Source organism: Microcaecilia unicolor, chromosome 1, assembly GCF_901765095.1.
Source record: "Microcaecilia unicolor chromosome 1, aMicUni1.1, whole genome shotgun sequence".
Lineage (NCBI taxonomy): Eukaryota > Metazoa > Chordata > Amphibia > Gymnophiona > Siphonopidae > Microcaecilia > Microcaecilia unicolor.
The window spans coordinates 376,864,343-376,936,245 of record NC_044031.1 but is presented as its reverse complement, the minus strand read 5'-3'; the positions used below and the strand labels follow the sequence as shown (position 1 = coordinate 376,936,245).

Genomic DNA, 71,903 nt, shown 5'->3' with positions numbered 1-71,903 from the left:
TATCACCAGGTTTTTTTTCCATTATCGGTGAAAGCTGGCCATGTGGTAGCCACGCCCACACCCGCCCATGTCCCGCCTTCACTTAGCCGGCGACACGCCCCTTTGAACTTTCGCCGGCAAGGCAACGGGAAAGCGGCGATGCTGTCAAAAACGCAGCTTTCGATTATATCGATTTTGCCGCTTTTCCAAGATCGCCAATTTGTGTCAGGAAACGGCCGGCGATCACTTTCAATTATAAGCTGAATAGTAAATGATGGCCTGTATGGTCCATCCAGACTGTCCAACAAGATAAACTCATTTTACATGGTATGTGATACTTTATACCTGAGTTTGATTTGTCCTTGCCATTCTCAGGGCACAGACTATAGAAGTCTGCCCAGCACTCTTCCTGCACTAAGTTCTGAAGCTAAATGTGACTCTGGGCAAGTCACTTAACCCTCCATTGCCCTATGTAAGCCGCGCGGGGTACAAATGTAACAAAATAAAACAAATAAACGTCAAAACCCCTTAAAATTTACACTCCAGCCCATCCATATCTATTCAGTCACGATCAGGGCGTAGACAGTAGAAGTCTGCCCAGCACCGGTTTCGCTTCCCAATTACCGGCGTCACCACCTAATCTCCACTAAGATTTCATGGATCTATTCCTTCTAAACAGGATTCCTTTGTGTTTATCCCACGTACGTTTGAATTCCATTACCGTTTTCATCTCCCCACCTCCCACAGGAGGTCCACATATCCACCACCCTCTCTCTGAAAAAACACTTCCTGACATTACTCCTGAGTCTTCCCCCTTTCAACCTCAATTCATGTCCTCCAGTTCTACCGCCTTCCCATCTCCGAAAAAGGTTTGTTTGTGGATTAACACCTTTTAAATATTTGACCGTCTTTATCATTTCACCGCAAAGTATACAAGTTCAAGTCTCTCCTCACATGGTTTGCGCAAATCCTATACCATTTTCGTAGCTTTTCTTTGCACCACTTACAGTCTTTTTACATCTTTAGCAAGATACGGCCTCCAAAACTGAATGCAATACTCCAAGTGGGGCCTCACCAAAGACTTGTAGAGGGGCATCAACATCTTCTTTCTTCTGCTGGTTATACCTCTCTCTATGCAGTCTAGCATCATTCTGGTCACGGCCGTCGCCTTGTCGCATTGTTTCTTCACCTGTAGATCCTCAGACACCAACACCCCAAGGTCTCTCTCTGAGTCATAAGTACATAAGTAATGCCACACTGGGAAAAGACCAAGGGTCCATCGAGCCCAGCATCCTGTCCACCACAGCGTCCAATCCAGGCCAAAGGCACCTGGCAAGCTTCCCAAATATACAAACATTCTATACATGTTATTCCTGGAATTGTGGATTTTTCCCAAGTCCATTTAGTAGCGGTTTATGGACTTCTCCTTTAGGAAACCGTCTAACCCTTTTTTAAACTCTGCCAAGCTAACTGCCTTCATCACGTTCTCCGGTAACAAATTCCAGAGTTTAATTACGCGTTGAGTGAAGAAACATTTTCTCTGATTTGTTTTAAATTTACTACACTGTAGTTTCATCGCATGCCCCCTAGTCCTAGTATTTTTGGAAAGCGTGAACAGACACTTCACATCCACCTGTTCCACTCCACTCATTATTTTATATACCTCTATCATGTCTTCCCTCAGCCGTCTCTTCTCCAAGCTGAAAAGCCCTAGCCTCCTTAGTCTTTCTTCATAGAGAAGTTGTCCCATCCCCGCTATCATTTTAGTCGCCTTCGCTGCACCTTTTCCAATTCCACTATAGCTTTCTTGAGATGCGGCAACCAGAATTGAACACAATACTCAAGGTGCGGTCACACCATGGAGCGATATAACGGCATTATAACATCCTCACACCTGTTTTCCATACCTTTCCTAATAATACCCAACATTCTATTCGCTTTCCGAGTCGCAGCAGCACACTGAGCAAAAGATTTCAGTGTATTATCGACAACGGCACCCAGATCCCTTTCTTGGTCCGTAACTCCTAACGTGGAACCTTGCATGACGTAGCTATAATTTGGGTTCTTTTTTCCCACATGCATCACCTTGCACTTGCTCACATTAAACGTCATCTGCCATCTAGCCGCCCAGTCTCCCAGTCTCGTAAGGTCCTTCTGTAATTTTTCACAATCCTGTCGCGAGTTAACGACTTTGAATAACTTTGTGTCATCAGCAAATTTAATTACCTTGCTAGTTACTCCCATCTCTAAATCATTTATAAATATATTAAAAAGCAGCGGTCCTAGCACAGACCCCTGAGGAACCCCACTAACTACCCTTCTCCATTGTGAATACTGCCCATTTAACCCCACTCTCTGTTTCCTATCCTTCAACCAGTTTTTAATCCACAATAGGACTTTTCCTCCTATCCCATGACCCTCCAATTTCCTCTGTAGCCTTTCTAATCTCTCCCCTCCTATCCGGTATCTCTCTTTTGGGTTTCTGCACCCCAAGTGCATCACTCTACACTTCTTGGCATTAAATTTTAACTATATCAATCTAGGGTTTAAAGTCTGTCACCAGAGTACAGGCTCAACAATTATATACACACATAAAGTACTCCTTACAACATAATGTTTTACATCATTTATTAAATCACATGCGCCCAAAACCTACTACTTTCCTTGGAACACTCATTAACTCGCTCTATTCACTCATACCTTCCCTTTCTGTTCGCTATCAAGGTGTAATTATCACAAAGTTAAATTAATACAAAAAGCTTACATTTGTTTACAGCGATAAGATCATACTTGAAAAACATAGATTCATTTATTTACCACACCCGGTAAAACTGTAATGGTGATATTGCTATTTAGTCCAAAATTCATTGTCTCAAATGCTGTATGTCAATGCAAGTTCATATATTATAAGAGTGTCTCTCTCTGTTTGATCACAGAAGGCTTGTCTTATGAGGAACAGCGTGGCCAGGGAATGGCTACCAAGGAACCTCGTGCATAATAAATCACATCAGCTGATAGTCCTTATATATCATCCAGGTCCTGAGGGAAGAGGGGGATGAGAAGGGGTATGGAATGGCATTGTAACATAGTAGATGACAACAGATAAAACCAATATGGCCCAGCCAGACTATTTCCTAAGGTGTTTCAGGTTGTTGTAGCTTCAGGTAGCTTTATTAGCATAACAGTTCTAATATGTTACCATAGTAATACATTTGACAATCAAAATGAGAAAAAAAAATCCTTCCACTCCCTGTAGGTTACCCTGTGGTTGCCGCATTAGTCCACTTTAAAAAAGTAATAGAAATAAAACAAAAGAAGGGAAAATGAGGTGACTTTTATTTGGGACAAACCATACTTTTTTTGTTGCTGTTTGCAATAAATTTTAATTGCATTTTTGTGATTTGGAGGCATATTTTTTTTTTTTTTTTTTTTATTTATTTATAAGATTTTACATTTATAATCAAGTACATACTTGTTTGAAAAGCATTATGTTACAGAATCAATAAAGAAGAAAATTAAATTGCAAGAAAGAAAAAACTTAAACTTCTGCTCAAGTCCACAATTTGAAAACAAGATGTTTTAGAAATGGAATATGTTTTAAGCATTTTTTTTTTTTTTTTTAGGATAAAACTAACAAAAATAACAGGCTAGTGTCAACAGCGTTTAAACTAAATCAACGGGTAGGTGGTAAGGTACCCCTATTTTGCCTTGAGATAAGAAATGTTGTTAGTTGAGCAGGATCAAAAAAAGTAAATTTATTGGACTGGTACCTTACCACACACTTGCATGGATACCGCAAGAAAAATGTAGCACCCAGCTGAGTTACTGCTGGTTTCATTAATAGAAATAATTTCCTACGTTTTTGTGTCTCTCTAGAGACATCAGGGAACATCTGAATTTTCTGGCCAAGAAATGTTTTATGCTTATTTTTAAAAAACATAGACATCAACCATTGCTTGTCTGGTGCAAGCGCCACAGTCACTACTTGGAGGCATATTTTTAAAGCATTTAGAGTAACAAAGATTAGGCCTCTTTTATCAAGCTGGGCAGCAATGCCGACAAAGCCCAAAGTGAATGGGTTTTATCGGCACTACCGCACTGGGGACCGCTAGCATGGTGTGATAAGGCCCTTATATAGGGCCCCTTTTACCAAGCTACGGCAAAAGGGTGCCTGCGCTGGCGTCAGCAGCCCCTGTTTACTGCAGGTAAAAGGGAAGTCTCTCTTTCCTGTAGGAAATGGCCTTGCAGCAAGTAAAGCACTTGCTGTGTGGCCAATTCGGGGGGGGGGGGGGGGAACCCTTAAAGCCACCCACTGAGGTGGCGGTAAGTTCTCCCGCGCTAACCCGGCAGTAACCGGGGAGTGCATTGGGCTTACCGCCACTTAGTAAAAAGGGCCCATAGTAACCTATGGAACTTTGTAAGTCTAATGCCCCCCCTCCCGGAATGTCAAAAGGCTGAAGCCATCTCCCCCCGTGGAGCCACCATATTGGTGCTACCAAAACAAACTATCAGCTCCTGTATCCACACTGTTGTTGTTTATTCTTATATTATCTCAGTTGCATTTAGAAATATGCCAGCTTGTGCAGCATACGAATGTACATAGAGGAACTATCACAACAAAATAACCTTTCATCGGTTAGAGTAATTTGTCCTAAATCGTAATCATCGTGTCATTTGGAGAGGCTGGTTATAGGGACACCCTAGCAAGCGTTGTATTGGTGCTGAGATTTTTTTTCACTTAGAAAAGGGCCACCAAAGCAAATATCATGTTATCAGAATCAAGTGCTCAACATTCAGAGTTTTTATTTTTAAGTACAAAGGGTTTTTTTTTTTAACTTTAATTAGGTTGAAACCTGGGATCATTTAAAATCTTTTTTCCTGTGCCTAGATCAAAAGAGAAAGATGGTATGTGGGAACTTGCACCTTTTTGTTTTGTGGAATGCAGTGGTATATTATAAAAATGCACTTGATATTTTTTATTACTACTATTCAAAAGAGTTATTGAATAATGAGAGAAGAGCTAACCGTGCAGATGTTCTGTTTGGATGTAAATAGCATTTATAAAAAAAATCTTTGTCTCCCTGCTGTATGTTAGTATATAGATGAACCCTGGGAATAATGATGGCTAAGGAACCCTTTTAACTAAGCTGTGGTAAAAGGGGCCCTGTGCTAGCGGCGGTGACTGTTTTTGCCATGCGCTGAGGCCCTTTTTACCACAGCAGGTAAAAAGGCTGAAAAAAGAAATGGCCATGAGGTAAGATTGCATTTACCACATTCCTATGCGGGGGAGGGGGGGAGTATTTACCACCACCCACTGAGGTGGTGGTAAGGGCTCCAACACTAACTTGGCAGTAACCAGGCAGCATACCGTGCTGCCCAGTTACCGCCAGGTAACCTCCTGCAGAAATATTTTTCAAATATTTCCACTAGCGCCGAAAATACCGTGTGCTAGGGGTGGAACTACCTCCAGCGCCCACGTTGGGCCAGCAGTAGTTCTGGATTGCAGTGTGATAAGCCCGCAGTGGGCTTACTGCTGCTATGTAAAAGGTCCCCAAAGGGAAAGCAGCAGTAGAAGAGTTGGAGCTGAATTACATTTATATTTTGCAAATGGTGATGCATAGCTTGATGGGATGTCCTTGTTGTCAGAACAGAGTAAATAATTTCTTAGCTATTTTGGTGGGTGTAAACAGTCAGGTGGGCTTATAGGGAAAGAGGGGAGAGCGGAAGGGGAAGGTTCTTAGGGTACGCTTCTCTGTAAAAGTGTATAGTGTAAAGAAAATCAATGGCTAAATAATCAAATTATTTTAGCAGATATATTCACAATCACCAATGTGATTTGCTTATCTTAATAAGGAGAACTCTGTGTCAGCATGATCATGTTTCACCTTAACTGTTTCAAGGCTCATTCCCTTTTATCCTGTGTGAGTCATGGTATAAGGGGATGAGCCTTGAAACAGTTAAGGTGAAACATGATCATGCTGACACCGAGTTCTCCTTATTAAGATAAGCAAATCACATTGGTGATTGATAAAATGATAGAACACTGACTGAGTGAAAATTTGAAATATATCAGTGAAAGTCTACTACGGGAGTGAAGGGTATATTTATTTATTTATTTGTAACATTTGTATCCCGCATTTTCCCACATATTAGCAGGCTCAATGTGGCTTACAAAATACCGTAATGGGGGATACCAAGTATGGTAGGTTTTAAACAAGTACAATAATAAAAAGGGTCAGGTAAGGTGGGGTAAATGGATACAATAAGGACAAGGAGGTTAGAAATAAAATAGTTATTGCAGTGTATATATAGATGCATTGTAGGGTTGAGGTAATTAAGTAGAATCAATAGGGTAGGCCTTGTGAAACAGGTATATAATTAAAATAAGCTGAGTAAACGCAATGGATCTATGAATAACTGAAGTGAATGATGGAGCTCATATAGTCAGAGAGAAATTACATTTCTGATTATCCTTACCTTTATTAAGTATTTGTATGAGATATAATAGTGGATATTTATATATAACAGTTAAAACTTTATACAATGCCATGTTGGATGGTTCACTGGTTTTTCTTGTTTTGTATGAAGTTTATCTACCAACATGTTGTGCTTTGAATGAAGATGATTAAAAACATAAAAATAAAGTTTTGAATGTACTCTGTACAGGTTGTTGTTTACTTTTGTAATGTGTGGATGTGATGTTTAACTAACTGTCTCGGAGTCATCTTTGACTCCTCTCTCTCCTTCTCTGCGCATATCCAGCAGATAGCCAAGACCTGTCGCTTCTTCCTCTTTAACATCAGCAAAATTCGCCCTTTCCTCTCTGAACACACCACCCGAACTCTCGTCCACGCTCTCATTACCTCTCGCCTGGACTACTGCAACTTACTCCTCACCGGCCTCCCACTTAGCCATCTATCCCCCCTTCAGTCTGTTCAGAACTCTGCTGCACGTCTCATATTCCGCCAGAACCGATATACTCATATCACCCCTCTCCTCAGGTCACTTCACTGGCTTCCGATCAGATACCGCATTCAATTCAAGCTTCTCCTTCTTACCTACAAATGCACTCAGTCTGCTGCCCCTCACTACCTCTCTACCCTCATCTCCCCTTACGTTCCCGCCCGTAACCTCCGTTCACAGGATAAATCCCTCCTCTCAGTACCCTTCTCCACTATCGCCAACTCCAGGCTCCGCTCATTCTGCCTCGCCTCACCCTATGCTTGGAACAACCTTCCTGAACCCTTACGCCAAGCCCCCTCCCTGCCCGTCTTCAAGTCTTTGCTTAAAGCCCACCTCTTCAATGCTGCGTTCGGCACCTAACCCTTACCGTTCAGTGAATCCAGAATGCCCCAATTTGACTGCCCCTATCGGACCGACCGTTCACTTGTCTATTAGATTGTAAGCTCTTTGAGCAGGGACTGTCTCTCTTTGTTAAATTGTACAGCGCTGCGTAACCCTAGTAGCGCTCTAGAAATGTTAAGTAGTAGTAGTAGTAGTAGTCTATACTTATGGCAATGATTTCTGAACATACGGCATCTTTAAAGGACAGATTTTTAAATGCCCAGTTGGGTATATATGCTAATCTCAACTTTGTTAAATGTTTCAGACATATCCATCTATTTGTTCCCATGATGTTACTGAATTCTATTATTCTGCCTCACTGTATTTTCAAATGTAAGCCACATTGAACCCGAGTTTGCTTGGGAAAATGCAGGATATAAATGTCAAATTATTTAAAAACAAATCCTTTATCCGCCACCTTTTAAGCCACTGCCTATCCAACTGGATGGTGATGGCACAAGGAAAGCAAGTTTGGTCTAGTGAAGACTAACTCAAAAAAACCTGTTCCTTAGCTGGGCTCTAGTATTACCATATTGAAAAAGCAACCATACCATGAATTTGTGGTTACGTTTCACTAATAAGTTAAATGATTAGCTGGCTTTTTTGAAAGGATTATATAACATTTGGATGCATGACTTGGAATAAAAAAAACACACTTATTTATGGAATATCACAATTCCTCATGTACAGCCACAAAACAACCTTTTAGGGTTGATAGTGTTCACAATTAGCTCATTTTATTATCCAGAGATAAGTGTTTTCAATTTGGCACAATAAAAGTCATCACAAGTAAAAAATATAAGAAAATCAATGGACTGCATTAGGGGCTTATAACCCATTTAGTTATGTTTCAACAAATGAGAGATCTGCATGAAACATTTACTTCTATTATTTTGACTTATAAAACCTTTGTCCCTGAAACATGCTCAAAACAGAAAATCCATTTGTGTATCTAAAATGCAAACTTCTACAAAAGAGATGAAGTGATTCCATGTGCCCTAATGAAGGGAGAGTTTAATTTTACTTCCATTTAATTTCAATATATTCCATCTTTGTAATACCGGGCTTCCCATGGCAGATCACAACAGTTAAGATTGATCCCATCAGTAAACAGGATATCCTCACTGAGATTTGGCCATGTATTACTGTATTCTATAGAACAGTGTAGAAAAATAAGCAAAAAAAATTCATAGTTTTTTACTGCTGTTTCTACCAGCTACAATAATTTTTATGTTGTTTTAGTGATTTTCAATTTTATCTCATGATATATATCTACATAGGAAGCTTTCAAATAAATAAAAAAAGCTGTCAAATAAATAAAAATAAATAAATAAAGTCCTTTACCTTCCACCGTTTAAGGCACTGCCTATCCAGCTGGAACAGCTTTAGACTCTTTATAGATGGACCATGCATAGGCAGTCAGTTATTTCTAATAAGAATTTGCTATTGTTTTGGGTATCTCAATGTGGTGGCAAGCTCTCTCTACTGGCTTCAGCCCTCATAACGGGTCAGATAGGCTCATGCTGTCTCCTGTTCTTTCTCCCAAGGAGGTTTAAAGACAGGAGACGGCATGAACCTACCTGGCCAATTATCTGGGCTGAAGGTAGTGGGCGGAGCTTGCTGCCACACTGGTCAGAACAAAACAATTGCAATAGCTATTGAAAACAATAGCAAACTTGTGAGGTTTATTGTTTTATTAAACCTCCTAGGTTTTACATGCTCTCTGTTAGGAGGGGATTGGGGTGGAATGTAAGGGGAGCTGGGGGGGTGGAGAGTTTTCGAGGGGTCTGTGAGGGAGGAGAGGGTTATATTCAAAATGTATTTGTCAGTGCTCCAGAGCTTGCTTTGTTATTTGCAGTGCTATATTGTGGATTTCAGTGATATGCTATCCGCCAGATTCTATATATCATGCCTTGCATTCTGTGTTGAAATACAAGCATATTCTATAACAACAAGCGTGACTTTATTGGCTTAACAACCCAATCAGCATTTTAATAGCATTTAATATGCAATAATGAGCACTAATTGGAAATAATTAGGATTTACAAGCCCAACTCGCTAAGCGTATTTTGTAACACATAGCACTTAATTCTAATGCGCGGAGCCAAACCAAGGCGTGGTTATAGGTGGGGAAATGGGCGTTTCATGGGCATTCTAAAATTTACGCACACTGTTATAGAATGTGCCTAAATCTATGCACCAGTATTTACGCCACGTTTTTGGTGTAAATGGATGCGCATAGTTCTATGTGCTGGGATATCAACTAAGCGTATTCTATATTTTACGCCTAGATCTAGGCGCTACTTATAGAATACGCTTAGGCAGAAATTTATTCTAGCTGATTTTTCAGGTGCCATATATAAAATCTATCCCTATATGCCTTTATTTTTGCTTATGATGACAATAAAGATATTTCTATATAAAAACAATAGCAAATGCTTATGAATGCTTAAGTGTGTTTTTTTTAATGACAGCTTTTTTATTTATTTGAAAGCTTCCCATATATATAGATATATATCATGAAATAAAATTGAAAATCACTAAAACAGCATTAAAAATTATTGTAGCTGGTAGAAACAACAGTAAATAAACTCTCTGTATTTTGTGCTCATTTCTCTACACTGTTCTATACAAAACAGATAGCCAAATTTCATTGAGGATAACCTGTTTCCTGATAGGTTCATCTTAACTGCTGTTGTAATCTGCCTTAGGAAGCCTAGGGCCCTGTTTACTAAAGTGTGCTAGCATTTTAGCGCATGCTTAAAATTAGCCCGCTCTAACTGTGTAGACACCCATGGGAATATTATAGACATCTACACCGTTAGAGCGCTAATGATTAACTCACAATAAAAACACTAATGCACCTCTAGCACGGCTTAGTAAACTGGGACCCTGGTGTTATAAAGATGGAATATATAGAAATTAAATGGACGTAAAATTAAACTCTCCTTTCATTGGGACACATGGAATCACATCTTCACTTCATCTGTTTTGTAGAAGTTTACATTTTAGATACACAAATGGATTTTTCTGTTTTGAGCATGTTTCGGGGATAAGTGGTTTTATAAGTCAAAATAATAAAAATAAATATTTTGTTTCATGCAGATCTCTCACTTATTGAAACATAACTAAATGGGCTACAATGCAGTTCATTGGTTTTCTGATATTTTGTTCTTGTGATGACTTATACTGTGCCAAAACTGAAGACTCTTACCTCTTCTTTCTGGATGACAATAACATCATGGAAGCAAGTCAATGGATATGTCTGAAACATTTAACAATGTTGAGATTAGCATATATACTCAAGTGGGCAATTAAAAGTTTGTCCTTTAATGATGCCGCATGTTCAGAAATCATAGCCATAAGTATAGACAGTTATTCAAAATTATCAAATGCACACACCAGAACAAGCATCCATACACATATAGCAAATGTAAACAACTTCAACAGATTACATCCAAAATTTATTATTTCCTCTTTTCCATCTTCCAAAACAGCAGATATACAGACCAGTAGGACCCAAAAACAGTCCAAAACAAGTAAAATCAGAAACAACACCGTTTATGCCTAATTGTTCAACCACCCTTAGGTTTCACCTTTGGGTTTGAAAAGCAACACCATGCATGTAAGCTCTGGATAAACAAATTAAAACCATCAAAGCTTTAAGCAAATGTCCCAAATTTATAATACTTGGTAGCAATAATGAAGCTGTGATTCACATAGAAGACAGCCAACAGATTTATTTTTTACTGAAAATAATTAACATTGTATGAATTTGGTGACTAATAGTGTGCTGGCCGTCGGAGTCCAAGGCAACTAGCACTGATACTCCAAAGACGTTGGAGGCCATCGACTGAGTAAGGCTTGCTGCAGAGGTCTCATGTGAGCTCTTGTCCACGGAACCACGTCCAAAGTGGCTGCCATGAGCCCAGCACCTGTACGTAATCCCATGCTCGAGGACGAGGAAGTCCCAACAACCGCCGAATCTGTGACTGTAACTTGAGACGCCTGCCGTCGGGAAGAAAAACGCACCCCAGGTCCATGTTGAAAGAAACCCCCAAATAATCAAGAGACTGAGAGGGAGTTAGATGGCTCTTCGGGAAATTGGCGACCCAACCTAGGGACTGGAGCACTTCTATCACCCGAGATGTGACCAACCGACTCTCCACCTCCAAGTCTGCTCGGATGAGCCAATCGTCCAGATAAGGATGGACTCTGACTCCTTCTTTCCGCAAGAAAGCCACCACCACCACTATCACCTTGGAAAAGGTGCGAGGTGCCGTGGCCAGCCCAAATGGCAAGGCGCGGAACTGGAAATGTTGTCCCAAGATCGCAAACCGCAAAAATCTCTGATGAGGTGGCCAAATTGGGATATGAAGATACGCCTCCTTGAGATCTAATGAAGTGAGAAACTCCCCGGGCTGCACTGCCGCTACCACCGACCGCAGCATCTCGATACGGAAGTGCTGAACCCTCAGAGACTCGTTCACCTTCCGTAAGTCGAGAACCGGCCGAAAAGACCCCTCTTTCCGGGGCACCACGAAATAAATGGAATAGCGACCATTCCGAAGCTCGAACTGTGGCACGGGAACCACCGCTCCTAACTCCAACAGAGAGCACAATGTTTCTGCCACCGCTTCCCGCTTTCTGACCGTGGCGCAGTGGGACTCCAAAAAGGCGTCCTTGACGGATGCCATCAACTCCAACTTGTATCCGTGCTCTATCAGATCGAGTACCCAAAGGTCCGTCGTGATCTTGGCCCACTCCTCCAGGAACCGGGTCAAATGGCCCCCAATGCAAGGAATGGAAGAGTGGACCGGAACCCCGTCATTGGGAAGCTTGGTTAGCGCCTCCCTGTCGCTGAGCAGAACCAGCTGCCTTTTTGTCCGAACGAAAGGAACGCTGCTGCAATCTGGAACGTTGAAAAGGAGCAGAGACCCGATCAGGTCGATAATGCCACGCCTCCCGAAACCTCGGTCTCGCCAAAGAAGTTTGAGGCCCGGATTTGGGTCTGTCCTCCTGCAGACGCTGAGACTTGGAATCTCCCAAATCCTTAACAATCTTTTCCAAATCCTCCCCGAACAGCAGCTTACCCCTAAAGGGCAACTTCATGAGCCGCTGCTTAAGTGGCACAATCATAGCAGCCGCCGAGCAGAAACCGCCAGAGAAATCTGCTTAGCTGAGGCCCGAACCAAATCATATAGAGCATCAGCCAAATACGCAAGCCCCGACTCCATAAGAGGGGCAACCTCCGCCAATGGAGCCAAGACCTCCAATTCATGCTGCACGGCCTGCTGAAGCCAAGACAGACAGGCTCGAGCTGCATACGAACTACAAATTGAGACCTGCAGAGTCAAGGCCGACACCTCAAAGGTGCACTTTAAGGAGGCCTCCAAAAGGCGATCCTGCATGTCCTTAAGGGCAACGCCTCCCTCAACTGGAAGAGTGGTCTTCTTGGTGACCGCCGCCACCAGGAAATCTACCTTTGGAAAGGCAAAAAGACTCAAATGAGACTCCTCCACCGGATAAAGGCGAGCCACAGTGCAAGCTACCTTTAGGTTCCCCTCAAGCTCCGACCACTGATCCGAAATGAGCTCCTGAATAGCTTCATGGACAGGAAAAGCTTGTGACGGCTTCCTAGTGCTAGCCATCTTAACATTTACGGCTGCTGCAGCCACAGCTTCAGAATCTTGAATATTCAGTGCCTGCAAGGACTCTGAAATGAGGGAAGGCAATTCATCCCTGTGAAAGATTTGCACCGCCTTAGTGTCATCCTGTTCCTCATGAACAAGTTCACCTTCTTCCAGATCTCCGAGTCCCGAGTTCTATGACCCTCGGGTAGATCCTCCGGCTCCCTCAATCAGAGATGGCTGCGGCCCAAGCGAAGCCACCAAGCCCGTCTCAGACTCTGACCCCAGCCTCCTGCACTTCAGCGACAGCGGGGCCACCGGAATTGAGAGCGATGCTCCGACTTCCAAATCCGTCCCCACCTGGCCTGATGGGAGCAAAGACTGCAGGGGGGACACCAAAGCACCCAGAGAGGCCTTTTTTAATAAAAATGCCTGGTGCATAAGTAAAATTAACTCGGGAGAAAATGGGTCCCCCTGCCCCTGAGCTGCCAGTCTCCGATGCTACCAGTCACCGAGACTCCCGTGACAACTGACTGCCCTCTGCTAACCTCTTCACCAGTACCGTGCGCTCCTCTGCTGGAGGGGAGGGCAGGGGGGAGAGGAGGGCTGCTGGACATGGGTGAATGGAGGAGAGGGAAGGGAGAGAGAAGAAATGCTGTTCATGGATGGAGGGGAGGGAAGAGTGAGGAAGGAGATGAGATGAGGGAAAAGGAAGACAGGAGAAAAACCACATGGATGAAGAAAATAGGCAGAACCTTGATCCACTGGACAGTCAAGTCTGCGGAGGACCCAGCTTTTACTTACGGATGTAGGGCAAGAAATGAAGAAGAAAGGCGGAAAGTAAAGAAATAAATGGAAAGGAAGCCCTGGAAATGGAGTTAAGAGGACAGATAGCAGCAGAATCAGATACTGGGCCAGCATGATCAGAAAAACAAAGTCACCAGACAACAAAGGTAGAAAAAATCATTTCATTTTCATTTTAGTGTCTGGAATATGTCCAATTTGAGAATTTACATCTGCTGTCTTATTTTGCACTGGGTATACTAGAGCTGTAACAGCTTACAGAAATTATTTATAATGAAAAAAAAATGAAAAAAATCACGTTATTTTTTTCTCCTATATTAGTATAATATTTTCAATAATGTCTGTTTATATGCGCCATGGCTGGCATAAGGGGTGTGGCTAATGTGGGTGTGGCTACAATAAGGGTGGAGCCATATGTGGTGACCCTGCCCACAATGAGTACGGGCACCTTTTTTCTACAAAAAAAGCACTGGGTATATTATAAAAATGCACTTGATATTTTTTATTACTACTATTTAAAAGAGAGTTATTGAATAATGAGAGAAGAGCTAACCTGCAGAAGTTCTGTTTGGATGTAAATATCATTTAAAAAAAAAAATCTTTTCTTAGCTTCAGCATTAGATGAATCCAGGGACTGGTGGGTTCTATCCATCTACCAGCAGATGGAGATAGAAAATACTAAAAAACAGGCAGTGACCCTCTGTGTACGTACTGCAGTCAGTGTTGCCAGGTGGGCAATTTTACCGCCCAATTGGGCGGTTTTCCGCGACCCGCCGCGGGAAATTTTTGCCCGCGGCGGGTTGCGGTTTTTTGGGCTTCTTTTTTGGTTCTTGGGCGTTTTTTTTGGCGGTTTTTTCGGCCGCGGGGGGGCGGGGTTAGTGACGTTTTGGGCGGGGCCGATGACGTGGGAGACGGGGCCGATGACGTTCTGGGCGGGGCCGATGACGGGGGAGGCGGGGCCGATGACGTGGGAGGCGGGCCGATGATGGCAGAGGCGGGGTTGATGACGGCGGGGGCGTGGGTGATGACGCGGGGGTGGGGGTGTCGGGGGCGGGGTTTGCGTTTGGGTGGGTTTTGGGCTGGATTTAGGCTGTTTTGGGTAGGAAAAAAATTTTCCACCTGGCAACCTTGACTGCAGTGCCTTTAGTATAACTCTATCTCCAGCAGGTGGCACTGGTGGGCAGAGCTTGCCAGCTCCTGGATTGTCTGTTGTTAGGGGGCTCCTAAGGTGCCAGTTGAGCGGCGGGGGGGGGGGCTGGTGGTGCCCACTTTAAAGGTATATGTGTGCAGGTCCTTGCCTTACCCTTCAATCAACCGCTCCCAGTCGTTTTCTGGTGCTGTGGCTTCTGTGTCTGTCTGATTTTGGGCTCACAGTGAAAAAAAAAATCGGCACACAGCAAGGCAGCACGTTCCCAGACCCGAAGCTCTGTTGGACCGGGTTCTGGAGGACTGGGACGCCGTTTTGCAGCTCCTCCGGGGCGGGCTCCGGGGACGGGCTTTGCCGCCCTCGTTTGTAGGCAGTGTGGATACAGGAGCTGATGATAGTTTGTTTTGGTACCACCAATATGGTGGCTGCACGGGGGGGGGGGGGTAGAGATGGCTTCAGCCTTTTGACGTCACGCCGGCCAAAAATTGAATGTCTTTTGCTTTCTCCAACTTCTTTGGGTTGGCGACGTATTCTTCTTCTCCACCTCATTCTTTTGCGGAGTTTGGTGCGTAGCATTATGGGTATTCTTTTTCGACAGTGCTGCCGTCAAGTGTTCTCGCCCTCTCTCTTCCTCTTGGTTGCCGAGCTGCGGCAGAGGGCCGGCGTGAGCCGTTAATTGACGGACATCGTGTGGCTGGAGCGGTTGTGGGTGAGACGGGGTACTAGCAAGGGCCTGGGGCTGAACCCTGATCTAGGAGGAGGGATGAGAAATTCCTGGGTAGTAGCGGAACCTGGGATTTTGGCGGTCCCAACTCCCCTGCCCGCTGTAGGGGCCTTCTTCCTCCTCGGATTTGTTGTTCCCTTTACTCAACGTTTCTGCAGTCTCCAATAATGGCTATGCATCTGGAAGGCTTCGGTGTTTAACTTTAGTCTGCTTACTGTACCATCTTTGTACGCAGCAAATCGGATTAAAATAGAATAAAATGACACGTGCCCGTGTGCTGTTTTTAACATATTAGAGAACACGTTAAAACATCCAGAGCTTTTTAATTGCATGCTTGATACATTTTTCTTGTCAGAGTCTTGTGGTTGTCTGGGGTTAAAATGCTACCATCCCCTCTTCAGTTCCAGTTAGGCCTGACATACCTTGACGTATGTGGGTGCGTAAGGGAAAAGGTGATACTCTGCACTGACTAAAGTGTGAAAATTAGTAAAGAACAAGATGGCTGTTAGGCTATTCAACGTAACCAAATTTGGTAACAGGAAAACTTGAAAGATCTCATGAACAGTCAGCTGTCAATGTAATAGCTAGCACACAGGTTTTTTGCTATATTATGAACTACCTCCTCACAAAGGTGTACAAGAGACCTGCACAAAGGATTGCATGGACTACACACTTCTCATTTAAATCGAATGGTAATGAAGGTTTTGTCTCTCAAATCTGGATACAGAGAAGCGTGTACATGACCTGAAGGTTGCCTGATTTTCTAACATTAGGAATGTGTGTGTGTGTGTGGGGGGGGGGGGGGGTAATCCTATGCAGTAGGCACTAACATTTACACGTGTAAATTGTTAGAATATTGGCACACTTGCTTTCATACCGTTCATATCTATGATCTGCATGATTTATAGGTTAGCATACATATGAGTGTCATCTGGGTGGATCGTGGTCAGGTTGCACACTTAACGTGTGTAACATAGAATACTAGGAGACATGCACTTGTACATTTACCTCAGCTCTATGGCTGGCATAAGTGCTTGCACCTAAGTTCATTGTATACCTGATCGTGGGGTGATGCAGAAAGCTTTCCGTGTAATTAGCTCTGTTTTACAGAAACGCAAGCAAAGCAGACCACAGGTGGAAGAAACCAAGTTCAAATGACCAGCCCAAACAAAGGAGTAAGAGTTTCAGAATTAGTTATTTGGACCCAACACAGTCTGCGTTTTAGCAACAAGCCTTCCTCGGGGGTCTAAAAACATAAAATTTAATGTACAAAATTAAGAATACAAGATTAAAACATGAAATCATAAAACAATAAAAACATACAAATGTAAAATATAAAGTATAACATATAATAGTAATGATGATGACACACACAACTATGAAAGCACAAAATGAAATCTCTCAATATATCATTGAAAGTATAAGTATATACATGCAGGCACCATAGGACAGTCATGACCACATCTAAATATGATAATAGCATGATCAAATAAAACTAGTATAGCAACATGATCGATAAAGGGAAACAAAACACCTCTATGTACATAGTGAATTCTATTCCATGATATTGTTAAATGGGTGCAATGTCATAGCTTGAAAGGTACATCCAGAAAAATGTGCCTTTGAAGCAGTGACCCCAGCCAAATTATAATAATGATTTAAATTTGTAATGATAATGTAAAGTGGGTGCAATGCCATAGCTTTAAAAATTACTTCCAGAAAAATGTGTAAGCGGTTTCAAGCACCGGCATAGCTTAGAAGGTACATCCAGAAAAATGTTAACTAATTTCAAGCACTGGCACCAGCCATATTATAATGATAATTTAAATGTAAAGTGGGTGCAGTGCCATAGCGTGAAAAGTACATCTAGAAAAATGTGTAAGCGATTTCAAGCACCAACACCGACGTGTAGGTGCTAGTATAAAGTAAAAGCAAAAACTAAGAAATAGCATACTTCTGCCTCTGACGCCACCATCTTGGAAAGTGGCAGTGCCCTGTCCTGTGTGGTGCAACCTGGGGATGCAGCTTGTGGTTGGGAGGCGGGGCTAGTGTGGACAGACATATACGGTCTGTGCTGGGGCTGGTGGTTGGGAGGTGGGACTAGTGCTGGGCAGACTTATACGGTCTGTGCCGGGGCTGGTGGTTGGGCGGCGGGGATAGTGCTGGGCAGACTTATACGGTCTGTGCCAGAGCCGGTGGTGGGTGGCAGGGATAGTGCTGGGCAGACTTATACGGTCTGTGCCAGAGCCAGTGGTGGGTGGCAGGGATAGTGCTGGGCAGACTTATACGGTCTGTGCCAGAGCTGGTGGTTGGGAGGCGGGGTTGGTGGTTGGGAGGCGGGGATAGGGCTGGCCAGACTTATACGGTCTGTGCACTGAAGAGGACAGTACAAATAAAAAAAAGTAGCACATATGAATTTATCTTCTTGGGCAGACTGGATGGACCGTGCAGGTCTTTTTCTGCCGTCATCTACTATGTTACTATATAAAGGAATTTTACCTTATATGGCAGTAGGCACAGGGCAGGGCGCTGACACTTTGTAAGATGGCGGGGCTGGAGGCAGGAGCTAGTGCGCTTCGTTCCTGCCTCTCCAAAGGTACAGTGGGAGGGTGCCACTAGACAGGGATTTATTTTAATTTGGGGGGGGGGGGGTGGATGACCAGACAAATTTCTTAGGCTAGACTGAGAGGGACTTTTTTTTTGTCTGTTTTTGTTTAGAGTGAGGGTCTTTTACAAAGGTGCGCTAACGTTTTTAGCGTGTGCTATTGATAAGTGCACACTAAATGCTAGACATGCCCATAGGAATATATGGGCGTCTCTAGCATTTAACAACGCTTATTTTTAGCATGTGCTAAAAATGCTAGTACGCCTTTGTAATTTGACCCCATACTTTTATTGAATTTGCAGATACAAGAACAATATAACAAATCATACTGAAATACATTGACAATGGAGACCAATTGGGATATATCATTCAATCATTCAATATTTAGAAAAAAACATTGTGGAGGGGGGGGGGGGTGCATGAGACTACCAGAGATGTTTGGGTGGATGAGAGGGGCATTAGACAAATTTTTTTTTTATGTCACCCTTGCTGTCAGTGTCTGAACCACTTACAGCTCGTTCACTAGCAGGAAAGGGGACATCTGTCAATGAACTGCAGATTAATGTTGTGATTTTAACGCAGCAGTAATTTCCATGCTCATTGATTACCGCATCTTGCAGAAATGTTTTGTATGAACCCTGCAAGCAGTCAGCAGCTCAAACGTGCTGTTTTCTGCACCAGCCTCTGTTAACGTTCTATAAAGTAAAATAGATGCTGATCAGGTGCCCATTTACAGAATTACTGTCTTAAATGGAGCAAAAGCTTAGTTTGCTTTTCTGTGGCTAACATTAGTAAGGGTTTGGGGTGTTTTTTGCCAATGTTTTTTGTTCTGCCACTATGAAATGCTTACAGCTTTTATTTTTTTCCAAATATTCTAATGAAAGGTCTGGGTGGACAAAAAAAAAGGCAGGGTAATGAGGAGCTGTGATAGCAGCAAATTCAGGGTTAAGATGGAGATGATGTGGCTGTAAAATGATGGACAAAGCTCTTGACTACAGAAATTTAGATGATATGATACCAATGTTGTTTATGCATGGAATATGCATTTGGTATTCCAGGCACATGACATGCTCTTCCAGGTGTGGATACATGTGCACATGTTTCTGTGGTGGCCAACGTGCTGTCCAGCGTTTGCACATTTTTGGTTTGTTGCATTGGGCATATATGCTTTCATGTATGTGTATATATAGATAGCGTGTACATTAGGAAACTTTGCAAATATGGTGTTCCTTTCACATTGCTAAGTTCAGAGCTTGTTTGGTGTGATAAAAAGGCTTTCAAAAAGCACAGAATCCTTCTAGTGTTTGATTTCAGTTAAGTGTTAAAGCAGATTGTTATTTAGGGGCCCTTTACAAAGCCGCGCTAGCGTTTTTAGCTCGCGGTAAAAATCTAATGGCGGTAAAAGCTGCTACACCATAGGAATGTAATGGGCATCTCAGCTTTAACCACCAGCTGATTTTTACCACGAGCTAAAAATGCTATCATGGCTTTGTAAAAGCCCCCTTTTAAAGAGCAAGCAGTAAGATCAAAGTTGCTTTATTGCCTTAGCAAGAGTTATGTTTAATTTAAACACCATTGAGCTAACATTAGACATTTCTGAAAACTGTTCAGATGCTCAGATATGGCTCCCAAATCTCATAGAAAAGGATATTAATTTTTATTACGGGCATATCTTTAATCTTTGTTCTAAATAGCCTCAACTTCACAGATGCAGAGATCTCCTAGTAGTGCGGTATTGCAAAGATGGCCTTTCTCACACACACGTAGCTGCTAGGTGCAATCCAAATATGAAAGCATGTAGTCATCCCATCCAGTTCAGTCTTTAATTCATTTCAGCATTTTCTGCTTCAGTGTGAGATTGCTCAGCCATTCCCAACCCAGTCCTCAGATCATACCCAGTCCGATTGGGTTTTCAGGTGCAAATCTAACTCATGAATATTCATTGTTGATATCCTGAAAACTCGATGTCACTGGGTGTACCCTGAGGACTGGATTGGGAATGGCTGAGTTAGCTCCTAATACTGGAGCAATGATTTCCGTATGCCTTTGGAAAATGTTTTCAACGTAGTTTAACATAAGAAAGTACATAGAAAAATGTGTCCTATTAGGTTTCAGTTTGCTGTTTTCAGGTTTTCTTGTTGGGCAGACTGGATGGACCGTTCAGGTCTTCATCTGCCATCATCTACTATGTTACTACGGGGCTCATTTTCAAAGCACTTAGCCTCCCAAAGTTCCATAGAAACCTATGGAACTTAGCCTCCCAAAGTGCTTTGAAAATATGCCTCTATGTCTCATTTCCCTTAGTTATGCTGTGAGATAGAGTGGAGGAGTGGCCTAGTGGTTAGGGTGGTGGACTTTGGTCCTGGGGAACTGAGGAACTGAGTTTGATTCCCACTTCAGGCACAGGCAACTCCTTATGACTCTGGGCAAGTCACTTAACCCTCCATTGCCCCATGTAAGCCGCATTGAGCCTGCCATGAGTGGGAAAGCGTGGGGTACAAATGTAACAAAAAAAAAAAAAAAAGATCACTCCTATTGAACAGCAAACAGAGCATTTTTCTCTCTCAGGGGTGAGGAGATGTCCGGGTAAAGAAGCCCTCTTCAAAAAAAGCTCGCTAGCACCCCCAGAGGTTTGGACTTAGCTCACACCTTTTTGAGGAGAAGCTCAAGGCGAGTTACTGCTGCTTTCTGCACCTCTGACCATTTATTCTGAATTACGGTGTGGAAACTTTTCAGGGGAAAATCTACCTACTGAGTAAACCTAGATGAGCAACTTTTGTAGAACCTCCCTTCACAGTATGTGAGACCCTAGATGGAATGATGCTGAAGGAATTCTGGTCTGTGATGACTAGCCCACTGCGCAATCTGATCTCCACTAACGCGAGGTGATGCAGGCAGTGCTGTTAATGGACTGAGACCAGATCGCAAGACCAACAGCATCAGAAAGAAGGTTTTTTTTTTTTTCAGCACACACAAATAACATTTTTCTGTTGACAGTGCTTATTTTCTAATCTAAATCTTTTATAACAAGGCCTATTTCCTTTTTATTGACTCGGATGTTAGCCTGTGGCAGGATTGGGAATACATTTAGGAAATTTGGGCACCAGTCGCACATTCTTAGGAACCAGGGGAAATTGTTTCCCTGTATTTTAATTCTCATTTCACCTTTTACTGCTGTTACTTGTTCTGTTTCTTATTTCTCATTTTTTAGTGATCTTGTTTTAATCTTTATTTGCATCTGTTTTGTGATGTCTTGAGAAATGTTGGTGTGTCCCATAGCATTTGTGCTGCTGATTATATGGTCTTGGCAGAAATGATCTAAATATAACTTTTGTCAACTTTTGCCACCTGTTGCCAAAGATGTTTATTCTGTTTCTACCTAGCTTAGAGCTAGTAGTCTGTTTTTTTTTTGTTCAGAATTTAAACTGAGATTCTTGTAATTAATAAAAATACGTCTTCAGAGATTCCAGACTCAACTGACGTTGCTACTTAGTCGGCCCCTATCTAACAAGGATTAAAGTGGTTCTTTTTGAAAACCTTTTTTGTTTGTTTTATATTTATAAGTGGGTATTATGTTTAAGGTAAATATTACAAATTGTGCTTCACCTTGGTCTGCCTTCATTTAAGTGGGTTATAAAAGAGAAACAATAAATATATATTTTTTTAAAATCTCTTCTAGGATTTTGAATCATGGCGAAGTTTCTAGCACCAGTCATTCAGGACAATCCCTCGGGCTGGGGTCCATGTGCTGTGCCCGATCAATTCAAGGACATGCCGTACCAGCCCTTCAGCAAAGGAGACCGGCTGGGAAAGGTACACTTCCATTGTGTGGTCCTATCTTCTTCAGGAGCCAGGTGCAGGCACAGAGAGAGCTCTAAAACCTCTCCCAGTCAGCACTTGGGCAAACTGCCAGGACATATTTCACACTTCCTGCAGCACTGCTGACCCTTTCGCTTTTTGTTGTGAAGGGACGCACAGTCCCCCTAATTCTGTATATAGCACTCAAAATTGCGCAAGCCCAGATTGTGTGAGCAATTTAATTGCTTAACGAACCAAATAGTGCTGATAATTGGACACTAGCAGTTAGCGCTAATTGTCAATAATTGGAATTTACGCACGCATCTTATAGACACTGTTCTATAAGGATGTGTGCGCAGTTTTATAGAATTCAGGGGATTTGAGCACCATTTATAGAATAGCACTTAGTGTGCATTTTTTGATGCTCAAATTTGAGTGCCATTTATAAAATTGAGTCCAGTGTGTTTTCCCTTTCTGCTAGTCTATAAATCAAATAAATATATATTAGTCTATAAATCAAATAAATAAATATATATATATATATATATATATTTTTTTTTTTTTAAGTATGTTGGGTTGCATACCATTTATGTTTGTTTTACTGTTTGTCACAGTGGTGTAGCTAGGATTGAATGGGCCCCCTAAAACACCATGAGGCATATTTTCAAAGCACTTAGCCTTCCAAAGTTCCATAGGTTTCTATGGAACTTTGGAAGGCTAAGTGCTTTGAAAATATGCCTCCATGTCTCCCAAGGTAGTAGGACTGGGGGGAGGGGTGAAGAAGATGAAACCCTTTCATACCTCTAGTAAACAAAACCTGCAAAAACAAGTACATTCCTGGCCTACCAAGTCTACAGCGCTGCATACTTCTAGTAGCGCTATAGAAATGATAAGTAGTAGTAGTATATAGAAAACCTATCATCATAGTAATAGAAATAGAAGTTTCTATCAGAGATGCACATTTCCCAAAGCTGACATATTCCAATTAATAAATGAAGAAAAAAATATTTTTCTGCCTTTTTTGTGAGTTTTGCTTTGGTCCCAGTGTCTCTCTTCTGCTTTTCTGTTCTTTTTTAGTTCTCTCTTTTCAGGGTCTTCTGTCTTTTTTGCTATTTCACCTGTCTCTGTGTGTAACATGCATCTTCCCTCTGCATCCCTTATTCTTCCTGCACAGCATCTTCCCTCTTGTGTCCCTGTTCATATTCATCTCCTGTGTCCAGCATTGCCCTTTAGTATACCTATCTCTCTGTTCCCCTCCCTGCCCAGCATGTCTTCTATGTGTACTTGTTGCTCCCATGTTTAGCTTCTCCCCTCTCTCTCCCTTCCTTTCCTCCTACACCTCCCACCCCAGAGCCAGTATCTCTCTCGTCTCCTGTCACTCCAGGCCCCCTCTTCCAACCCAGGGCCATAATATCTCCCTCTCACACTGACATACTAAACCACAGAGATAGGGAAGTATCTGTCCCACCCCCACTCCTTCTCTCCCTTTCTCCCTCTTCTTTTTGGTCTGGGTCTCTCCGTCTTCCCTCCAGTTACCCACAGGTCATAAGAACATAAGAGTAGCCATACTGGGTCAGACCAATGGTCCTTCTAGCCCAGTATCCTGTTTTCCAAACAGTGGCCAGACCAGGTCACAAGTACCTCTGGCAGAAACCCGAATTGTGACAACACTCCATTCAACAAATCCCAGGGCAAACAGTTGCTTCCCATGTCTGTCTCAATAGCAGACTATGGACTTTTCCTCCAGGAATTTGTCTAAACCTTTTTTAAACCCAGATATGCTAAATGCTAGGTCCAGCATCTCCTCCTCTCTCCATACTCCCTAACCCTGTCAAGGTCTATCTCTCTGCCACTCTGGTGCAAGTCCAGCATCTCTCCGCACGACCAACAGAAAAAGCAAGGTCCACAGACCATTTGCAGTTGACGTTCTCTGTGCTGCGTCCGCCCACAGGAAGTTACTTCACAGGAAACAGGATGCTGCACAGGCCTGTTTCCCTTCCTCTGCCGTTCACCCACTGGGACGTTGAAGGACTGGTTACGGGGGGAGGCGTGGGGCGAAAGAGGCGCCAAACCCACAGGGAAGGAGGTGAGGGAGATAGGAATGGGTAGAGTGATACCGAACACTGGGGGTAGAGTCAAGGAAGGGAAGGCAGAGAGAATCACTATAGCAGGGATAGAGCAGCAGGCAGCCCCTACCATTGGGCAGCCCTGGGTATTTTGCTGGGCTCATTCGGTAGCTATTCCCATGGTTTTCCATATTGATTACATTTGTATCTAATCTTGTAATTTTTTGATCCATCATGTCTGAAGTAATACATCATAGTTGGTAGGTGAAATACACTTTCTTCTACTTGCTTAAGAACTATCCCATCATTTTTGGCTTGGAAGATAGTGTGGTATTGTTCTATGTGATGGATTTGATGTTTTTTAATTTGTAAACTGCTTTGTACTGCATAAGTAAAAAAAAAAAAAAAAGCATGGTGATTCAGCCTGTGTCCCCGGATAATTTATTCTGGCTTTAGTTCATCTTTTCAGTAGAAGCTCAAAATGAGTTACACATTCAGGTACAATAAGTATTTTCCTGTCCCTAGAGGACTTACAATCTAAAGTTTTATTTCTAAGGCAGCAGGGGGTAGAGCATCTTGCCTAGGGTCACAAGGAGCAACAGTGGAATTTGAACCCTGTATTCCCTGGTTCTTAGTCCACTGCTTTAATCAGTAACTGCTACTCCACTCCAGCACTTCTTCCTAGTCTGCCTACCTATTCACTTTTGTTTTCTGTCTTCTAGGTTGCTGATTGGACTGGGGCCACCTATCAGGATAAACGATACACTAGTAAGTGCTGCTGTACATTTGCTAATTTTAGCTGCCGTGGGGTAGAGAGTTGCACGTGGACAGAAATTTCACCCGTCCCCACTGGATTCTAACTCATTCTGTCCCCTGTGCTAAACTAACCCGACTCGTGATAAAATAACTCAACAATTGCCCATGTTGATAACTTCCCCTATCGGTGCTTACAGGGGTTTCATTTCTATCAAACATATCGTTTAATTTTTTTAGTGGTATTATAATTGCCATGGCCCAAGGAAAAGATAGGTAGGCTGGCCTGGCACTACACTTTCACGGGATCCTCACAGGACCTGCATCCATCCCTACTAACCCTGTTCCCATGCAGCTACCTACCGTGGGGCTACCTGTGACTGTTTCTGTGAGCCGTGCTGCATAGGTCCCATACCAGTTGCTGTAGGGTTTCCCCTCTGACATACCCACGGCGTTTTGTCGGCATGGGAGTTTTTAAACTGTATGTTCCACCTCCATTTTCATAGGTAAAGGTGCAAACACTGTGATTAGAGCATGATTGAACTGAACTAAGTTGTGGGGACTTGCTGAAGTGTGCACAGTGGGTCATTTTGTGCTTATAGGGTATTGGGATATGGAGGAATGGGAATGGAAGGATAGAGGGTGGGTTATAGAGCAGGTATAAGGGCCACATGTTGAGGTTTATATGTAGAAATATAGAGCTGCCTTATGTATTGAATGTTAACTTAGATGAATACTGTACTCTGTAATCGGGACATGCCTGTTCGTGGAGGGTTTATTTTGTTATGTTTGTATAAGACCATTTTGAGTTGGTGAAGTGTAGACTGTGGTGTAATAGAGTTAGTTTTTTAAAAACATTCTCTTCAGAATCATGCCTCTGAGATTCACTTTTGGGGGAGGGTGTATTGGTCTCACAGAGGTTGTCATGGTTTCCCACAAGGAAATGGGGAACGGGTTTCACAGCTGATCAGTAATAGGTGTCCTTTCTTCTCAGATAAGTACTCCTCACAATTTGGTGGGGGAAGCCAGTATGCTTACTTCCATGAGGAGGATGAAACTAGCTTCCAGCTGGTGGACACAACCAAAATGCAGAAGACAGCCTACCAGAGGAATCGCATGAGGTTTGCACAGGTAATTAGCCACACATTCAGGCACCGTACATCACTGGAAGTGGGGTAGAATTGGATTCCTGTTCTCTTCCCACCCAAAATCCACAACTCGCACGCCTAGTTTTAGAATAAATTGACAGCAAATGTTTTCTGACTCTGTTTTCAGCCTTGTTTCCTAAAGGAAAACTGTCCTTACAAGATTAGTATTCCTGTTTCCTTCCTCCCGTCCCCCCCCAACAATAATTTTATACTGCAGGAAGCCCCTGGCTAGTGCAAGGACTCTGATTCTGCAACCTACCACTGATGTCATTTTGGGTTACCATCAAGAGTAGCTTGCAGTGGAAGGGAAAAAATTCAGCTGCTGGGAAACAGGCACTGTGGGAGGGGAGGTTTTATAACCTGCTTCTTCCTACTGATAGATGGTCCCTGCTGTAACTCTGTGTCTCTTTTCTGTCCCCCACTTCACCTGCTGATGTCATATGTTGCTATCGAGACGCAGTCTGGAGCAGGTCTGAACACTTCTGAAGGTGTGAACCAAAGCCAGTTGCCCCTTTGGCCCAATTTTGAGGCTTTTTACTTTTAGGGGCCATAACAAGACTGGGAAAACCATTATTAAGCTGAGGGATTTTTGTATGGGGTGCTTCTGAGGTAGGTTTAGAGCAGTGATGGTGTATGTTAATAATTAACATTTAACATAGTATTCTCATGTTTCCTCAGCGACCCTCCAGACCGGTCAAGACGCTTGGGTTATGCACTCCTACCAGCAGAGGGAGACTGAGAAAAACTGAGCTTTGAATACTGTATATATAACCTGTGCAGACCCCCGACTAGCCAGTCTCCAGCAGAGGGTAGATGTGCAGTCTGGTAGGCCTTGGGGTTTTCTCAGGGCGTTTGATTGTTTAAAAGAAAAAAAAGTTTTGAAAGCACGTGTTTACCTTGTGCTTCGGGGATTTGGGTCCGGTGGGACCTGGAATTTCCCCGTGGGGTGTCACACCCGGGTAGCCAGGTCCCTCCCCCTGTGCTGCCCTTTGGTCTGGTCAGCCTTGTGCCTCGGCTCCCGTGTCAGGGCAGGAGCCTTGAGTGCCTCCTCAGCCACTAGCAACCGGGCTCTAGTAAGCTTGATTGGAAGGGGGGAAAAAAAAAAGCTAGTTAAAGATCCGGTGTGGTGCCGGTTTCTTTCCTGGGCTGGCCGGAGGAGCAGACCTGTTTGGCTGGGGGACTCTGCTAGTGCATAATCATCTTGGTTCCCTTCCCCCACGGAGATCCAAAGCAGCTGACTCCAGCGCCTCCAGAGTTTGGTGGTCCCCGCGGCGGTTTTTGGCTGGCATGGAGATGGGTCTGCAGGCGGGAGCGGCGGCTCCGTCTTTGGCGGTAAATGCAGCCATTTTGAGTCCCGCACTCCTGATCAGTCGCTGTTTGTGCCGGGTCCTTCATTTCTCAGTCAGCCTTCTGGTAATGAGGGCTCAGGGGGGGATGGGGTTTCCCCCGAAATTTATTTGGACCCTCATCAGGCATGTAAGTTGGGGTCTTCTCAGCTGGACACTCCTGGTTGGGGGATCGGTCCAGTGGTAGCTAAGAGACCCTGAATGGATTGGGCTGAAGATTTGGAGTCTTTCTCCCCAGCTTGCTCTGAGGAGGCTTTCAGTGAGCTTGGGGAGGAGGACTCTTTAGAGCCATCTCAGGAGGAGAGTACGCTCCCTGGGGAGGATCCCTCAGTTGTTAGAATTTTTCATAAGGATGAACTGGCGGAGCTGATTGAACAGGTGTCCTCCTCTACACTCAAGTTTGAGCCGTCAGAAGCCCCCCGTGGGAGAGGTGAAGCAGGTTGACCCCCTGGTTCGGCGTACAGCGCGGTCCTTTCCCATGAATAAAGATCTTAGTGAGATGGTTTCTCAGGAGTGGGCTTCCCCTGATTCTCCTTGTAAGGTGGCTCGGGCAGTGTCTCGGCTTTATCCTCTAACCCAGGAGGATAGAGACTTTTAAGCTTCCCACGGTAGATGCAGTCATGACGGCTGTGACTAAGGCTACAGCTATCCCCGTGGATGGTAGCGTGTCTGTCTCTCTGTGATCCCCAAGGTAGAAAATTGGAGTCCTTTCTGAAGCGTAGTTTTGATTTGTAGGCACTGGCTCTGCAAGCGTCGGTTTGTGGGCCGAGAAACTGCTGGATGAGTCGGTAGTGGACAGGGCCTCTTGTGTTCAGGAGTTGGTGAAGTTAGAGATGGGCTCTTCCTTCTTATCGGATGCTCTTTATGATTTGTTGCGAGCATCAGCGAAGAATATGACTCTAGTGGTAGCAGCCCGTCGGGCACTGTGGTTACGAGGTTGGGCTGCAGATGCAGCCTCCAAGTCTAAGTTGTGTTCGCTTCCTTTTAAGGGTTCCATGCTCTTTGGAGAGGATTTGGATAAATTGATTTGCAGACTTGGGGAATCGAAGGTTCCTCGGCTTCTGGAGTTTCGTCCCAAAGTGGGTGGCCGGGGAACTTCGACACATGGTTGTTTTCGGGACATTCGCCAGTAGAGGTCAGGTAGGTCTAGTGGAGCTTCCAGAGGTCGTTTTTCAGCGCACCCAGTCCTTTCAATGGGGCCGCCGGGGAGGGCGTGACTCCTCATCGGAGGGCACTTGTTCAGGGCGTGCCTCACAATGATGGGGTGGGGGCCCAGCCTCTGGTGCGAATGGGCCCTCGGCTGAGGCAGTTTTTCCAGAGGTGGGCCCAGGTTATGTCAGATCAGTGGGTGCTTGAAGTGGTAAGCGACAGGTACGAGTTGGAGTTCGACGGTCCGCTTTCTCAGTTTTTTCTGGAGTCCCCGTGTCATTCCTGTCTCAAGGCAGTAGTGATTCGAGACACCTTACTGCATCTGATCGACCTGGGAGAGGTTGTGCCCGTGCCTCGAAGTCAGCAGGGAACAGGTTATTATTCGATTTACTTTGTGGTGCCCAAGAAGGAGGGTTCCTTTCATCCCGTTTTAGACCTCAAGAGGGTCAATGGGGCCCTGAGGGTTCCCTCGTTCCGCATTGAAACGTTGCGTTCAGTCATTGTGGCGGTCCGGAGTAGAGAGTTCCTCACGTTGTTGGACCTGACGGAAGCTTATCTGCACGTAGTAACATAGTAGATGACGGCAGAAAAAGACCTGCACAGTCCATCCAGTCTGCCCAACAAGATAAACTCATATGTGCCACTTTGTGTATACCTTACTTTGATTTGTACTTGTCTTTTTCAGGTCACAGACTGTATAAGTCTGCCCAGCACTATCCCTGCCTCCCAACCACCAGCACCCCCCTCCCACCACCAGTTCTAGCACAGACTGTATAAGTCTGCCCAGCACTATCCCCGCCTCCCAACCACCGGCTCGGCTAAGCTCCTGAGGATCCATTCCTTCTGAACAGGATTCCTTTATGTTTATCCCACGCATGTTTGAATTCCGTTACCGTTTTCATCTCCACCACCTCCCACGGGAGGGCATTCCAAGCATCCACCACTCTCCGTGAAAAAATACTTCCTGACATTTTTCTTGAGTCTGCCCCCTCCTTCAATCCATTAAAAAAAAAAAATGCACATTCCCATCCAAGCAGCTCATCAGTGTTTTCTTCAGTTTTCAGTCTTATGGAGGCATTTTCAGTCTATGCGCTGCCTTTCGGCCTTGCGACAGCTCCTCGTACCTTTTCCAAGATCATGGTGGTGGTAGCTGCGGCTTTGCAGAAGCAGGGCATTTTGGTGCATCCCTGTCTCGATGATTGGTTGATCCGGGCCAAATCGTGAGTGGAGAGCGAGTCTGCGACAGCTCAGGTAGTCAGTTTCTTGGAGTCGCTCGGTTGGGTAGTGAATTCGGTCAAGAATCACTTGGTTCCATCGCAGTCTCTGGAGTATCTGAAAGTGCTTTTCAACATGGCCAGGGGCCAGGTCTTTCTACCGTCTGCCCGGCTCGCCAAGCTGCAGGGGCAGATACGATGGCTTATTGCAGAGGGAGCACCGACAGCCCATGCTTACCTTTGAGTGCTGGGAATGATGGCGGTGGCCATAGAGGTAGTTCGTGGGCCAGGGCGCACATGCGGCAACTGCAGTGTGCTCTGCTGAGTCGCTGGTCTCCACAGACTCAGGAAGTGAAGGTACAGTTGCCTCTGACGGGAGCCCTTGTTGCAGCCTACAGTGGTGTCTCTACATACTCACCACGGATGGAAGCCTGGCAGGCTGGGGAGCTCATTGTCTCAGTCAGGTAGCCCAGGGGCAATGTTCCATCAATCGATTGTTTGGAGATGCGGGCGATCCGTTTGGCCCTTCAGTTCTTTCAGGGCCTCCTGGTCGGCATGGCCATCAGGGTTCTCTCCGACAACGCAGTGGCCGTAGCCTATGTCAACAGACATGGGGGCATGAAAAACAGGGTGGTCGCCGAGGAGACGGTGGAGTTGTTTTGCTGGGCGGAGATTCATCTTCAGGAGCTTTCAGAGGGTCACGTGGACAGTGTGGACGCCAATTATCTGAGCAGACATACTCTGGATCCAGGAGAGTGGTCCCTTCATCGGTCAGTCTTCGCTCGCTTCGTCTTGAGATGGGGTCAGCCAGTGTTGGATCTCATGACAACAGCCGACAATGCTCAGGTACCCCATTTCTTCAGCCGAAGGAGGGATCCTCAGGCGGAAGGGATCGACGTGTTGGTTCTGCCGTGGCATCAGTTACTGTGTTTCCTCTGTGGCCATTATTCGGGTGGTACAACGCATTGAGCGTCACACTGGTCCGGTGATTCTGGTGGTCCCGAATTGGCTGCGTCCATTGTACGGAGATCTGGTGCGCCTGGCAGAGCAGGAACTGCTCCGGTTAACAGAGACAATGTTATTTTTCAGGGTCCGATCGTGATGCCGGACCCCTCTCCGTTCTCACTTACTGCTTGGCTCTTGAAAGGCATAGGTTGAAGAAGAAAGGTTTTTCTCCCAGAGTAGTTGCTACAATGTTGCGGTCCTGAAAGCAATCCACTTCTATAGCTTATGTGCATGTCTGGCGGCTTTTTGAGCATTGGTGCAAGGATTGGTCTTATCTCCCTTTTCAAACTTCTATTGTGGAGGTTTTGGAATTTTTGCAGGATGGTTTGGATAGCGGTCTAGCTCTTTCCATCTTAAAGGTACAGGTAGCAGCTTTATCCTGTTACAGGGGAGCGGTTTGGGGGGGGTCCTTAGCTTCTGCGCCAGATGTGATCCATTTTCTGTGGGGAGTAAAATTGATTCGGCCTCCATAGCATCCATTAGTCTCTCTGGGATTTGAATATCGTTCTGGAGGCTCTGGTGGGAGCTCATTTTGAACCCTTAGAGTTGTGTACTAGTAAGGACCTCACCTTGAAGACAGTATTTTTGGTGGCCATCTCTTCGGCTTGGCGGATATCGGACCGTCATGCTTTGTCTTGTAGGACTCCTTTTTTGTCTTTTTACAAGGAGAAATTTTCATTGAGGTCAGTGCTTTCTTTTTTTTTGCCCATGGTGGTTTCCAATTTTCATGTAAATCAGGTAATTTCTTTGCCTGTTCTGGAAGATAAGTCAGCAAACAAGGAGCAACGTCATCTGATTAAACTGGATATTCGGAGGGCCTTGCGTTGCTACCTGAGGAGAACACAGGAGTTTCGCACCTCGGACCAGCTATTTGTCCTCTACTGTGGTCCTAAGAAAGGAGGGGCCGCTTCTAAGGCAACGATAGCCAGGTGGTTGAAGGAGACGATTGCTTCAGCTTATCTGCTGAAGGGCCATGCTGTCAACACATTGCATATACCTGCAAAGAAGGAATGACAGCTGTCAACACATTGCATGTGCCTGCAAAGTAGGGATGGCATCTGTCAACACATTGCATGTGCCTGCAAAGTAGGGATGGCATCTGTCAACACATTGCATATGCCTGCAAAGAGGGGATGGCATCTGTCAACACATTGCATATGCCTGCAAAGAGGGGATGGCATCTGTCAACACATTGCATATGCCTGCAAAGAGGGGATGGCATCTGTCAACACATTGCATATGCCTGCAAAGAAGAGAAGACAGCTGTCAACACATTGCATGTGCCTGCAAAGTAGGGATGGCATCTGTCAACACATTGCATGTGCCTGCAAAGTAGGGATGGCATCTGTCAACACATTGCATATGCCTGCAAAGAAGAGAAGACAGCTGTCAACACATTGCATGTGCCTGCAAAGTAGGGATGGCATCTGTCAACACATTGCATATGCCTGCAAAGAAGGGATGGTATCTGTCAACACATTGCATATGCCTGCAAAGAAGGGAAGACAGCTGTCAACACATTGCATATGCCTGCAAAGAAGATCAAAAATGGATTATATCTGTCAACACATGGCATCTGCCTACAAAGAAGGGATGAAAGCAGGACACAAATCACACCTTTGAATCATTGTGGGTTGAAATTCCATGTATAAAAGGGAAAAGGACGGTGGTAGGAGTGTACTACTGTCCGCCTCGCCAGGATGATAAGGTAGATACAGAAATGATAAAAGAAATCAGAGACGCAAACAAAATGGGCAATGTGATAATAATGGGTGACTTCAATTATCCAAATATAGACTGGGTAAATGTAACATTGGGACATGCTAGAGAGGTACAATTCCTTGATGAAATCAAGGACAGCTTTATGGAGCAGCTGGTGCAGGAGCCGACGAGAGAAGGAAAAATTCTAGACTTGGTCCTTAGTGGAGCGCATGATCTGGTGAGGGACGTTATGGTACTGGGGCCACTTGATAACAGTGATCATAATATGATCAGTTTTGATATCAACCTTGAAGTAACTATACATAGGAAGTCAAATATGTTAGCGTTTAACTTTAAAAGAGGAGACTATGATAAAATGAGAAGAACGGTTAAAAAAAAAACGTAGGGGGGCAACTGAGAGGGTAAAAACTGTATAACAGGCATGGATGGTGTTCAAAAATGCCATCCTGGAGGTCCAGGCCAAACATATTCTGCGAATTAGAAAAGAAAGACGGAAGTCCAAAAGACAGCCGGCGTGGTTGAAAAGTGAGGTGAAGGAAGCTATTAGGGCTAAAAGAAACGCCTTCAGCAAATGATAGAAGGAACCGTCTGAAAATAACAAGAAGCAGCATAAGGAGTGTCAAAGAAAATGCAAGGCACAGATAAAGAAGGCCAAGAAAGATTATGAAAAAAAGATAGCATTAGAGGCAAAAAAACATAGTAAAAATTTCTTTCAGTATATTAAAAGCAGGAAGCCGGCAAAAGAATCGGTTGGGCCGCTGGATGACCAAGGAGAAAAAAGGGGCGATCAAGGAAGACAAAGGCGTAGTGGAGAGATTGAATGAGTTCTTTGCTTCGGTCTTCACCGAGGAAGATTTGGGTGGGATACCGGTGTCGGAAATGATATTTCAAGCAGACGAGTCGGAGAAACTTACTGACTTCACGGTAAACCTGGAGGACATAATGGGGCAGTTCAGCAAACTGAAGAGTAGCAAATCTCCTAGAACCTTCTTTTCCAGCACTGTACATATACCTTGGAGGTATATAACAATTGTCTCTTATCTCCCCTATTCTGCCATTCCTCTAGGGTATGCTTATTTATATTTTGGTCTGTCTTCATGTGCTTTATGATGAAGACCATTGACCCTTTTAGTAACCACCCCCTGGACCAACTCCCTCCAGTTTATATCCTTGTGAAAATATGTTTTTTTTTCCACGTGGTTCTCCAAATGAGATGCCATCAGAGGCTTATAGGGAGGCATTATTATCTCATTTTTCGTGATGGCCATTCCTTTCTCTTTGCACTCAAGCATCCTTCTGGTTTTTGCCCTCGCCTTTTCTATCTTACGATAATCTGATATGGTCCACTTCAGGCTGTGCTCTTGTTTTGTACACTGAAGAATTTCTCTTCTTACTGTGCACAATTCCCTTGGGTTGTGCAGCCCCAGATACATTAATTTGCATTTTTTTAGCATTGAATCTTAGCTGCCAAACACTAAACCCTTCCCCAAGCTTATCTAGATTCCTCCTCCATGTTTTCCACACTTTCTAGGGTGTTTACCAGTTCCTCTGAATATATTGAAAAGTATTGGACAAAGGACTGATCCCTGTGGCATACCACTGGTAATAGCCATTTCCTTTGACTACCTTAAAGATAAGATACAATCACCTCCAGGTCCTGCTCTTGTCTCTTCCCAAATTAACTTCACCTCCTTTGCTGTACTGCGCCCCTGGGTTTTTGGAACCCAGATGCATTGACCCAAGAGAGTATTAGGGCTTGTGTTCACCTCATAACTCCATTTTTTTTTTTTTTTTAGGTTTGTTTAGTTTAGACTTCTATTAGCAGCACATTATATAATGTTATCGCAATGGTGTGCAAATTTCCGTGCTAAAATGAAACAAGGTATGAAATCTTAAAGCATCTCCTTATGTTTGTTTTTTTGTTTTATCTTTTATGTTAGCGAAACCTACGGAGAGACAAGGACCGCCGGAATCTGTTGCAGTTTAACCTGCAGACTTTACCAAAGAGTGCCAAGCAGAAAGAGAGGTAAGACTGCACCACTCAGTCAACCAGTATGAATAGAGAGCTATATGCAGTCTGAGGTAGAAAAAAAAAGACATTTTTCTGCCCTTGGTTATAATTCCCCTCCCATCAATATTTTTTCTTCTCCTTTGAAAGATGAATGTTTTCTTTCTGATTATAGAAGCGGCATACTTTTACCTACAGACTCTAAAACTCTTTAGTACAGTGGTTCCCAAACCTGGTCCTGGAGGCACCCCAGGCAGTCAGGTTTTCAGGATACCCACAATGAATATTCATGAGAGAGATTTGCATGCAGTGGTGGCAGTGCATGCAAATCTCTCTCATGAATATTCATTGTGGGTATCCTGAAAACCTGACTGCCTGGGGTGCCTCCAGGACAAGGTTTGGGAACCACTGCTTTAGTATATAAACCAGCACCATTTGCAGTTAGGCAATGAATGGAACAGTGTACTTAGATTGAACTGTGCACTGCTAGTTGGATTTAAATTTGCCTGCTCATTTATAGCCACCTCTTTTTATTTCAGAGACCGTTTGCGCCTCCAGAAAAAATTCCAGAAGCAGTTTGGGGTGCGACAGAAATGGGACCAGAAGTCTCAGGTTGGTGTCTGGTAAACATTTCCTGTGGCCTGCTCTGATGACAGTGAACCAGGGGTTACTTATTTCTGTTGCTGCCTTCTATCTGGCAATGAGTTGCCCGGTCTGGAAGAGCTGTTGAGCATCAGTCAACCCCTCACATTCCTGTCTGGTTTCTGTCCAGGCTCAGCTGAAGCCGCGTGACTCTTCAGTGGAGGTGCGCAGCGATTGGGAGGTGAAGGAGGAAATGGATTTTCCACGACTAATGAAGATGAGATACATGGAGGTGTCGGATCCTCAGGACATGTAAGTGTTTGGGTCAAGGTCCTGGGTTACACAGATAATGGTCAGATTGAGTTCTGAGTGGTGAGGTTCATCGTTCTATTCATTTATGCAGCTCAAAAGTAATACCAGTCAGGTCGGGGAAAGAATGGGGGGGGGGGGGGGGATTAGAGGTTGGAACAAGCTATACCAGTCTATCTTGTGTATTCTTTCTTTTTTTTAATTATTTACAGCTAAACTTTTCAAACTTAGGACAGAAAAATTGTACTTTTGCTAACATTTAATTGAAAGCACCCTTTCTACCACCCATCCTCCCTGAGAGCTTCTGTAATCTGTTCTTTTTTTTTTTTTTTTTTTATTCTTCAGTAAAGTCAAGAAATAAGTTCAATGTCTGGTAAAAGGTTTTGTGTTTCTATGTGTGTGAGCTTTTTTTTAAAACTCTGAAACTTGGCTCTCTAACAACTGGAAGTATTATTTTGTACCTTAAAAATATGAATGTAAAAGTTTAAATTAAAAAAAAGTATGCATATGTTACATAACTGCAATATCTGAATTTTGACCTTACTCTATATAGGTGGCAATTTATTTTTTTTAGTTCACATTTTATTGAATTTGCAAATATAAGAACAGTAACTAATTTGTGACATGCATGCTTGTGTGTATAACATAATCTTGAGCATATACTGAGAAATTCTTTAATTGGTTGAGGGTAATAACAGGTCATAGTAGGTCAAATCAAGTTCTCAATTCTTTTGCCAGAAAATGAGATCAGCAAAAATTTTATAGAATGTGGAAAACCACTAATGTACCTGGAAAGAATGAAGGGGGCATAAGATGGAGCAAAATGTGAATGACCATAAACAATAATTGTAGTCTGGGCAGTAAAGCTCTAGACCTGAGGTCTTAAAAGCAGAGCTGTCCAGGTTGTTGATATGGTTTTCTTTGCACCATGTCTGCATTAACTATTTATTTGGATTTTGCTCACACCTTTTTCAGTAGTAGCTCAAGGTGAGTTACATTCAGATACATTGGATATTTCTCTGTCCCAGGAGGCAAATGAATTGGTAACATCATTTCCCTACCTGTCATCATCTCAAAAGGTGACACTCCTGTAGAACGATGGGGTGTGGCACGAATAGCCATGAGGACCAATGGTAACTTCATATCCCACTTAACCCTTCATTGCAAGTGACTTGCCCAAGATCACAAGGAGCAGTAGTGGGATTTGAACCAGCCACTCTGGACAACTGGATGTCAAGACTGGTGCTCTAACTACTAGGCTACTCCTCCACTCCACTATGCAATATGCATTTTTTAGCATTGAATCTTATGATTCCATATCATCAAGCTGATCAATCCATAGACTGGTGGGTTGTGTCCATCTACCAGCAGGTGGAGATAGAGAGCAAACTTTTGCCTCCCTATATGTGGTCATGTGCTGCCGGAAACTCCTCAGTATGTTCTCTATCTCAGCAGGTGGTGGTCACACACAGCAGCAGCTCTGGCTAGGCCTCCAAGCCTAATTTTTAGGTTTTGTTGAGTGCCTGGGGTTGAGGGCTCTTTTGAGCAAGTGCAAACCTGGTGGTGCCAGGTCCCTCCTTTTCTCCCCCCTCCCGCTGGCTCCGTTAAAAAAAAAAAAAAAAATTTTGAACGTCCTTAAAGGCGTTTATTTCGACGTTTATTTAAGCGTCTATTGCAGCTACTCACTGGGACACCAGGTCGTTACAGCTCGGAGCGGACAGCAGGTAATTTTTACCTTTTTATAGTGGGCAGGGGGTTCCCCGATTCTTCTCCTCGTGGCATATGGCGTCGGAGGGCGAGGGCGCAAAGGGTCGCTCCCCGGATCGCTGGAGCGCTTCTAGAGGGGATGCGGGGGTCTTCAAGCCTGATTCGCCCTTGTTGGGTGACAGTTTCGTGACCGATGTATGTCCCGGTCCTTCCTCCGGCGTGGCGGTTTTTCCCGCCATAAACGCCCATCCCCCGCTCCTCGCCTCCGCCATCTTGGCCGGCCACGCGGCTCGGACGGCTTCTTCTTGGGCCGCCCTTGAGGTTGGAGACATTAATGCCATGAACGCCCTTAATTTGGGCGACGGCACAAAAGCGGCTAAAGTTAAGAGCCGTTCTTCCCGCGCGGCTCCTTCGCGGAGTGTCGCGCCGGACGCCATCTTGGATGCGCAGCATGTCTCTCCCCCGCTCTTGCGAGCGCCGGTTGAGGGTGCGTCTAGGGCTGTTGCCCAGGCTGCGGAAGTGCACAGTCTGGGGGGTTTCTCCCCCGAGTTTGTTTTGCTGCTGCATCAGGCCTTCCTCATGCACAACGCTGCCCCTGCTCCCTCGTCTGGTAAAGAGGTTGAGGTTCCCAGAGGTAAACGCCCTCGGGTTGATTCCCAGGCCTTGGAGGAATTTGTCTCCTCCGATGTAGATGAGCGCAGCGTGTCTGAGGTCTCCCAACGGTCCTTTGCGGATTCCTTGGAGGAGACGGATCCCCGCTCAGTTGGAGCGGATGACCCCTCTGCAGCGCGGCTTTTTAGCCCAGAGGATTTGCCCAACCTGTTGCTACAGGCCATGGACACTTTGAAGATTTCCTCTCCGGAGGACGTCTCTCCCTCAGCCCCTGTTGGCTCTGCCATTATGCTGGGGACGAAGCGCCCGCCTAGAACCTTCCACGTGCATGAGGCTATGCACACCTTAATTTCGGCTCAATGGGATGTCCCAGAAGCGAGCCTTAAAGTGGCTAGGGCTATGTCCCGCCTCTATCCTTTGGCTATGAGCGAACGTGAGGCCTATCTGTGGCCTACCGTGGATTCTTTAATCACTGCGGTGACTAAGAAAACGGCGTTGCCGGTGGAAGGTGGCACGGCCCTAAAGGACGCCCAAGACAGAAGATTGGAGGCGGCCTTAAGGTCGTCCTACGAGGCTACTGCTTTAAATTTGCAGGCCTCAGTTTGCGGTTCCTATGTGGCCAGGGCGTGCCTGACTATGGTGCGGCGGGCTTCCCCCTCGGATTCTTCCTTGAGGGATGATTGGCCGGCCCTGGAATCGGGCTTGGCCTATTTGGCAGACTTGCTGTATGATGTCTTGAGAGCCTCAGCTAAAGGCATGGCTCAGACAATCTCTGCGCGGCGGTGGCTTTGGCTGAAGCATTGGTCTGCTGACCACGCCTCTAAATCCCGCCTGGCTAGATTGCCTTTTAAAGGCAAGCTGCTCTTTGGGGTCGAGCTGGACAAAATCGTGACCGATCTCGGCACGTCTAAGGGCAAGAAGTTACCAGAGGTCAGGGCTCGAGCTAGTGCTCGCCCCGGTACCTCCAGAGGACGGTTTCAGGAAGCCCGTCGGTACCGCCCGGGCAGGTCGGGCTCTTCTGCCTCCTCTTCCTTTAAGAGGACCTTCTCCCCCAAGCAGCGTTCCTTTCGCAGAGACCGCCGTCCCGGAGGTGCTCCCTCCGGTCCTCCCCCAGGGTCTCGTACCCAATGACGGGGTCTTGGTCCACGCCCCAGTGCAGATTGGAGGACGGCTGTCCTCGTTTCTGGGCGAGTGGACCACAATAACTTCAGACGCTTGGGTGCTGGAAGTCATCAGAGACGGCTACAAGCTAGAGTTCTGCCGACCCTTAAGAGACGGGTTTGTACTCTCTCCCTGCAAGTCTCCGGTCAAAGCTGTGGCAGTGCAGCAGACCTTGGACAATCTCATCCGCCTGGGGGCGGTCGTTCCGGTGCCAGAAAATCAGCTTGGCAAGGGACGTTACTCCATTTACTTTGTGGTACCAAAGAAAGGAGGTTCTGTCCGGCCTATCCTCGACCTCAAGGGGGTCAATCGGGCCTTGAAAGTTCGGCACTTTCGCATGGAGACTCTCCGCTCTGTTATAGCGGCAGTGAAGGCAGGGGAGTACCTGGCATCCTTGGACATCAAGGAAGCGTACTTGCATATTCCCATCTGGCCTCCTCATCAACGCTTCCTGCGTTTTGCAGTCCTGGGCCGACACTTCCAGTTCAGAGCCCTCCCGTTCGGGTTGGCTACTGCTCCGCGGACCTTCTCCAAAGTAATGGTGGTCATCGCGGCCTTCCTGAGGAAGGAAGGAGTACAAGTCCATCCTTATCTGGACGACTGGTTGATCCGAGCCCCCTCTTATGCAGAGTGCGGCAAAGCTGTGAACCGGGTGGTTGCTCTTTTGAGCTCCCTGGGATGGATCATCAACTGGGAGAAAAGCCAGCTGCGCCCCACTCAGTCCCTGGAGTATCTGGGAGTTCGATTCGACACCCAAGTGGGCAGAGTGTTCCTGCCAGACAATCGGATTGTCAAGCTTCAGGCTCAGGTGAACCAGTTCCTAGTAGCCTCTCCTCTTCGGGCTTGGGACTATGTGCAGCTGTTGGGCTCTATGACGGCCACGATGGAAGTAGTGCCCTGGGCCAGGGCTCATATGAGACCACTTCAACACTCTCTGCTGCAGCGCTGGACTCCGGTGTCGGAGGATTATGCTGTGCGCCTTCCCTTGGGCCCAGCAGTGCGCAAGGCGCTGAGCTGGTGGACGCAGATGGACAAGTTGTCTGCAGGAATGCCTCTGGTGACCCCAGAGTGGATTGTCGTCACGACGGACGCTTCCTTGTCGGGCTGGGGAGCCCACTGCTTGGGAAGGACAGCGCAGGGACTCTGGTCTCCTGCAGAGGCAAAGTGGTCTATCAACCTCCTGGAACTCAGAGCCATTCAGTTGGCGCTTTTGGAGTTCATCCCGGTACTGGCGTTGAAACCGGTACGGGTTCTGTCGGACAATGCCACGGCTGTGGCCTATGTCAACCGCCAGGGAGGTACCAAGAGCGCCCCTCTAGCCAAGGAGGCTATGAATCTATGCCAGTGGGCGGAAGCGAACCTGGAGCAGCTTTCAGCGGCCCACATTGCCGGAGTCATGAATGTCAAGGCGGACTTTCTCAGTCGCCATACCTTGGAGCCCGGAGAGTGGCAGCTATCTGCTCAGGCGTTCTTGGACATCACGAAGCGCTGGGGCCAGCCGAGCCTAGATCTGATGGCGTCATCGGCCAATTGCCAAGTGCCGCGCTTCTTCAGCAGAGGACGGGACCCTCGATCCCTGGGAGTAGATGCTCTTCTCCAACAGTGGCCGACACAAGAGCTTCTCTATGTGTTCCCGCCCTGGCCCATGTTGGGCAGGGTGCTAGACCGGGTGGCAAAGCATCCCGGCAGGGTAATCCTGGTGGGTCCGGATTGGCCCAGACGTCCCTGGTATGCGGACTTGATCAGGCTCTCAGTCGACGATCCTCTGCGACTGCCAGTGGAGCAGGGCCTGTTGCATCAGGGTCCCGTGGTGATGGAGGATCCCTCCCCCTTTGGTCTTACGGCCTGGCTATTGAGCGGCAGCGTCTGAGGAAGAAGGGCTTCTCAGACAAGGTCATCGCCACTATGCTGAGAGCGAGGAAGCGCTCTACTTCTACTGCTTACGCCAGGGTTTGGCGTATCTTTGCAGCGTGGTGTGAAGCAGGCTCACTTTCTCCCTTCACTGCTCCAATTTCTTCAGTGTTGGCGTTCCTGCAAGAAGGTCTAGAGAAAGGCCTGTCGCTCAGTTCCCTTAAAGTCCAGGTAGCGGCTCTGGCTTGCTTCAGGGGCCGCCTGAAGGGTGTTTCCCTGGCTTCGCAGCCAGATGTGGTGCGCTTTCTCAAGGGAGTTAATCACCTGCGCCCTCCTCTGCACTCAGTGGTGCCTGCGTGGAATCTCAACCTGGTGCTAAGAGCATTGCAGAAGCCGCCTTTTGAACCCTTGTCGAGGGCATCTCTGAAAGACCTCACGTTGAAAGCAGTCTTTTTGGTGGCTATCACTTCAGCCAGAAGAGTTTCCGAGCTCCAGGCGCTCTCTTGTCGAGAGCCTTTTCTGCAGTTCACTGAGGCGGGAGTGACTATTCGCACAGTGCCTTCCTTCCTGCCCAAGATTGTTTCTCGATTCCATGTGAATCAGCAGCTCTGTCTCCCTTCCTTTCGTAGGGAGGACTACCCAGAGGAGTACTCTGCTCTTAAATATCTGGATGTGAGACGAGTCATCATCAGATACTTGGAAGTGACCAATGATTTCCGGAAGTCAGATCATCTGTTTGTCCTGTGTGCAGGTCCTCGTAAGGGTCTGCAGGCTGCTAAGCCTACAGTGGCAAGATGGGTCAAGGAAGCCATTGCAGCGGCTTATGTGGCCGCGGGGAAGGTGCCGCCTATCCAGCTGAAGGCTCACTCCACAAGAGCTCAGGCGGCCTCGATGGCAGAGGCCGGATCCGTCTCCCTGGAAGAGATATGCAAGGCGGCAACTTGGGCTTCGGCTCATACATTCTCCAAGCATTACCGTTTGACTGTGGCTGCACGGGCGGAGGCCCGGTTTGGAGCTTCAGTGTTGAGGTCAGGGATTTCAATGTCCCGCCCTGGGTGAGTACTGCTTCGGTACATCCCACCAGTCTATGGATTGATCAGCTTGATGATATGGAAGGTAAAATTATGTATAATCATACCTGATAATTTTCTTTCCATTAATCATAGCTGATCAATCCATAGCCCCTCCCAGATATCTGTACTGTTTTTATTCTGGTTGCATTTCAGGTTCAAGTTTAGTCTTCAGTTACTTCAGAAAGACTTCGTGTTCAAGTTTTTTCACTTGGATTCTTCAAGAGTTAAGACGAGTTTGTGTTACAGTGAGCTGCTGCATTCCTCTCCCCTCCGTTTTACGGGGCTGGATTGAGACTTAAAATTCTGCCGGCACTCCCTCCCGCTTCGTGCGGCTGTAGGGCAGCTTTGTACCCTTCCCGCTTCGGCGGTGTTAGGGTCAGTCAGCTCCTCCCGCGGTTGCGGTTGCAGGATAAGCCAGATCCCCCCGCATCGGCGGGTGTGGTGTCCCTCCCCCGCTCCGCGGGGATGAGCTGGACGGATTCCCCTCCCCCACTTGTGTGGGGATGAGCTGGGTTAATTCCCCTCCCCCGTTTCGGCGGTGGTGAGCTGGGCAGAGTGTCCCTTCGTGGGTGTAATTCTCTAAGTGCTGAGTCCTGCGGATGGAGCTTTGATATCGACATACTGAGGAGTTTCCGGCAGCACATGACCACATATAGGGAGGCAAAAGTTTGCTCTCTATCTCCACCTGCTGGTAGATGGACACAACCCACCAGTCTATGGATTGATCAGCTATGATTAATGGAAAGAAAATTATCAGGTATGATTATACATAATTTTACCTTTGGATATATCAAGAAACATACCTCTGTCTTCCTTCTACTACCAAGCCAGGGGTCACTGAGGAGAGGAGGGTGTAGGAAAAGGAATCAGCTTAGGGTAGGGGGGGAGCGCTTTTAAAGAGTTGTAAATGAGAGGGCTTTAAAAATGGAATTTGAGTGTGTGTGTGAGAGAGATTGCCAGGAGGTATATAAAAAAAACAGTAGGTTCTCCCTTGTTCCCAGATCTCCCCTTTGATCCTTCTGCTTTTTTTCTCCCCTTTCTTTTCTCTTTCCTCCCTTTGCTCATAATTCTCTTTACATGTGCTCCTTGATTTCCCCTTCTCCCTTACCCCCCTCCCCCCACCTGCTTTCTCAGTAAGATCCTTAGTTCCAAAACTAAAAACAGAATAAATTATCCAGCATACGATAAATGCCAGAAAATTACTTTTATTTTTTACAAAAACGAAATTTATACCATTTTATATGCAAATGGGCTGCACAGCTGCTACCAAATTTCAGAAACTTTGCTTCAGAATCTACCCTTGAGCTGCAAAAGGAAGTTGGAGGGAGGAGAGGCTATGGTTACAACTAGAGAGGTGTATGTGTATGGCAGAGGCTTGAGCATACAAAAGCACCAGGAAGGTAATATATGCATGAGCTAGGATGACAGCATATGTATTATCGTCCTCAGAGAGTGCTGCGGGGCCCTGGAGTATTACGACAAAGCTTTTGACAGAATCACCACCAGGAATGAGAGATCTTTGAAAAGCATCAAGAGAATCTTCCACACAGTCACCACCACTGATGATCCTGTCATTCGCAAGGTAGGTGCCCCCCCTCCCCCCCCAAATAAATAAATTAAAGAATGTGGAGGGACGTGTCTATTCATTTAATCCAGTGGTTTGGTCTTTATGCTCTGTGTCATCTTTTGCTAAGCTTCTGAAGTACACAAGGGTTTGGATGTACAGTACTGAGACAACCTGCATGGAGTTAACAGTTGAACCCAAAACAGCAGTGGAATGACTATTGTGCTTTCAAAGGCATGAGGGTCACCTGTACAGGCCCCTGAATGCAAGTATGGGGATCACCTGTATGGATCAGTAGTCACCTTAATGAGCAAAGTGGACGACCATTTCAGGCTTTGTCTACCATTGTCTATTATTTGACTATTTGAGGGGGAAAAGTAGCAAAGTTTCTGTGTTTTAAAATGCCATTTTATCTTCCTTCTTGAATTTAAATCAGTTTGTTCCATTTATGAATGCTCTTACACACAATCCCTGAGAGGCCCATGCAGAAAACTTCCCATGTGGTTAACACGGGCATAAAACAGTTTTAGCGCAGGATAGCAATTCAGGAAGGGTTGCACTCAGTCCCCCCCCCCCCCCCCCCCCAAGGTTCTGATTTAAAAACTATTCTGTCTACTTTTTAAATTTTAGTGTCAGTAGCCTGGTTAAGGTTGAGTGCATCCTTTCAGAATAGGCTTCCCCTTCCCCAGAATGTTACCCAGTTACTAACAAATCTAAATCCCTTCTCCCTACACCATCATCTCTTCCACACATTGAGACTTCAGAGCTCTGCCTGGCTCTTGGGTCGTGTGCGTGGAATGGGGAGCACTTCTGAAAATGGCTTCCAGAACCTCCCACATTTTTTGTATGTTTTGGTACCTACATGTACCAAGACAGCTGGTTTCACCCCAGCATTGTCTAAATCTTATCTAGGTTATGCGTGAGGTCCACTACCTTCGTACCAGGCAGTCAAGTAACAAGCGATCCTCACATCCACCAGCCACCCAACTATCTACATGTCTAATGATTTGAATCTCTAACTAATATGACCATCTTAACCCTTTCTTCTTGGGCAGAAGCCCTGAAGACAACATCCTCTGTGCGAGAGGATATTATATCCCCTGAGGGGCAGGTCCTTTGCTATAGGATCACTTTCTGCCTCTCCAAGGTGATGCTCTCCTTTCAGGTGACCATTTTCCTCCATGGCAGCATGGAGGTTGCCAGACCAGAAGTGGGATCTCTCTACAATGTCCTTGTAGGCCTCCTCTCTATACCTCTCTGTCTCAGCTGCTCCAAGTTGTTTACTCTAACCTCCATGGATTGGGCTTGTTCTCTGAGTGCTAGGAGCTCTTTGCACTGAGTACACTCATATGACCTCTCACCAACTGGGGGATAATTGAACATGTGACACTTGGTTCAAAAGACTGGATAGCCCCATCTTGCTGCTGGACTGCTGACAAATAGAGATGCCCTAATTAACTTTCTATCCTTATAATTGGTTCAAGGGGCCTTTAAATCGGAGGTCAGGCCAGAGGAAGGTTGGAGGAAATTAAACTCTAAACTGAGGTTTCCTGTGACTGTCAGCTCATGAACTCATCATGATTAGCTTCTGTCTCCTCAACTCTGGCACCCAGGTCATATCATAAGAGTAGCCATACTGGGTTAGACCAATGGTCCATCTAGTCCAGTATCCTGTTTCCAACAGTGGCCAAGCCAGGTCACAAGTACCTGGCAGAAACCCAAATTGTGGCAACATTCTATGCTATAAATCCCAGGGTAAGCAGTTGCTTCCCCATGTCTGTCTCAATAGAAGACTATGGGCTTTTCCTCCAGGAACTTGTCCAAACCTTTTTTTAAACCCAGATATGCAAACCGCTGCCACCACATCTTCCAGCAAAGAGTTCCAGAGCTTAACTATTCATTGAGTGAAAAAATATTTCCTCCTATTTGTTTTAAAAGTATTTCCATGTAACTTCCTTGAGTATCTTCTAGTTTTTATACTTTTGGAATGAGTAAAAAAAAGCGATTTACTTCTACTTGTTCTACACCACTCAGGATTTTGTAGACCCCAGTGTACAAAAAGTGGGAGAGCGACCAAGGATACCAGAAACTGGAGGATGTTCGTTAATAAACAATTTTATTGAAAATTTGTAGACCCCAATCATATCTCCCCTCATCCATCTCTTTTCCAAGCTGAAGAGCCCTAACCTCTTTAGCCTTCCCTCATACGAGAGGTGTTCCATCCACTTTATCATTTTGTTCGTTCTTCCTTCAACCTTTTCTAATTCCGCTATATCTTTTTTGAGATACAGCGACCAGAACTGAATGCAATACTCAAGGTGTGGTCGCACCATGGAGCGATGCAGAGGCATTAAAGTATTTTCGGTCTTATTCCCCATCCCTTTCCTAATAATTCCTAGCATCCTGTTTGCTTTTTTGGCCACTGCACACTGAACAGAAGATTCAGCGTATTGTCTACAGTGACATCGGGATCTTTTTCTTGGGTGCTGACCCCGAAGGTGAACCCTAGCATCATGTAACTAATTCGGATTACTCTTTCCAGCGTGCATCACCTTGCATTTGTCCACATTAAATTTCATCTGCCATTTGGATGCCCAGTCTTCCAATTTCCAGTCCGCATGTGTTTTAACAACCTTGAATAATTTTGTGTCATCTGCAAATTTAATCACCTCACTCATCATTCCGATTTCCATATCATTTATAAATATGTTAAATAGCACCTGTCCCAATACTGATCCCTGCAGCACTCCACTCTTCGCCCTCCTCCATTGAGAGAAATGACCATTTAATCCTAAGGTCTGTTTTCTGTCCAGTAACCAATTCCTAATCCACACCAGAACCTTGCCTCCTATCCCATGACTCTAATTTTCTCAGGAGTCTCTTGTGAGGAACTTTTATCAACAGCTTTCTGAAAGTCTAGATTCACTACATCAACGGGCTTACCTTTATCCACATGCTTGTTCGTGCCTTCAAAAAATTGAAGCAAGTTGGTGAGGCAAGACTTCCCTTAGCTGAACCCATGCTAACTCTGTCCCATTAAACAGTTTTATTTTTGTATTTTTTTGACCTTAAATTGGTCAACGAAATCAGCCAAGCACTTTAGAAACTCTCCCATTCTCCCCCTTCATTCTCCTATTATCAGCGGGCCCCTGAAGCAGCACCTCACTTTCAGTCTCTAATGCCGTGCTGCCCAAGGAGTTTGAGTGCACCCCCGGTGTGCGTGCCACTACGATGCGCCAGGCTTCGCCCTTCTCCTCCTGCAGCTGGTTCTTGCTTGCCATGTTTGCAGGACTCCAGACTGACACCTGGAGCTTCTTAGCCCTTTGTATTTCACTGAGGAGTGCTTTTATTTTGGGGTTTTATCAGCAAGAGAGGAGAGCTCCAGGATTGAACTGCATTCTTGTATGCCGATGTCACCAGCTTGTTAATGCAAATCAACATTTTATACACTTATGCTTTCAGCAAGTCATTCTTGCATGCTGTTAATGCTTTTTGACAGATATGTAAGCTGTATGGTGTTTGAAGCTTTATCTGATGGTGTGATTGTATTTAACACATACCTCCTATTCCTCTGGTACTGGAACATGACTTTGGATATTTTGCCCACCTTTGTATAATTTTCACCAGTGAAGACAACATAACTACAAATTTTAATGTATAATATGATACACATTTTTTCTATGATATAAATATACTATCACAACACAATTTCATTCACACCCTGCCAGCTAGTACTCCACCACCACCACAGTCTCAAACCTCTCCTCTCAGTCTTGCTCATTTTGTCCTCTTCCCAGCATCTCCAGTGTCTGCTGCTGGGAACAGCAAAGAGTATGTGGCAAAGTCAACAGGAGAAGAATTGAGACCCATCAGCTACTAATGTACAGCTGAGGTATCCTTAGGACAGAAAACACAAAATTGGAGTGGACAGTCAAAGGCAGGCAAGAGGTGTAGGAGTGAGGAGAACTAGAGAAGTGATGGTTATCCCATGAACACCTATTTTTTTTGCAGTAGGAATGTTTTATCAGTTAACTACTGGTTAAAACCTATAAAGACTAAACTCTAGTTTAATCCAGTGGAGAAAGTACCCTATGAACAGTATCTGTCACAGATGTGACAATAAACACCAGTTTTGTGGTATCTTTGAAGAACACAACTTAAAAGTAAATATCTAAAAATTGAAGCCTTAAATGTAATGTACTGCAGAATTGCCACAACTTGTAACAGCGTGTATTTAATTTTGACAATCATTGTCTCTTTTTTCTTCTTCTGCATCCCTTGACCTTTTTTTTTTCTTAATCTTTAGCTGGCAAAGACACAGGGGAATGTGTTTGCTACAGATGCTATCCTGGCCACTCTTATGTGCTGTACCCGCTCTGTAAATTCCTGGGACATTGTGGTTCAAAGAGTAGGATCTAAAATCTTCTTTGACAAAAGGGACAATTCTGACTTTGGTAAGTAGCTGGAATGGGACTAGATGAAGCCTGCTCCTTGTTTGTGCAGAAGACATCTCTGATCTGTTCCAGGTTTTTTCACAGGGTAGTACCTTATCTTTTACAGACTTACTCACTGTCAGCGAAACAGCAAATGAACCACCTCAGGATGAAGTGAATTCTTTCAACTCTCCCAGGAATCTAGCCATGGAAGCAACATACATCAACCACAATTTCTCCCAGCAGTGCCTGCGGATGGTATGTAGGAGTGTGGTGTTTTAGCAGTGCAGACACTGGTGTGTGTAAGTTAACCTCCCTGCACCAGTGCACGATACTGGAGAATGCGATTCAGCTTAGGTGCTGTGATCTTTGCTGTGTCACGAGCCGGGGATATTATTGGAACCAGCTGTTTCTGGGAAACATAGGTTTCTTCTAACTTGAGAAGGGTTTGTCTTGCAACAGTATGCACTCACTTTTAGATCATGAGGTTCCAGAAATGAACATCTGAGTACTCTGACCCCCATGTTTATACGTTCTGATGCTTTTTTTCTGATCTGCAGTTGATATGTTTTTCTTGCTGCTCTCACAGGGAATGGAAAAATACAAGTTTCCTAATCCAAACCCTTTCATAGAGGATGATGTTGATAAAAATGAGGTTGCTTCCGTTGCGTATAGGTACGTTCACAGGTTTTTCTTTGATTCCCCTTTTGCTTTCACATTCTTAGAGCCCTCACTTTGTGATCTGGTATAGGAAGCTGATCATGGTTAAAGTTAAGTTGTTCCTTCCTTGGACTTTGCTATGGCAAACTTTTACAGTTTGAAATGAATAGAAGGATCCTAGTTGAAGATTAGAGTTTGGGAGGTGGAAGGGCAAACTTACAGTTTGGGATGAGTAGAAGGATCCTAGTTGAAGATCAGAGTTTGGGAGGTGGAAGAGCTGTATCAGTCTGTGATATGATACTCAGTAGTCATCTCCTCTTAACTTCCAGGTATCGCAGGTGGAAGCTGGGAGAAGACATTGACTTGATTGTTCGTTGTGAACACGATGGTGTGATGACAGGTGCCAATGGAGAAGTGTCATTTATCAATATTAAAACACTTAATGAGTGGGACTCCAGGGTGAGTAGTAACTTTTGACAAGTAGTTTTGTTTTGTTTTTTGTTGATATTTTTTCCCTTATCTGGTGGTTTCTGTCCAATTCAGTTTAGTTGAGGTACCTGTACTAGCCTGTCTCTGTGCTGAGTCCCACGGAGGAAAAGCATTATTTGGATTTTTCATTTTTTTTCCAGCATTGTAATGGGGTGGACTGGCGTCAGAAGCTCGACTCTCAGAGAGGGGCTGTAATAGCCACAGAGCTGAAAAACAACAGCTACAAATTGGCACGCTGGACATGCTGTGCACTGCTGGCAGGATCAGAGTACCTTAAACTGGGGTAAGGAACCACAGTGGGGCAGTCAGTGTCTCATTTCACTTTCCTTCTAATGGCCAGGAAGATTGTGAGAGGGGTCAACAAATGATTTATGTATATTTTCTTATAATATGCTTTAACCTTTTCTTTTTTGTAGGATTAATTTTCTGATACTTTCTTTTGTCTACTATCCTAGTCGTATTCAGCTGCCACGGATCCTAGTGTGATGTGACCAGCAGAGGATTTGCATATGGTGCAGACACTCTAATTCATACATGTCTTTCCCAGTAATTATGGAAAACCTGAGTAGCTTGTTCATTGAACACTGTATTTTAGTTTAAGAAGGAAAATATAGATGTAAATTATTGGTTAAGCATTATCATAAAATAGTTGGCTGGATCAAGCATTGTGATTGGGCTCATTTGAGTGTGGTGTGAAACAGAAGCCAATGGGCAAGTATCTTTAACAATGTCCAATGATATCACATTGATATACCCTCTCAGCTTGGTGAACTGAATAAAAGGAGTTAAAGCATTAGGTTTTATTGTCAAGGGCCCTAGACACTAATTCATTTTTCCTGCTTTGTGTGAGTAAAATTTGGACATCTGACCCAAGTCTTTGTTTTCATTAAAGGTCATGAATGTTTTTCTAAGCATAGTCATAACAGTTTAAAGGGTCTTTTTTACTAAGGCATGCTAACAGATTTAGCGTACACTAACGAATAGCGTGAGCCAAATGCCATGCAGCCCATAAGGATACAATGGGCTGTGCAGCATTTAGCATGCACTAAATCCGTTAAGTGTGCCTTAGTTAAAGGACCCCTAAGTGTATTTTAAAAATTCTACATTAGTTGCTGGTGAGAAGAAGGAGAGATGATTGTTTTTTAAGTGTACTTATCGGACCAGCCCAGAATGTGCGGGTGTAGTATCCCGACAAGGACACTTTAAGTGTTTTCTTCATCAGGGGGAAGGTGGTTTCTGTGTAACTCCTGGACTGGTTTGGTGAGGCCTGCTCCTAGTCCAGTTAGTTAACTGGCTCCCAGTAAAGCAGGAGGAATTCATTTCTGAGTGGTGGTTTGCTTATGGTGAATACCCAGAGGAGTCTGGGTCCCATCTTTCCACTTCTTCCTTCTGAGCAGCTAAAGAGAAATAAAAAAGAATAATAATAAGAGCAGCAAGGAGAGGTGTTGGATTCTGATAGAAGACATCTGTCATAAGGCATTTATTGTTGGTTTTGTGACCCAGATGTTCTGGATTGGTCTGGTGGGTCTAAAGGAAAGACAATCAGCAGATACGACCTAATTTCTCCAAATAAGAGATGCTGCATAGCAGTTGGCATTAAGACTGACATGTCTCCCATTCCAGTCCTGCATTTAAATCAAGCACGCCTTATATTGATTTACAGAGAAGACAGCTCTTTTGTTTTTTCTAGTGTCTCTGCTGGTAAGGTGTTCCAAGTGATTTCTTTTTCCTGGCATTTGAAAACAATAGAAAACTACTTCTAAGAATAATCCTAGGGAATAAAATTGATATATGATGGCTGGATGCCTCCCTGTTATTATTATTATTATTTCTTTTTGCCTTGGTCCATTGCTTTTATTCCTCCTTTCTCATTATGGAATGTAAGTTGTCAGTGGTAGAGCAGTAGGGAGAAGGTTTCAAGAACATGCATACTCATGTACTGGTAGAAAGCAAAGTATGTCTATTTCAAAACAACAGCAGACAAGGGACAGGAAATAAATGGCACATCCATATAAAGCCATACTTCTGAAATAATGGGCTGTTTGAGAGAGAACAGAACACGTTAGACTTGATCCAGAAACAGGGTTTAACTGATGTATGTGTAGTATGATGTCTATATTAGATCTTTCAGTTTTATGTGACATGTCTAGGTATAAAATACTGTGGAGTAATAATAAACTAGTATTACAAAAATGAAATACTTTTTGAAGTATTCCCAACAGATTAATTTTGGGCTTATTTCCTCTCTGTTCTTGAAGTTGCCATGCAGTCAGTGTGTCAGTCTTGGTTATAATTAGTTTCCCCTCTGTCCCCACAGTGTTCCCTTTCTCTCAGGATTGTCTGAGCATGGCTTGCAGCCAGTATGTTCTCATGTTTTCCTCACTACAGTATGCCTCTGAATGCTACGTCATTGAAATCTGCTTGTCTTACCATGGCGTCGTTCTAACTACTTTGTACCATCTCAGGTATGTTTCTCGCTATCACGTCAAGGACTCCTCTCGCCATGTCATTTTGGGTACCCAGCAATTCAAGCCCAATGAGTTTGCCAGCCAAATCAACCTGAGCATGGAGAATGGCTGGGGCATTTTGCGCTGCGTCATCGACATCTGCATGAAGCTGGATGAGGGAAAATATCTCATCCTGAAGGATCCCAATAAGGTAACAAGTTATAAAATGGATATTAGCTAGCACAGAGGAGGGGCCCATGGGAATGCGCTATGTCGACAAGCAAAATCACAAGTTTCAGTGAAGGAAAAGGTTAATTTAACAGAGACGATTTCATGCCTCACCTTCTTTTGATATGAAAAATTGAAGTATGTCTTAGCAATCTGTGATACCCTTTTTTCAGAGGAAAGTGGCAGGGCCAGAAGAACTTTAATGTATTAATTGGTGCATAAATCCACACAGCTAACAGATAATCCATTTTTTGAAGTACACCTGGATAGGTTGCCCATAACTGTTATATTTTGTGGTGTATTTTCAAAGCAATTAGACTTACAAAGTTACATAGTATCATGTGGAACTTTTTAAGTCTAAATGCTTTGAAAATGAGCCCCATTATGAACTCCAGAAGAAAGCTCTGTTTGGCACAATGTAGGTTTTTTTGTTTGTTTGTTTGTTTGTTTTTAAATCAGGCACGGTGGGAAATATTTCTGTATGTTCCACATTTTCTTGGCCTTGGCGTACACCTGATTTTTTTATTTTTTTTTTTTTTAAATAAGTGACCTTGGCATGGAGTTTTCTTGTTCTTACATCCATTTTTTTTCAGGATCTTTAAGAGAACTTAAGAATAGCCATACTGGGTCAGTCCATCTAGCCCAGTATCCTGTTTCCATCAGTGGCCAATTCCGATCACAAGTTCCTGGCAGAATCCCAAAGAGTGTTCGGCGGCAGGGATCTTAGCCTTTTTGGCTTCGGTAGCTTCAATCTTGGCCTTTTTACAGGATGGCCTCGACAAATGCCTGTCGTTGAGCTCTTTGAAGGTTCAAGTGGCGGCTCTGGCATGTTTTAGGGGCCGTTTACGGGGGTCTTCTTTGGCCTCCCATATGGATATTGTTCGGCTTTTGCGGGGGGGGGGGGGGGGGGGGGGGCTCAAATCATGTGCGCCCACCGCAGACCTCAGTGGTTCCTACCTGGAATCTGAATTTGTTGCCGAGGGCATTACAATGTCCTCCCTTTGAGCCTCTGTCTCGTTTGTCAGTTAAGGATTTAACATTGAAGACGGTGGTTTTGGTTGCTAGTTCGTCGGCGAGGAAAATTTCCAAACTGCAGGCTTTGTCCTGTAGGGATCCGTTTCTTCGTTTTACTGAGGCAGGGGTTACTGCGGACAGTCCCTTCCTTTTTGCCCAAGATTGTGTCACGTTTCCATTTGAATCAACAACTCTGTCTTCCCTCTTTTTGTAGGGAGGATCATCCGACGAAGTTTCGCGCTCTCAGATGTCTGGATGTCAAGCGGGCTATTATCAGGTATTTGGAGGTTACTAATGACTTCCGGTGCTCAGATCATCTGTTTGTGCTTTTTGCGGGTCAAAGAAAGGGACAGCAAGCTTCTAAGGCGACGGTGGCTCGCTGGTTGAAGGAAGCTATTGCGTCAGCATATATTGTGTCGGGTAAGGCTCTGCCTGATCATCTTCGGGTTCGTTCCACAAGGGCACAAGCGACTTCTGTGGCGGAGTCCAAGTTAGTGGCATTAGAGGAGATTTGTAGATCGGCTACCTGGTTGTCCGTTCATACTTTTTCAAAGCACTATCAATTGGATGTAGCAGTGAGGACTGATGCTGCATTCGGGGATTCGGTTCTGCAAACTGGGATTTCTGGGTCCCGTCCTACTTAAGAATTGCTTGGGTACATCCCACCAGTCTCTGGGTTGATCTGTGGGACGCTATGGAAGGTAAAATTTGTTATTACCTGATAATTTTCTTTCCATTGGTCCCAACAGATAAATCCAGAGGCCCTCCCTGGAATTTTCTGCTTATCTTGTTTGTTTGATTTATAGTTCATGTTTGGAGTTGCGTTTTCAGATTGTTCATTTTTTGTTCAACAGGGATTGGAGCGAATTCCTTATTTGCTGTGAGCTGCACAATTTCATCCCACTGTTGCGGTTGCAGGGTGTACTTAAATTTTCTGAAGACAGGAGAATGGCTCTCTAGTTGGGAGTTGAATGGTTTTGATATTGATAATACTGAGGTTTGGGTAGCTACGCATGACCACATATAGAGCCTCAGAAGTTCTCTCTATCGCCACCTGTTGGCAGAGGGACATAACCCACCAGTCTCTGGATTGATCTGTCGGGACTAATGGAAAGAAAATTATCAGGTAATAACTAATTTTACCTTGTTGTGCATACCATGACAGGAATGGACCTCACTCCTAAGCCAGGGCATGTGGAGTATAATCTCAGTCTCTCAAATGTACTGCTAACTCTTACCATAGTACTTGCATTGTGCTAAAGAGAACTTCCTTCTGGAGTTCATAAAATGTAACGTATATGCAGCTTATCCAGGTATGATTAGAAGTTGATCAAGCTTGTGACACACAAAACAATGGGAAATATTTTTGTATCTTTGTTCTACATTTTCCTGGTCTCAGACTGCATTTCTTGGTATTTGATGATCTTACCCTCTCCACACTAGTCACAGAGTAATTGCTTGAGATTGACACCTCTATGATTAATGCCGTCCTAGTGTTTTTCTCTTCTGCTACTATGTCTGCTTTGCTTGCAACCAGTTTTTAATCTGTGCTTTTGAGGGGAGGGAAATGCTCTAGCATTGGCTTCCTGTTAATTCTCTTTTACAAGATCTGTGATACAAAACAGCTGCAGGTGGCACCCCAGCCTCAGATATAATGAAACATGTTTCAGCTATATTTCAGACTTAGTAATTTGAAGTACTGTATTTTGACAGCAAGTGGCACTACTGAGTAACTGATAACATAAAAAAAAACATTACCCATTAGCAGTGAGGACCAAACATAGGAATAAGTAAGGTTTCTACCTTTTTTTTCATTTTCTGATGTGCTGATTTGTACACTAATTATTCCTAGCAGGTTTTTGTTTTGTTTTTTTAATTCCTTGGATGCATTCATTACAGTCCAAAACAAGTTTTCTTTATAGCCCTCATCCAGTCCCATTAGAATTGTCTGTGTGGGGTTGTAATAAATCAGAGCCACCATTAGAGCCTTATGGAGAGGAGATACTGAACTGTTTCTACCATGCATAGCTTTTTCCTTTCAGGATTTTTCTGATCATTTTTCCGTAATACTTTTTCTTTTTTTATAAGTTTCTCAGCAACACTTGTACTGGAAGAGTAAAGAATAGACAGCTAGTGATTCAAGTCCACCTTGCAGTAGGGCTTTGTGCTGTTGGCAGTGGATACGGCTGGGCTTAGACAACCCTGTGGAGCCTGGAGATACCTGAAATATAAGCCCAGAAGGGCCATAGCAAGTAGTCTTATCCACAGCAGAGAGAAAGTTTACCTCACTTGAATGCCTGAAACTGCTGATCAGTGTCTGAGTGGTCAGAGAAGGCTCAAAGGCATAATTGGTTTAAAAGAAGAAAAAGAAACACCCAGAACCAGCCACTAGCATTTTGAGGAATTCAGTGCCTGGAGGTTATAAACTGCTCAAGTCCAGTGGGCATGGGGACTGTGCAGAGCTCCAGGACATTCAGTGACATCTGGTGATACCTGCCTTTCCTGCCCTAGTCGGAGCTAAAATGTCTTGGAGCCACAGTTTGATTGTAAAAAGAAAGCCTATACAAAGATCACTTACTAGAAAGAAGGGAAAGGTTCACAAGAGAAAGCAGATGCTTTTTGAAATGTGGCAACATGCAGCGAGCTATGAAAGTAAGCCCCTTCCTGTGAGACTCTGCCTTCTGAATCATAAAGTTTCTAATTGGAGCCATCCCCACATTCCACGCATCCTGTACTCTTTGCCAGAAGTTCCACAGCTAATATCCTTGGGAGCTGCTTCTCGTTACCAAATGTCTGGATTGAGTGGGTCCTCTCATGGCCTTGATGGCTTTTGCTTTTCAAGGAGGTTGAGGGTATCCTTGACTCCCATCAGTGCTCTGGTAGACCAGGAAAGTCAGCATGAGAGCCCATTTCTTTTCAATAAAGTAACTTGGAATTATGAGGAATTATTTGCTGTTGCCTGAAATATGGAGTTTTAGAATCCAGGAAGCTTGTAAGTATTCACAAACTCTCATGCATCTTTAAAATAAAGATGGGAAGATGTACTTGGTAGACCATACCAATTAGTAGCTTTCTGACAGAGTGAATTCACCCTGACTGGTATTTTGTTGTCTTCATGATAAGACAGTTCATTTCAACAGCACCTTCTGTAGTTGAAAAAGGGATGGGACTTGATATACCGCCTTTCTATGGTTACAATCAAAGCAATTTACATATTATATACAGGTACTTATTTTGTGCCTGGGGCAATGAAGGATTAAGTGACTTGCCCAGAGTCACAAGGAGCTGAAGTGAGAATCAAACTCAGTTCCCCGGGTTCTTAGGCCACTACACTAACCACTAGGCTTGGCTTGATAGCAATTAATCAATCTGCTGTGTGTGCTGCATACATATTGACAACAGTGATTGGATGGTTGAAAAAGACATTATTTCTTATATCCTAGACAAAAAATGAAGAGAGAGAGAGCTCCTTTTATGTTCTCCCCCCCCCCCCCCCCCCCCCCCCCCAGCTAAATGCATGGCTTTTTTGGACTTTAAGCATTATACGGTTGTATCTGGACAGCACTCCTGCCTTTCAAACCATTCCTGATAGAGATGCTTATGGAAAGGTTTTCCCTGCCAATAGCTAGCACTTTAAAAACCTTGAAGAAGCAGCCTGCATTCATTTCTAGCAACTGAAACAATAGGCTGACCTAGAACAGAGCTTTTCACATGAATCTCGTAATTGTGTGCTTTACTCCTCCGACTGCTAGTAACCTTTGAGATTGTGGAGAAGAGATGCTAATTGGAAAGCAAAGCCAGTGCTAGCAAAACTTCTATAGTCTGTGCCCTGATTGTGGCTGAATAGATTTGGATGGGCTGCAGTAGAGCTTTTCAGGAGCTTTGACAACTTCAGAAATTTAGAACAAGGACAGTGCTAGCGAGACACAGTGCTGGGCTTGGTGGACTTTTGGTCTTTTCCCAGCGTGGCAGTGCTTATGTCTATGCCCTGAAAATGGCAAGACAAATCAAGATCAGGTATACTTATGAAGTATCACATCACATCATACCATATGAAATGAGTTTATCTTGGGCAGACTGGATGGACCATACAGATCTTTATTTGCTGTCGTCTACTATGTTACTATAATGTTAGATAAGCAAATCCTGTGGCTCATTGAGGTAAAATATGGCATGAAGTCATCTTTTCATATTTATAGCAGATTGATATAAGATCTCCATGATTTTCACATCCTCCAGGACAGCAAATGCCAAAAGTTTTGTCTACAGCTCGTTCCCTTTTATCTTTATGCACTAAAGAATTAATATGATATCTACAAAAGACCATGGAAACCTGGTTCACAGCATGGTTTTTAATAGGTAATGTGAACAATTATTCCATTGCTTTCTAAAGGAAAGACTTTGTGGGTATAATCGGACTATATATTCATTTATTTATTTGTTGCATTTGTATCCCACATTTTCCCACCTCTTTGCAGGCTCAATGTGGCTTACATAGTACCGTAATCAGCGTTAACTGATTCCAGTATGAACAAATACAAGGTGTGAGTAATATCAAGGTGATACTATAGTAGAGTGAGATACATGTATTGCAAAGACAGTTGGGGAGAACTTAGTGAGGGAAAGGAAGAGTTAGGATATGTCCATTACAATCTTTGGTTACGTTGTGTCGCAAATGTCCAGGTTTTTGATGTTGGGTCGGTGGGGTATGTCCTTCTGAACAGTTCTGTTTTTAGTGCTTTCCGGAAATTCAAGTGGTCGATTGTGGGTTTTTACTGCTTTTTGGTAGTTTGTTCCACAGTTGTGTGCTCAGGTAGGAAAAGCTGGATGCATAAGTGGATTTGTATTTGAGTCCTTTGCTGCTTGGGTAGTGGAGGTTTAGGTATGATCGTGCTGATTTTATGGTGTTTCTGAGCGGCAGGTCGATGAGGTCTGTCATGTATCCCAGTGCCTCGCCATAGATGATTTTGTGAACTGTCGTGCAGATTTTGAATACGATACGTTCCTTAATTGGAAGCCAGTGTAGTTTTTCTCGGAGTGGTTTGGTGCTGTCAAAACGCGTTTTTCCAAATATAAGCCTTGCTGCTGTGTTTTGGGCGGTTTGGAGTTTCTTTATGATTTGTTCTTTGCATCCCGCATAGATTCCGTTACAATAGTCTGTGTGGCTTAGTACCATTGACTGTACCAGGTTGTGAAATATTTCCCTTGGGAAGAATGGTTTCACACGTTTTAGTTTCCACATTGAGAGAAACACTTTCTTTATGGTGACTTTAGCTTGGGACGCTAGTTGGAGGTTTCAGTCGATTGTTACTCCGAGAATTTTCAGGCTGTCTGAGATAGGGAGGGTGTATCCTGGGGTGTTAATGTTTGTGGGTTTGTATGTGTTGTATTGGGATGAGATGATGAGACAGTGTGTTTTTTCTGTATTGATTTTTAATTGGAATGTGTTTGCCCATGAGTTCATAATGTTTAAGCTGAACTTGATTTTATTGGTGATTTCTGCTAAATCATGTTGGTAGGGGATGTATACCGTAACGTCATCAGCGTAAATGAATGGATTAAGGCCTTGTGTGGATAAGAAACAAGATGGCAAGCGTTCCGCAAAATCCAACGTGGAGACAAACAAAGCAGATCAATCAGTGATATGGTTCAAAACTTTATTTTCAGAGACTCACCCTGTTTTTTTTTTGACACAGACTGTGTTTCGCCCACAAGGGCTGCGTCAGGGCTCTACAAAAGCAAATAAAATCAAATACAATTAAAAACATATATATTTGTATAATACTATATCATAAAACGTTAATAATGAAAAAGAAACCTTATCAGATATATAAAATCAAACAAACACTTGGAAGGAGAAATCAAATATCATCGAGGAAATAAACATAAATACTTGCATAAACCTATGTTTACAAACATACAAATTTGAGTAACACAAATAAGACATAATCATAAATTCTCTGTTATGCATATGATAATTATCTGAAATAGAGATAACTGATTTAGATAGCATAAAAACAATAGTCCAAACAATAATTAACATAATAAAATATCATTTATACTTACATATATAAAAAATCGGACTCACAACAATTATAACAAAATACCTCATACAATTTTATCACTCAATAAAACTCACAAAAAGAATTATATGGCAATATATATTTATAATACATTTAAAATGTCAGTTATAATTATATATGTATACAAAAAAGGTAAAATAGAATATTAAAAGGACCAAAATAAATCATATGATTCAACAAGACAACGGCCACACAGAAAAGATTCTATGGCAATACTTATTTAAAATGTCATTTGTTATCAGTTATCTCTTTCAGAAAGGAATGGCATATATGTTGGATGAATACCTTAATAGGAGAAATCTATTACTATAATGTTACTTGACAACATACATAATCAAAATAATAAAAACATAGATAACTCACAATAGTCCAAGCAGGACATGAGATCGAAACGTAAAAAACCAGCAGGGTGCTTTCCTCAATCAAGGTGAGGAAACTGCAAACAAATTACGAAAAGTAAGAAAAAAGAAGAAGGAAAAACTTTCCATATGCTACTTGGAGACTTAAAAAAAAAATGTATATATATATTTTAAAAGTTAAATCTTCCTTTAATAATGATAATAAATCGCCATAGCAGTTGTTATCTTATTTAATAAATAAACAGAGAGCTAACATAACACAAACAGGCTATATACATAGAGCTCTCAATCTCTACACTTGCCTTAAGGAACCATTACTTGCTACAAAGAACTAACTAGCAACAGTCCACTATAGAAAGCAAAGTGAAACAACTGAAAACATGGAATAAAACCAGAGCTGGCAAGTGTGCACAAACACCTACTCTGCTTGATTGCTCAGCTATAAACCACCCAGGGAGTAGCGTCTTTAAAACAAAAGTCAAAAAATCACCAAAGATGTAAAACCCAATGTGTAACATACCTCCAAAAATAATATGAAATATATTTATATGTATATAAAGATATGATAAATAACAATATTATAACATTTTTACAACATTTATAAATATCAAATTATACAATAAAGTTTTGAACCATATCACTGATTGATCTGCTTTGTTTGTCTCCACCTTGTGTGGATAAGGCATTGGCTAGTGGGACCATCATGAGGTTGAAAAGGATCGGTGATAGTGGTGATCCTTGCAGTACTCTGCAGTCTGGTTTCCAGGGTGACGATATGTTGGTGGTTGATTTCACTTGGTATGTTCTGGTGGTTAGAAAGCCCTTAATCCAATTGAGTGTTACCACCAATTCCGAAATAATCTAGGAGCCTTAGCAATATGTTATGGTTAACCATGTGAACACACTGGACATGTCAAATTGAAGGAGGAGAATGCTTTTGCCTATTGCTATCTCCTGCTTGAATTTGGATAGGAGAGTGAGTAGTACTGTTTCAGTGCTATGTTGGGGTCGGAATTCTGATTGTGACTCATGTAGTATATTGAATTTGTTTATGTAGTCGTTGAGTTGTTTGATCACCAGTGCGTCCATGAGTTTGACTACTAATGGGATAGATGCTACTGGGCAGTAGTTGGTGATATTTGTTTTTTTTTCTTGGTGTCTTTTGGTATTGGGGTGAGCAGGATGTTGCCTTTTTCTTTAGGGAAAATACCTTACTGAAGCATGAAGTTTAGGTGGGATGTGAGATCTGTTATGAAGCAGTGGGAGGCAGATCGTACTAGGTAGCTGGGGCAGATGTCCAATTGACAGTGACTTTTGGAGTATTTTTTCATTGCCTGAGTAACTATGTCAGCACTGAGGAGAGCAAAGTTTGACCATAATCGGTCCACCAGGTATTCACCAGGGGTTGGGTCCAGCCCATTAATGAAGTTTTCTATGTCCGTGTTGTCCAGAGGTAGGGTTTTGCGTAGATTTATAATTTTTTCGTTGAAATATTTAGCAAGGTTGTGTACAGATGGGATGCCGGTATTGGTTGTGGTGACCGGTGTTGTGTCTAATAATTTGTTCACGAGATAGGATAGTTTCTTCATGTTGTTGTAGTCCGGCCCAATGTTGGTTTTGTAATATGACCTTTTGGTCTGTCTTATTGCATATTTGTATTTCCTTTGTATCTGTTTCCATGCATTGAGTGTGTGTTCGTCTTTTTTTTTTTTCCATGCGCATTCTAGTCTCCTTGATTGTGTTTTTAATTTTTTCAGTTCTTCGTTGAACCAAGGTATCGAGTTGTGTCTGCGTGAAGTTCTTGTTTGTAGGGGTGCTATTGCGTCTAGTATGTGTCTGCATCTTTTGTCCCAAACTGAGAGGTAATGAATGGAGTAGAGAGTTGCACGGGGACAGGAATCTAACCTATTCCCACCCGTCCCCATGGGAAATCTAACCCATCCCCGCAAAATTTTAACCTGTCCTCACCCAGTCCCGCAAGAATTTAACCTGTCCTCACCCAGTCCCGCAAGAATTTAGTGGTACATACAAAAAATTGCTGTCTGCTCTCTGAGTCTCTCTCTGGGTTTGAGCTGCAGTACTGCAGGCAAGGAAGGAATGGAAGTTGGAACACTCTGGTTCGCACATGTAAGACTTCTCTGATTCACTGGCACTGTGTGCTAAGAGATCGCCACATGCACACGGCAGTAGGTCAGATGACATCTGATGCTCATGCCTATGTCAGAGCTGAGGTCTGTGCATCAGCCCAGAAGCAGAGAGGATTAATAGTAACATAGTAAATGACAGCAGATAAAAACCGGATCGGTCCATCCAGTCTGTCCAATAGTCACAATCATTACAAATTCATGATTAAATCAACAATGAATGTGATGTTATATACTTGATTATGGTCTTCCTGTGGCGTTTCTGGGACATAGACCATAGAAGTCCGCCTGGCCCTATCCTTATGTTCCAACTGCTGGAGTTGCCCTTGAAGCCCACTCCAGCCTATTCATCTTCTCATTACTGTCCTCATGTTCCAGCCACTACAGTTGCTGTCTAAGCCCTTTCCAGCCCATCCTAAACCAGATTGCCATATATGAGACACAGACCGTACAGGTCTCCCGCTATCAGCCCTTGTTCATCACAGCCAGAGTCGCCATCTAAGTGTCACTTGACACATTCATACACAAGCAGCCATTTAAGTTTAGGTTTTTTATAACTTCCATTTTCTAATTAGAGATTCTCTGTGTTCATCCCATGCCTTTTTGAATTTCATCACCATTTGTATCTCTACCACCTCCTTAATGGAGACTTTCCGCATCTGTGCTGTTAAAACCAGGAGGAAGATGAGGAGAGCACTTAAAGAACTTGGTACTTGGTAGGTGAGAGGCTGGTGCAAGTGCAGCATATACACTTCCACAAGAACCCCACAGGAACTGCTTCTATCCCCACAGGAACTACTTCCGTCCCCAGTTGGCATGTTTTCTGTGCACTCTTCCTCAAAATGATATAATATATATTTTGTTTTATTCACTGTGCTGTATGTGGATTTATGCATGGTGCTGGGAGTGCAGAGCCAGTTTGTCAGTAAAGAAAGCTGGTGGTGCTTATTCCAGAATTTCTCATAGCCCTGGCAACTTGTGTTTGTTCCTCTAGTGCAAGTAATCCCTGGGTTTTTTTTCTGGATTACAGCAAGTGATCCGTATCTACAGTCTGCCTGATGGAACGTTCAGCTCAGATGAGGATGACGAGGATGAGGAAGATGAGGAAGATGAAGAAGTGGAAGGTGGTATGCCAAAATAGCAACTTTTTATGGTGGTGGCGGTGGCAACGGCAGGCATTTTGAGGGGAGATTGGAGCTGCCTACTGATGTTCTTATGTGTGGGTAGATAGTGTATAATTTTTTTATATAGTGTACAATTCTAGTGTATGCTTTTCTCTTTAATTCTATTCCACACAATAGAAAGATCAGCTCCAGAAATTATTGTAAGTGAATGTTTGTTTGCTAGTAACTCAGATTTAAAAATTATAGACCTTCACTTGCAAACAATATAATCATTTATAAAAACAAGGAGGGTTAACCTGGACAGTGCTCATTTTTTCTCTTTTTGCTTTCCCCTTTTAGATGAAGAGAACTGATTCGTCATGTGAAGCTGCCAGTTTGGATGTATTTCCTAAATTTGCCATTCCTTTTCATCTGCAGCACTTTTAAGGATTTTGTCTTATGGAAGCGTTCATGTCCTGATGCACAAATGTTCTTGAATTAAAGTTTGCTGAAGCTGCTATTTGTATTTTGCTGTTCTGTGCATGTGTGGTTTTCATTTTTTAGTGGGGCAGTTGCCATAATCTTGTTGGAATTCAGGCTGGATCCCAAACACCTGTATTCTGTCATGTCTGTGAATGTTAAAATGAAAAAGTGGATTTAAACATCTTCCTGAAAGATAATCCTTTAAGCTGAACTATGTGATATTTTCATTGTGTAACCATACCGTCCCTTCATTATGAAACAGAGGAGAGTTGCTAAGGGTTGTGCAGATAAAAGGGATTAATTCACCTCCACAGATTATGAACTCTGGCAAATTGTGCACAAATTCTATCTGCAATGCTTCTCAGTCCTGACCTGGCAGCGCACATAGCCAGTCAGGTTTTCAGGGTTGCCATAATGAATATGCAGGAAATTTACTTATACTGAGCTTCCACTGTATGTATATTCAACAGACAGATACTTATTGTTTGTGGTTGTCCTAAAAACCCAACTGGCAAGTTGTGGCTTCAGGAAAGGATTAAGCACTGACCTATAGTAATAAAAGTTATTTGGTCCCCGTTTGTGATATTTCAGAAGAGGCAAACGATTATTCAGAAGGTCTGGAATGTCTTCCTACGGGAGGTGGTGGAGATGAAAACGGTAGTGGAATTCAAAAATGTGTGGGATAAAGGCAAAAGGAATCCTGCTTAGAAGGAAGAGATCCAAAGAGGCTTAGCGGAAATTAGGTGGCAACACCGGTAATTGGGAAGCAAAGCCAGTGCCGGGCAAACTACAGTCTGCCCTGATCGTGTCTGTACATATTCAGCTTCAGAAGTTGGAAAAAAAAGGCCAGTGCTAGGCAGACTTCTTTGGTCTGTGCCCTGATCGTGGTGGAATAGATTTGGATGGATTGGAGTGGAGCTTTTCAGGGGCTTCGATGACAACTTCAGTTTTAGAACAAGGCTAGTGATAGGCAGACTCCTACAGTTAATGCCCTGAAAATGGCAAGGATAAATCAAAATCAGGTATACACATGAAGTACCACATCATACCTTATGTAATATGATTATCTTGTTGGGCAAACTGGATGGGACCGTACAGGTCTTTATCTGCTGGCATCTACTATGTTCAGAGAAAATATATTTGCAAGATACAGACGTTGAAGAAACCACATCTGCCTGTCTCCAGTCCCAGACAACTCCTGATCTAAAGAAGCATTTGAAAACTGTCAAATGGTGGAGTTCTTTGTGTACCCTCAGATATATCCCATCTGGCCTTTTTGCTTTGTCTACTCTTAGTTTAGCAAGCTTCTTGTGAACAGTCTTCTGAAAATATTCTAGTTCTACCTCCATTTCTTGTTGTGTGTTTTCTGCAGCCCTACTCCTTTTCCTGCTGTGTTCAAATGTGCCCCCTCTGTCACTTTATTGCTGACGTAGGTGTTACCCCCTCCCCACCACAAGGATTTTAAAACATGCCCTATCCTAGCCTCCCTCCCTCCCCCTCCCCACACACACACACTAGCCTTTCCATATACATGCTTCACTGACTGCCTATATATAAAACCCTGTCTCTTGCTGTCTGGTAATCTGATTTTTCAGAAGGTTCATCATATAAGCTGAGAGTAGGAGAGCACAGATTCATGCTAAAAAGGAAGGCTATGTCAGCCAGCAGAGAAAAGATAGTTGGTCATCTTTATATGCTTTCCATGATGCTGACAGCTTTATCTGTTCTGAAATACATTTGTGGCTGAATCATATAGGAAGCAATCCCTTTTTTTGGACCACCATATGTCTGTCCTCTGATGCAGTCACTTTGCCAAAACATGGGCCATACCGGGTGCTTCCTTTAACTTAAGGCTCCATCTATCAAACCCATCTGTGGCCCACTGTACTTCATTTGTCATGCCATTTGGTTTGTTTTGATTCTCTCTTATCCACTTTTCATGCTCACTCTTCAGTAACAGAGCTTGAGGCCTCCTGATATATGACAGCCTAGTCAAAATCAGCTACAGATTCCGCATGTAGCAGCAACAGGCAGTGGGAAGTCTGCTTTCCAAGCTGAGACTAGGCCCTTTTCAAGAGATATTGCAGACCAGAATGCCTGAGCCTCATATTAGCAACAAGCAACCATGGAACAGATGGGGTGGTATACTGAATCACTATCCCGGGGCAAGAGACAGGCAAAATCAAAGCGATGAATCAAAATGAAAATCATGGATGCAGTGGCATAGCTATAGGTGGGCCTGAGTGGACACAGGCTCACCCAGTTGGCGCATGATGTCCCCAAAACACCTTGGTGGTGGTGCCTCACTCCCTTCTCTCCCCCTGCTCTACTCATGGCCTGGTATCTGCCTGTCTCTTTCTGAAACCTCCCTCCCCAGGCTACCTCAGAGCTGACACCGGTGGCAAATTCTATAGGCGACCTGTGTCGACCCTGCAGGCCTCCCTGTGTCATATCCCACCCTCAGTTATGTCACTTCCTGTTTTTTCACTGGCAGGGAGGGATGCAGCAGAGGGAAGCCTGCATGGCTGGTGCAGGTTGCCTATAGGAATCGGCAATGGCTCTGCGGTAGACTGAAGGGGGGTTCAGAGAGAGAGATGGGCAGATAGCGGCCATGGGTGAAGGGAGGAGCAGATGCCAGTCTGGGGTGGAGGCGAGGCAAAAAGATGAAGACATGAGTAGGAGCAGAGGGGATGGAAGGGAAGGTTTAAAAAAAATGTGTGGCTGGAGGAACAGCCCACTCAGATTAACTCAGGGCCCACCCAAAATGGAAGGTCTGGCTATGCCTGGGTGACCAAGTCCTGCAGGTGATGGGAATGTGGAATTTAATTGCTGTAGCTGTTCTTGCCAAATTACAAAGTGTCCTCCAGAACAACTTTCTGTAGATATGATTCCCATGTCTAAGCTCAGAGCCATGCTTAGATGCCAGTGCAGCTGGAAAAGGTAGAGGAGATTAGCATCTATTTTGTGAGAGGCATATGACCATGTATGCTTTCCTCCCTCTCCCTGATAACACACGAGACGTAGGAATTTTAGCAGGGGTATAGCAGCTGGTACAGGCATAGACATCACTATGGGGTGGCAAATTGCATCTCAAAAATGGTTTGCCACCCCAGTTTTAGCCATTGGATCAAGCTTCCTTGCTTGCTCCTCCCGGTCCTCCTCACTTCATATCCCCGGTCCCAAGTTGACAGCAGAAGCACATTGAATCAGATGTCATCTGCATCCATGAGGCTGGTCTCATAATAAGAGTTACTGCAAGACTGGCCTTTCTCATAGCAGGAGATGATATCTCCTACTATCAAGGGGCTAGTCTCCCCATTAGGATATGTAATGAGTTGGATTGGGCCCAGGCCCTGTAGCCTACTCAACCCCAGTGGCATCTGGAAGGGTAGAAGAAAGGAGTAAAAAGGAGAAAGAGCCTGGGAGAAACATGGGATAGCATCTGGAGGGAGGAAAACATTAGGAAACAGGGTGAAGGAGGGAACACCCATTAGAAGGGAGGAACCTCTAGAGAACAAATAGAAGTGGAGTGAGGTAGGGAATGGTTATGAAGAGGAAAAAAGAGGAGGGCAAACGGCAATAGATATGAAATAGAAAGTGTGTGTCTGGAGGGAATAAGCCCCAAGAGGAAACAGTGGAGGGTGAACCAGTGGCATAGCCAGACAATTTTGGGTGGGCTTGAGCTCAAAATGGGTGGGTACATTTTCTCTGCTCTTGCCCTACTCCCATTCTTCATCCCTCTTCTGGCAACTCACAATACTATAGCTAATGAGGATCTTCAAGCGCTGAAAGCCTGAACACTTCTTCTGAAGGTGGCCAAAACACCCTTTCACCAATTTTGGCAGGTAGCAGCAATGTCCCTGAGCTACCAGTGTCGGTACTCTATGTGTGTGTAGTTGAGTCAAGTGTGGTGTGCTGCACACTGCAGAACTTGGCAGAAGGGAATCTGGCCATCTTTGGAGGAGGTCCTCGGCTGGCAATGCTTGGAAATCCCCACCAGCTATAGCAAGGATCAGGGTGGGTGTTAAACATGTTGGGGCACATGTCAGAAAATAAAAGAGAGGGCCCTTCTGATCCCTCCAGTCTCCATATACCTTTAGTAAAACATTATGTCAATATTAATCACACATTTAATCAACTTCGTTGCACTGTAATTGAACAATTAAAAGGTAATGGTAGAAGGGGTGATATTTCACGCATTCTACACCAGAAAGGACAAAGGTGGATATACCAATTACAGACGATATTTCCTAAGGGACTGAATGGGCCGATGGAATGGGAAGGGTTCTATTGATATCCAGTTGCATGAGGAGATTATGTCAGAACAAGGAGGAGCAAGTTGTGAAGGCAGCTATATAGGCAGTCGCCATTTTGCCATCGAGTGCATACAATAAGGAAGAGTGGTTTATTCATATTCTCTCCTGATGAAGTAGTGAAACAGAAGGAATTCTTGATCTGTCGAGAGAGAGCTTGATATTGATTATGATCCAGAGAAAGACCTTTTGACTCAATTCTGGGAGTAGCCACTATTTGAATAGAGAGACGTTATAACATAGTGGAGGATGTCATACCAAATTGAGAAGAAGCGCCGGGAAAGTGCAATGTTTTTTCCTTGATGAAGCTAAGTAATCTTTTCTTTTGGTCACCATCTATGTATTACTGAGTTTTGAAAACTGTTTACTGTTATGAATTAGTTTTCGGGTTGTAGCACATTTTGGTTTTGCTTGTGCACGTTGAAAGTAAATTTGTCACAATTACACCCCTCCTTTTTTTACTGCAGATCTTTTTTCTCTATTTGTAGAGTTGTTTTGCTCTGCAGGTGTTTTCAGAGGTGGTAGGAGCCTATGATGAAAGCCACTTCAGGTTGTGTCCACTATGTTGGTACCCTGGGCTTATGAGGCTTATTTGTTTAAATCATAAGAAGTGACTTTTCAATATAGGTGCATAAGCAACTCCATTTTATTAGAGCAAACAAAATAGTAGTTTCTGAAAATATTGCTCTAAGCAGATTTTTGAAATTTTGATTATTACAGGAAACACATTTGTCAATGGAAGAACATAAAAAAATTCCAGAAGTGTTGGGTAGGAACTATAGTGGAATCACCGGATGTCCAATGTAAGGCAGGCTGTGCTGCTCTACTTCCTATGGGCTCGCCAAGTTGCCGCTCTTGCTCTTTCTTTCTGTTGTGCTGATGCTGTGCTGCATGGTGCTCTGGATACCTTGGGGAGACAGTGGAGGCTTGTTGGGTTGGCTTGTGGCTGGGGAAAGGATCCACTGGGGAAGTTGAAGGTTTTGAAGAAGACTGCAAATTGATCATATGCCAAGTGCTAGAATCAGAAGGAGGCAGCACAGTACTATCATCAACCAAATTACCATGGAAAGGAACAACAGATAACTGTGAAGGTAATAGCTCCCCCACTTAGGTCTTGGACTTTTATTTATTAGAATTTATTTACCGCCTGTTTGAAGGAATTCACTCAAGGCAGTGTACAGTGAGAATGAGTTAAACATAAGCAATAGACAATTACAGCAGTAAAAATATTCAAAAAGCAATACAAAGTATGGCATAGTATGCTACATTACAATGTCAACACAATAAAACATTTTAATAGACAGCATAGGGTGTAAGCAAAGATTGAACATATAGATAAAATACTTTGTCTTCCAAATAGGATGCAAACATCTCAAGTGAGAATGGAAGCTTGCTACTGCTTTCAATTAGTGATACTGGGGATGATAACTCCGAGACAACCCTGGAAAACTGCCTAAGATCATTTTCAAGTCATGTTGAGTTAAGTTTGTAAAGCCATTTTCTTGCATTTAGGCTAATATATGCATACAAAATTACCCCAGGTGTACAAGTCATTACAATGACAAACAAAATGCAGGTACCTCTATACGGTTTTGGTATAGGAATATTCAGGAGCAGAGTGTGGGCAGGGTCACGGTTTGCATGCATAGTTTATAAAATAAGCACGTACTTTATATGTGAATATTTACACCTGTGCAAGCATAAATATTGTAGCTTCATTTTAGCTGCAACTTCTGCCAGTTTTCTGGGGTAATTTTATAAAGATATAGGGGACAATTTGTTAACATGGCACTTTGATTTAGACACCACAACAGGGCACACTTAAGGTGTTATTCTGTAAAGGTTATGCTCCTAAATTTACATTCCTAATTTAGGGCTTATTACATTCATAGAATTAACATACATTTTAGGAACATAAATTATGGTCATAAATTTAGGAGCAACTCTAGACACCACATATAGAATCGGAGGGTTAGTGTTTAACTGTGAGGGGGCATATATGTGGCGCAATGGGCCATGGATGTGTCAAATGATCTGCACAATTTCTAGAATACTATCAGTTGTGCACCTTGCATGATACACTTTGGCACGCCAACTTACAGCAGCCATTGACTTTTGTAAGCGAGTGCGTCTAAATTTTATCACGTCAATGAGGCTTTGCATTTGTATTCTATAAGAGCTTAAGTGTTCCTGTTACAGAATTGGCAATAAGGGTTTTATTCTATAAAGGTTATGCTCCTAAATTTACACTCTAAACTTAATTCTCCAAAATTTACACTCTAAATTGTTCCGTTATGGCTGAAAAATGTCTAAGTCTTAGGAACACCCAAGTCCCGCCTTGAACACGCCCCCTTGAGATTTAGATGTACTTCTGACGGACTTCAGAGAAAACCGTCTAAAAAGAGGTTTTAAAAATACTGATTTGGACGTTTTTGTGAGATGTAAACTTTGAAATGCAGACTTATGTCACTTTTTGGACGTTTTTCTCTTTTGAAAATGAGCCCCATAATGAGAAGAAAGACCAGAGATCACAGAAAAGCAATTCAAAAGACACTTGCTGGATGCAGAAACACCCCAAGGTACCAGGAGAAGGGGGAAAGCAGCATCACAAGGTCAGGTTAGAATCGGAGTTTTGTGGGGAATTGACCTCATTTGAGGGGTGCATGAAGGGATATCCCAGTGTCTTCCATAGGCAGGTTTAGTTACATGATCTCTCAATTCTTTAACTGGCCAACAGCTTACTCTCTCGTCCATCTATATTTATGGTTAAGCTAAGATGAGCAAATTGTTAGATCTTCAAAAAGTAGCACATTAACTTCTTGAAATTTCGCTAAGAATTAACCCCAGGCATCATAAATTATGGGTATGAAGTTTGTTCTGTTCCTCGTGTTTTGTCTTAAACCACACCAAAAGGTTCGTTCATTAAAATGTTTGTACAAACAAGCTTAGACTGTGGTCTAGACTCTGGTTAGACTGTGTATTGTTTTAACTTGTATTATTTAGGAGCATCGTGGTTTAAAATGTTGGAAGCCTTTTATGTGAAGTGCTAACCAATAATAAAAAAATCATATTTTAAGGAGAATGAAATGGGCTTGGCGAGTGCTGTGTAATAGTAGTGATCTTGAATTACAGCAATGGTAAATTCTGGTCCTTGAGCGCTACCGAGTATCTGGTCTTCAGTATTTCCCTCAATGAATATTTGTGAGAAATATGATCCAGAAAGCAAATTAGTTAGCATAATTTAGCTATATTGAAAACTAGGCCTGTGCTGCTTCTGCAGCTTATGTGCAATTCTTCCCTGTGTGCCAAACATCTGTAGATGACAGTGCAAATTACTGTTCCAGTTTCCAGATCTAGACTAATTCAGATTGCTTCCTCACTTCCACATATTCACTGCAGTTATATAAATCATCTCTTACCCTTGATATAAAATGACTTAAGAACAGCCATATTGGGTCAGATCAATAGTCCATCTAGCCCAGTATCCTGTTTCCAACAGTGGCCAATCCAGGTCACAAGTACCTGGCAGAAACCCAAATAGTAGCAACATTCCATGCTACCAATCTCTGGGCAAGCAGTGGCTTCCCCATGTCTGTCTCAATAGCAGACTATGGACTTTTTCTCCAGGAACTTGTCCAACCCATTTTAAACCCAGATACACTAACTGCTGTTACCATATCCTCTGGCAACGAGTTCCATTTCTTCCCTACTCTGTGCTACCAGAGGAGTGGCCTAGTGGTTAGGGTGGTGGACTTTGGTCTTGGGGAACTGAGGAACTGAGTTTGATTCCTGGCACAGGCAGCTCCTTGTGACTCTGGGCAAGTCACTTAACCCTCCATTGCCTGCCACATTGAGCCTGCCATGAGTGGGAAAGCGCAGGGTACAAATGTAAATAAAATCCCTGTCATGTTTCTGCTGGTACCACATTGCCATGATAACAAAAAGCTCCAGATCAGCTGTTTCATTCTTCAGATTTTAGCAGTTGCTTCCTACTCCCTCTTGATTCCCCTTCTGCATCCTCATAGTTATACTCCCTATTCTCCCTGTCATTTCCATGTATTTTTGCATCTAATGGAGAAAACTGTATAATTCATACATTCAATCTCAGTCACAACCAATAATTTATACATAAGTTTTACTGCTATCTGAGGGGCGCGACTGCATTTCTTGTGTTCAAAACCAAATTCTTACTGTTTCCACCAACTGTCAGTCTTTTCATCCTTCATATTTCAGTCAAGTAAATGAAATTTCCTCACTTTTCACTCATCACGCTATTTTTCTGTTGCACACACTGTAATGATAGGAAACCTTTCTTCTGTGACCTACACAGTATCTGTGGAAGAGGTCATAGTTAAAGGTGTGCCTATGAAACACTGCTCTTCAAAAGTTATTTCTTTGCAGATAAATTGTTATTAATGTTAATGATATATCCAAGTGATGCAAAATCCTGCACTTTTCTAGGTATGAAACAGCTGAACTATGCTCAGATTGCATCTCGGAGCACCTAAAGCTAGAACCTCTGACAGCCATATTCCTAGCTATCTAACTTTAGTCACCTCCTATTTTATTGCACCCCTTCCTTCTCCCCTTATAAAACATAATATATGCGCAGGACCTAACGCCAAACGTGGGTGGAATACTGCCTTGTATATAGCGAGAGCAGAGGAAAGGATGCGAATTATCCCTGACAACTTCTAAGCAGCTTGTAGATGCAAGGAAAAAACACAATTTGACGTGTCTGTATATAAATGCTAGAAGCCAAAAAAATAAGATGGGAGAGTTACAGTGTATAGCACTAAATGAAGAGGTAAATATAATCAGCTTTTCAGAGACCTGGTGGAAGGAG

The 71,903-nt window shown here is 43.8% G+C and overlaps 1 protein-coding gene and 1 non-coding gene across 4 annotated transcripts; both read left to right on the top strand.

The window, feature by feature from the left end:
- The first annotated feature begins 15,499 nt into the window (after positions 1–15,499).
- Positions 15,500–62,779, top strand: EIF3D (eukaryotic translation initiation factor 3 subunit D). Of its 3 annotated transcripts, none has more exons than XM_030210011.1 (16): positions 15,500–15,613; positions 21,913–22,046; positions 24,820–24,865; positions 25,845–25,981; positions 34,375–34,460; positions 34,982–35,054; positions 35,215–35,336; positions 43,187–43,319; positions 47,608–47,755; positions 47,862–47,992; positions 48,324–48,409; positions 48,724–48,853; positions 49,024–49,166; positions 51,349–51,541; positions 62,189–62,285; positions 62,622–62,779. In XM_030210011.1, the coding sequence occupies exons 2-16, from the start codon at positions 21,924–21,926 to the stop codon at positions 62,633–62,635; spliced, it is 1,662 nt and encodes a 553-aa protein (XP_030065871.1). In that variant the 5' UTR covers positions 15,500–15,613; positions 21,913–21,923; the 3' UTR covers positions 62,636–62,779. The 3 variants fall into 3 exon arrangements, with proteins under 3 accessions (XP_030065871.1, XP_030065881.1, XP_030065890.1); XM_030210021.1 differs by having other exon boundaries at positions 15,500–15,623; XM_030210030.1 differs by having other exon boundaries at positions 15,501–15,613; positions 62,189–62,282.
- LOC115460856 lies at positions 21,069–21,153 on the top strand. Its single transcript, XR_003940628.1, has one exon.
- Positions 62,780–71,903: the final 9,124 nt, after the last annotated feature.

Bases quoted from the DNA above. Each gene is read 5' to 3' on its own strand.
- EIF3D (XM_030210011.1), top strand. From the start codon at position 21,924: ATGGCGAAGTTTCTAGCACCAGTCATTCAGGACAATCCCTCGGGCTGG. The intron at 22,047-24,819 runs GTACACTTCCAT...TCTGTCTTCTAG, and splicing joins AAGGAGACCGGCTGGGAAAG to GTTGCTGATTGGACTGGGGC. The intron at 35,055-35,214 runs GTTGGTGTCTGG...GTTTCTGTCCAG, and splicing joins AATGGGACCAGAAGTCTCAG to GCTCAGCTGAAGCCGCGTGA.